The 72,089-nt window shown below is 44.6% G+C and overlaps 6 protein-coding genes across 6 annotated transcripts; all 6 read left to right on the top strand.

The window, feature by feature from the left end:
- The first annotated feature begins 17,532 nt into the window (after window positions 1-17,532).
- LOC128736552 (mucin-5AC-like) lies at window positions 17,533-19,449 on the top strand. The gene has a single exon (XM_053831036.1). It carries the CDS (start codon window positions 17,533-17,535, stop codon window positions 19,447-19,449), a length of 1,917 nt encoding a protein of 638 aa, XP_053687011.1.
- Window positions 19,450-24,362: 4,913 nt separating this feature from the next.
- Window positions 24,363-26,042, top strand: LOC128736551 (integumentary mucin C.1-like; the record flags this gene model as incomplete). Its single annotated transcript, XM_053831035.1, has 2 exons — window positions 24,363-25,169; window positions 25,671-26,042. Coding segments are annotated over 2 exons (1,179 nt in total), but the record flags the coding sequence as incomplete, so codon positions are not given.
- Window positions 26,043-29,114: 3,072 nt separating this feature from the next.
- Window positions 29,115-30,710, top strand: LOC128736549 (mucin-5AC-like; the record flags this gene model as incomplete). The annotated part of the gene is made up of 2 exons (XM_053831034.1): window positions 29,115-29,642; window positions 29,793-30,710. Coding segments are annotated over 2 exons (1,446 nt in total), but the record flags the coding sequence as incomplete, so codon positions are not given.
- Window positions 30,711-36,392: 5,682 nt separating this feature from the next.
- LOC128736548 (integumentary mucin C.1-like) lies at window positions 36,393-38,060 on the top strand (the record flags this gene model as incomplete). The annotated part of the gene is made up of 2 exons (XM_053831033.1): window positions 36,393-37,196; window positions 37,704-38,060. Coding segments are annotated over 2 exons (1,161 nt in total), but the record flags the coding sequence as incomplete, so codon positions are not given.
- Window positions 38,061-38,327: 267 nt separating this feature from the next.
- LOC128736547 (mucin-22-like) lies at window positions 38,328-60,904 on the top strand (the record flags this gene model as incomplete). The annotated part of the gene is made up of 23 exons (XM_053831032.1): window positions 38,328-39,101; window positions 42,198-43,793; window positions 48,757-49,183; window positions 49,772-49,939; window positions 50,276-50,569; window positions 50,696-50,989; window positions 51,383-51,658; window positions 52,181-52,288; window positions 52,388-52,663; window positions 52,916-53,125; window positions 53,882-54,049; window positions 54,092-54,597; window positions 57,101-57,401; window positions 57,444-57,653; window positions 57,738-57,863; window positions 57,906-58,031; window positions 58,074-58,241; window positions 58,305-58,493; window positions 58,557-58,661; window positions 59,145-59,249; window positions 59,292-59,459; window positions 59,796-60,257; window positions 60,573-60,904. Coding segments are annotated over 23 exons (7,389 nt in total), but the record flags the coding sequence as incomplete, so codon positions are not given.
- A 3,325-nt stretch (window positions 60,905-64,229) lies between these two features.
- LOC128736546 (mucin-22-like) lies at window positions 64,230-66,917 on the top strand. The gene has a single exon (XM_053831031.1). It carries the CDS (start codon window positions 64,230-64,232, stop codon window positions 66,915-66,917), a length of 2,688 nt encoding a protein of 895 aa, XP_053687006.1.
- Window positions 66,918-72,089: the final 5,172 nt, after the last annotated feature.

The raw sequence follows: 72,089 nt of genomic DNA, 5'->3' as shown, positions 1-72,089 counted from the left end.
ATCACTACCCCCTCCTAAATTCATCATTATATCAGTCGTTGCACTAATTCCGTTCTACCTGCCCGAGAATGTTCTCTATTACGCTGTTGATTGCTGTTGTAGTCCCAAGTAACCAAAAGTGCGAATATTACTTGACAAGCGAACTCAAAAGTTCACAATTAGTTCATTTTCAGTTCCGTAGACCCTCCTTGCTGATTAGTAGTATATATCAAGTGTACGTAGAACTAAATGCTTTAAGAAGTGCTGTAAGTACTTCATAGATACTTCAAAGCTTTTAGGATGCTACATGAAGTTTGGAAGTAACCTTACTTGCTAACAAGTTCTGCTTGTATGCTTCTGGCCACGAAATGATTGTTATTATTTTTATGTTTACATTTTTAGTGATCAAACCAGCAAACATTTTCATTTCACTCCATCACTCAAATAAATTTAATCAGAGCACATATCTAATCAGTAAATATAATAAATTAGAATGCAATGCTTTTCATTATTTTTCAACTATGCGCATATCAAAAACATAGCTGTAGGCTCGGGTGTAGGTAAATATTTCACTATTACTTGATTGCCTGACTCCGAACTTTAATGTTCTATAATTAACTCACGCTGCACAAAGCTGCTGAAAGTTCTAAAACGTACTTATACTCAAGAATAACTTATTGGCAAAGTTCACATCACTTGTATACGGCAAATATGACGCAGTGGATCGGTATAGGATTACAACGCGGATCGCCCGGGTTCAAACCCAACAGCAGGTGAATGCAACGAATATAGAAGTTAGGTAGAAGTATAAAAATAGAACATAGCAGTGCTGCTAAATATTAGCTTTTTCCTTATTTTTGACAGTTTATTTCGAAGCTGCTTAGTGTTCTATGCAGCGAACTCAAAACAACTTGAAAGTTCGGTTAATTACTTAAAAGTGAAGCTGCTTAACAAGTTATAGATCAATATACATAAAGCTGCTTAGCCCTCGTTAGACACCGTTATTCGAACTTTTGGTTACTTGGGAACATTCGTGTACTCTCCGACGCGTATGGAAGTACCACAGGCTCGATATCGTAGCGCTGTCATCGGATATTTCAACGCTCAGGTAGGTGACGAGGAACACAAGGCGGTGACTGGAGGATTCAGCGCATCTTAACTGACCAGCGATTTGCCGCCAGCAGAATCTAGACCTACGTAATACTTTGATTCAGCATGAACTACTGCAAAAATACTCCTGTAGATTACTGAAACAAACACAAATACAGACCGACTACGTGTTGAGTGATGGCAGACGCGTCTCAGATCTTATTGTAGCGTTAACATTGTTTCGAACCACTTACTGGTGATGGTTAAGATCAAAGTAAATTGATATATACCAGGTATATGACAATGCGAGCTGTCATATACACTTTGCACTAACACATCTACACTAGTTCTGAGATTTCGAGCATTTTGTATGGAAAATTAGTTAATTTTTTAAAAAAATCGTTGGATACGCAAGATTTGTCTTTTTTTTCTTACAGCTTTTATGTTTATGCTTAGAACATTATTTCTAGTATGTATTTTCATGAATACAATGAAGTGCAACATTCCAAATTGCAAGCGGAAATTTTTTCGTCAGAGCGGTATTAAGATGTCTCAAAGAAATGTCGTTATATCGCTTTCCTACAAGTAGTAAAACAAAAAAGATTTTTTTTAAATGCTCGGACATGATTGTTAATAAGCAGAATGAGCAACATTGTTATCCGCCCGCGATATTTTTCGTCTGATTTCTGGTAAGCTTTTAAAGTGTTAATTATCTTCTAAGACCGTTTTGTAGCAATCTAAGATTACTTTTTATGGTTTTCTACGTAGTGTTGAGACGGGTAAATTTATGATAAAAAGGTATCATCTTGGAACAGTGACTTCAACTTAAGGATTTTCAAGCAGTAGCACAAGCATCTATTCGAATAAAACTATTTTTTAAAAGAAGACATCAAAGGCAGATATTCAAGAGCATCATGCAAGCAAAATGTTGGATGGAACGTGTTTTAATTCAAGCAACCGTATACCGTATTGATCGTGAAGTATTACATTAACATTAATTCATTTTTCAATTGCACATCGAAATAGTTAGTCACCCATGTTCTCAAATTTTTTACGCATAATAAAGAAGGCTACAAGTGCAAATGACTTTAAAATATATTCCTTACATTTCATTGTAAATGTTCAAATATTTGTCTGGAATAATATAGCTGCATTCATTAATTACAATTAATTTAGTTTTAATTTTCATGCAAGTTCCACCATATTTCAGAACTATTTCTTCTTTTTTCTACACACACTAATGCAACCCTCGATGGTCACATACCTGGTATATATCAATTTACTTTGGGTTAAGATGTGCTCAAAATCCCAAGCAACCAAAAGTTCGAATATTACTTGACACGCGAACTCGAAAGTTCATAATTAGTTCAGATTCAGTTCCGTGGAACTTTCACGCTGATTAGTAGTGTATATCAAGTATATGTGGAACTAAATGCTTTAAGAAGTGCTGCGAGTACTTCATAGATACTTCAAAGCTATTAGGATGCTACATGAAGTTCTGAAGTAACTTTAGTTGCTAACAAGTTCTGCGTGTTGCTTTTTTGTTTATATTTCTGGTGATCAAACCAGCAGAACCTGAAACTATTGGAGATTAATTTTTATTTCACTTGAATAAATTTAATCCTCGCACATTTCTAATTACAAATATAAATTAGAATGTAATGCTCTTCATTATTGTGTTGTGTAGCATATGCTGTCGGTATCTCACTACTACAGTTAATTGCCTGGTTCCAAACTTTATGTTCTATAATTAACTCGCGCTGCATAAAGCTGCTGCAAGTTCCAAATCAAGCTTTTACTTAACAACTCATTGGCAAAATTCACATCGCTTGTATACGACAAAGGTGACGCAGTGGATCGGTATAGGTTTACAACGCGGAGCACCCGGGTTCAAACCCAACAGCAGGCAAATGCAACGAATATAGAAGTTAGGTAGAAGTATAAAAATAGAACATAGAAGTGCTGCTAAATTTGTTTTTTCTTAGTTTTTGACAGTTTATTTCGAAGCTGCTTAGCGTTCTATGCAGTGAACCCAAGACAGCTTGAAAGTTCGGTTAATTACTTAAAAGTGACGCTGCTTAGCAAGTTATAGATTGATATACATAAAGCTGTTTAACCCTTGTTAGACACCATTATTCGAACTCTTGGTTACTTGGGAACTCCTCGTTGAGAATAACATTAGGTAACGGCGACAGTCTGTGTTAAATCTTGCGTCACCAATCACTACACTCTAAAAAATCGAACTTTTGTACAGCAACTTACATGAACTTCAGGTGCTAGTGAATAGGAAAGTTGATAAAGTTGATGATGGAACCCATGTAATCGGTTAGTATGAATGCAAGCTACCAACAATTCACGTGAATGTTACTTGAAAAGTGTGTGGATGAGAATTACTTATGTTGTCACGTAAATTTGACGTGCCGATTTTTTTGAGTGTACGTTTCGAAGCTGCATTATCGAAAGAGGACAAACTGAACAAAGTCTTCACGGAATTCCCTTGTGGGTAATAACTTGGCAGTTCCATATCCCGAATTTTCATAATCTATTCCGGTCCGTGTTATTTTGGTGCAAATTTCCTCGTTCTTGCTCTTCGCGTTTTGCACAGGAATGTTTAGAGTCCCACCCGTAACATAGATTTCAGACGCCGCGCCGTTTTGATCCGCTCCTAGTATAGAAACTTGCTACTGCTAGCCTGCGACAAGGTCCCCCTCGGGGTTGTTTTCCCGGTTTTCCTTTGGTTGCTAATAAAGAGCCGTTATTAGCAGTTCCATAATATGTTTGCAGAGTTCGGCCGAGAGACGGTACTTTCCGACGCCTGTATAAGTAGTCAGCTGTCCGAATTCTGTTCTCGTCAAGATCGGGAACCGATCCACCTTCTTCCGTTATAACGTATACTTACTTAGGTGGCTTGCCGTCCTAAGACAAAGCCTGTTGAACAAAGTTTCTCCATGTAACTCGGTTGAGAGCTACCGCTCTCCAATTCCTCGGACGCCGAGTACTCTCGCTCCACCTGGTCTAACCATCTTGCTCGCTGCGCTCCTGGTCGTCTTGTTCCTACCGGATTTGAGACGAACACCATCTTTGCAGGGTAGTTGTCCGGCATTCTTGCAACATGCCCTGCCCATTGTAACCGTCCAGCTTTAGCCACCTTCTGGATACTGGGTTCGCCATAGAGCTGTGCGAGTTCATGGTTCATCCTCCGCCCCCATATTCCGTTCTCCTGTACGCCGCCGAAGATCGTTCTTAGCACTGTTCGTTCGAAAACTCAGAGCACCCGCAGGTCCTCCTCGAGCATATGTCATGCCCGTAGAGAACAGTCGGTCTAATAAGCGTCTTGTACAGGGTACACTTTGTACGGGGACTTAGTGTGCTCGACCGCTTGTGAAGCCCATAGTAAGCACGACTTCCGCTGATAATACGCTTCCGAATTTCACGGCTGGTATCATTGCCCGCCGTTACCAGTGAGCCAAGGTAGACAAATTCGTCGACTACCTCAAACTCATTGCCGTCGATCAATATACTACCGTCCAAGCGGCGTCGTTCAGCCTGGGTTCCGCTGACCAGCATGTACTTTGTTTTAGACGTATTTACCTTTAACCCAATCTTTTCTGTTTCGCGCTTTAGTCTGGTGTACTGTCACCACCACAGATGTTCGGCCGATAATACCCATGTCATCGGCAAAGAAAACGAATTGACTTGATTTGTTGAAGATCGTGCCCCGCGTGTTGATACCCGCTCGGATCATAACACCTTGTAGCGCTATGTTGAACAGCAGGTATGAAAAACCATCACCTTGACGAAGCCCTCTGTGTGATTCGAATGAACTTGACAATCCACCTGAAATCCGAACACAGCACTGTGTACCATCCATTGTAGATTTAATCAGCTTGATGAGCTTCCTGGGGAAGCTGTTCTCGTCCATGATTTTCCATAGCTCTTTCCGGTCGATGGTATCATATGCGGCTTTGAAGTCAACGAATAAATGATGCGTGGGAACTCTGTATTCACGGCCCTTTTAGAGGATTTGCCGCAGTGTAAATATTTGATCCGTTGTAGACCGACCTTCGACGAAGCCGGCTTGATAAGTTCCCACAAATCTATTCGCAATTGGTGATAGACGGCGGAAAATGATTTGGGACAGCACTTTATAAGCGGCATTGAGAACGGTGATCGCTCGATAGTTCTCACAGTCCAACTTGTCGCCCTTTTTGTAGATCGGGCAGATAACCCCCATCTTTCCACTCCACCGGTAGCTGTTCCGTATCCCAAATTCTAACAATTAGTCGGTGCAGACAAACGGCCAGCTTTTCTGGTCTCATTTTAATAAGCTCCGCTCCGAGGCCATCTTTTCCAGCTGACTTGTTGTTCTTTAGCAGCATGATGGCCTCCTTAACTTCGCCTATCGTTGGGGCTGGCACCTCTTCCCCGTTTGCTGCACCGTCGAAGTCGCTTTCCCCGCCGCCATGGTTTTCCGCCTGGGCGCCATTCAGGTGTTCGTCGACACATGTAAGACTCGCAATCCACATCTAGCTAGCTGTCATCTGTGTTGGTGATAACATTCCAAGTCTACGGACGGAGGGTTACTCATACAGCAAAGCTTTTTTAATACAATAACGCAGCTCTATGGGTGATAACACTTCAAGTCTTCGGACAGAAAGGTCAATCATACATAGCTGCATTCAGCTACGTTTAAAATACATCCAAGGTATTCAATTCCACAGAGTGACATTGTCATCGGAAAATAGTCCGATTTTAAGCGATTTTAAGATATTTAGCGATCTACCGTACGTGCACTTCAGTGGTGGCCGACTAGCGACTTCGGAGATCGATTCTACGACCCAGGCTAATCAAGACAGCCTCATCAAGAACTTTACCTCTATGATGGCCGTGGCCAGGCGAACCATACTGGCACGTTTTGCCATGTATGGTGAAACACCAAGATCGACATCGACCAGAGGATCCCGGATAATCAACGCACCTAGTACTATTAACCAGCACCCACCAGCAACATTAAAAAGCGCGCAAGTAGCGTAGGTTAAGATACAGAGGGAATGGATAGGAAAATAAAACTGTACTGTAGATTGCTAAATACGTCTTTTCCATAACACACAACATTCTCACAAATTTTACATTCTTTTGGTATACGTGAACTGAAAGGAGTTATCAGTCCTCGGTGCTTAGTTTCCACTTTGAATATCGGTTGGTTGTTTGGTTCGGCAGAAATAGCATCCAGGTAAATGGTAAAATTTTCTCTATGGTAAAATGGTCATCTGTGATGATTGGTTTGCTTCAACAGTCGCTGTACCGGGGTGAAGTTATGTGGTTATATTAATTTAGCAAAGACACACACCCGCTTTCCCAACTGAATTTCTTCTGACAACCCGCTGAGCAGTTCGAGGCTAACACTCGGTTTTATGTTTTATTACATTTCAATCCCTGAATTTTACCTGACCGACATTTGTCGGCAGAATACATTTATCAATTTTGATTTTGCAATTCGCTATGATTTCTTTGGTGGGATCTGACTTGATATAGTACAGAAAGCCACTAAAACACATATTTTACAGCATTCTTACAGCAATACAAATCAAGAATATCAAACTTAACGGTGCAATCTGTTCAAGCTACCAAACCTGATTTTTACCAGTTTTCAACAGCACTTTCACCATTTCATCAAAAAAACCGAAAAGTTCTTTCTCAAACCGTTGCTTTTCCCGTTCGGGATAAAGTGCGCTGTTTTGAATTTTACCAGTCTTACTTTTCCCGTCTTCAGAAAGATGACACAATTTAATTCAGTTTTACGGGAAACTAGCAATGAGAATTTTGCTAAAGTTGTAAACCAGTTTTAATTTCTGTTTTAAATTCTGTTCAATTCACTGTGTCATCCTATGAAGTAAACCAATTCGAATTGAAACGTGGGCACTCCGATTCCAAAAAAATTTAGAACAGGGGTGAAACGTAAATCAAGCTAATTGTTACTCAAACAAATTTGTTTCCGTAAAAATTTAAATTCTTGTTATTTACTTTATTAGATATATAATGAAAAGCATGTAGTCGCAGCAACTTTTGTTTTTATTTTTTTGGTGGCTGTTTTCACATTAAGGAAATCCAATCACCCTGCTGGAGGAGTAAGTTTTAGCTTTTATATCCTGGCAATTGGCACAATTACCGCTACGGGACCGTCGGGAATTTGGGGACAGCTAGCTCGGCCACGAAAATGGGACCTCAAAAGCAAAGGGCCAAAACGCAATGCACTTCAGTGCAGACTGCAGACTCTTCGGTGTGTGGTTCGAACCGTGTGTTCCGTGTGATCGTATCGTTATCGGCATGGCTTGCAGGACTGCCGCCGTGCAGCAGCTTGGCTGTCTTCTATTGGTACTGCTAGCGGTACCGATATCGTACGTGCGGTGTAATCTGATCTCGGACTTTCCCGACTTTCAAGTGTTGGAGTTTGGAACGTACAATGCAAACGATCTCATCTGTTTCTACCACAAGATTCTGCCGGGAAAATTGAGTCCTCGTGTTTTGAATTTTAATAATGTGAGTGAGATCCCGATTGTTATGTAGGTGAAGGTTTTTGTTAACGGAAAAATAGCAGATCTAGAGCTATAATCTAGTTTTGAAACAGATTTGCTAATCCACAAAGAAGAATTAAGTCGAAACTTCTGGCTGTTCAAAATACACTGTGAAAACTTAGTTTTTTTTTAATTTTGCGATTATTTTCCTGTTTTGAAAGAGGAATTTAAACAGTGAGAATTATTTTTTATTAATTTCACAACTAGCATTCGAGTATGAAGAGTTATTGGACAACAAATAAATTCCTTAAGAAACGTGAAACGAAACATTGATATTATGCAAAGTGACACTTTCTATTAGCTAGCAGTTATAACCATTGATGACATTTGTTATACCTCGTAAACAGGTGGATGAATTAAAATTATTTAAGAAAAAACGCATCAAACCAAAGAATCTCAATAATTTATTTATATTTAAATAATAAATAACACGCACAAACCGATGTTTATAGCAACCAAACATCAAAACCGATATGTTACCACGACTTTTACCGCTAAAATTTGTTTGTTTATTAGAGACACTTTTACCGCTAAGATGAACAATAAAACTCGAACATGATGTTGTAGTTCAGAATTTTATGTGCAGTGACAAGGAAGCTCACCATGTTCGTCCCTACCGCACCACCAATCACATCGACGTAGAACCCGTACGGAAACGCTTGATCCGCATTAATATACACCATATCGATCTTTTTACTGGGCTAAAGAAAATAATAAGAGCAAACAGAGGCCTAATTTAACTCGTCCTTTGAAGCGCTAGCGACAGCGTAGAAAACTTACCGAAGGCGTGCTAAAGGAAACCGTCACCGGAGTCCGGCTGCCTCGTTTAAGGGTCTTCGTTTGGCACAATTTATCGGTGGTGGGCATGGCGCCGAAAAAGTAACTCTGCTCGCTGGTATCGATATTGGCGGCCACCAGGGCGCACACCGATAGGAAGCCGATGATCTGCACTATGCAGAATGACATGTCTTCGCCTAGTCCCGACTAGACCTTACCGGACGGACTGAACCGGTCTCTATAAAGTATTCAGTCTTTTATGTATTTTCTGCGGCGATATGCGAATTATTCACCGTTAGAAACGGGTAGTAAACTGGAACCCATATCCTAGATTCGGGAAACTGGTTTTGAAAGACGCCGAAAAACGTGCATTCGTTCTCTATCTATCTAGTTTGGATAGATATATTAAAACGTTTGATAGGATACCGTGGAAAATTTCATTTGATAACTGGTTGAAACAGTAATAAAACGAGTGTCTGAACCTACCCTAACATAAGTTTCCGATCGACAATCAAACCTTGATACTTTATCTCTTTCCTTCTACCTAATTCCCGGTTTAAGTTTGAGCAGCCACTAATGATAGAACATTTGGGTACATTATTTTTCCTTGTATTAGGCATATTGAAATGGCATCTATTCGTGAACAGAAGAGAAGCAAAAACTAAATTAGTTATGACTAGATAGCGTGGACACCCGCATACAAGTTGAACGCGAAAAAATTGGAAAACCAAAATCGTGTTAGAATAAAATTACGCACTTTATTTTTTACTTTTCAGTGTATCGGGTATACATTATTGTTGTATAACAATTGCTTACTGCCGCACCCCGAATTTTTCCTCGGTCCATCATTCTTAGCACCAGCTGTTTGTTTGTTTGGTTTGGTTTGTCTACTTGTGTAGCAATCAACTTCCATTTCGCGTTAAGCCCCTTCTTGTCGCTTACAGCAACATCCTTTTTCTTCATTTTGGCTTTTACAATCGACTAGTATTCAAACCTGGCCTTAGACCAGTCACGGACCTCGAAGTCTGTCTGTCTGTCTGTCTGTCTGTCTGTCTGTCTGTCTGTCCAGGGGCGGACTGGCCCACCGGGCAACCGGGCAAATGCCCGGTGGGCCCCAATAAAAATTTTGTCGTTACACAAAATGAGATTTTCCAAAATTTTTCTTTCAGTTAAACTTTTTCTACGACTCACGAATGTTCAATCGCTGAGGCCCCATGATTTATGAAATCAACCGATTTGATGACTGAAAATTCAGCTTCAAATGGGACTATTGGGGCCCCGAGCTTTAAACCAAAATTTCTCTTTCAGTTAAACTTTTTCTATGACTCACGAATGCTCGAGTGCTGGGGTCCCATGATTCATGAAATGAACCGATTTGATGATTTGAAATTCAGTTTCAAATGGAATTATTGGGGCCCCGAACTTTAAACCAAAATTTTTCTTTCAATTAAACTTTTTCTATGACTCACGAATATTCGATTGCTGAGGTCCCATGATTCATGAAATCAACCGATTTGATGATTGAAAATTCAGCTTTAAATGGGACTATTGGGGCCCCGAACTATAAACCAAAATTTCTCTTTCAATTGAACTTTTTCTATGACTCACGAATATTCGATTGCCGAGGTCCCATGATTCATGAAATCAACCGATTTGATGATTTGAAATTCAGCTTCAAATGTAATTATTGGGGCCCCGAACTTTAAACCAAAATTTTTCTTTCAATTAAACTTTTTCTATGACTCACGAATATTCGAGTGCTGGGGTCCCATGATTCATGAAATGAACCGATTTGATGATTGAAAATTCAGCTTCAAATGGAATTATTGGGGCCCCGAAATTTAAACAAAAATTTTTCTTTCAATTAAACTTTTTCTATGACTCACGAATATTCGTTTGTTGAGGTCCCATGATTCATGAAATCAACCGATTTGATGATTGAAAAATTCAGCTTTAAATGGGACTATTGGGGCCCCGAACTATAAACTAAAATTTCTCTTTCAATTGAACTTTTTCTATGACTCACGAATGTTCAATTGCTGGAGCCCCGTGATTCATGAAACCATTTAAGTTGAGCTGTTGGGGTCCAAACTCAGAAAATATTACCAGCTTCAATTCTGAGTAATTAAAAGTAGAATTAGTATTTCATCCGCAGTTATTTGACTACTTATAAATATCGAACTGTCGGCTTAAGCTCCATACTTAGTTTACTTCAGTGGCGACGGTCCGTTATCGATCCTGCGCCGAATGAATTATGGTCCTTCAGTACTCAATCCTGGGCTACCTTTCTTCAAACCCCTCGAACACCAGCTGAACGTGCATCATCCTCGATAGCGCACATCTATCAGTGCGATGTCTACTCCGAAGTCTACGGCCTCTTCTTGATTCTATGCTTAAAATAATTTTGGTTACTCTTTCGTTGGGCATTCTGGACACGTGACCAGCCCAGCGCAGACTGTCACACTGTACTATCTTCACTATAACAGCATATTTACATTCTTAATACAGCTCGTGGTTCATGCGTCTGCGCTACACGCCATTCTAGATTTTGCAAAATTTTACGCTAAAACCCGAAGCATTCGTCGATCAGCTTCTTTTAGCGTCCATGATTCATGTCCGTAAAGGGCCACCGAGAGGATTAGTGTTCTCTAGAGCGTCAGTTTATGCGAATTTGCAAGCTACGGGACTTCAGCTACAAAATGTAATGCCTGCGTAAAGGCCAATTCGCAGCTGCAATTAGTCGTTTTATTTTGCGACTTACATCGTTGTCACATATCACGAGCATACCAAAATATATTCAGTTCCTCTTCGACACCAACACCATTTGGATTTCCGCGCCATGTACTTCGTTTTGGCGGTGTTAATGGTAAGTCCCAATTTCTCAATAAATGACCCAAAGGCTTCTTTCGCTGCTCTTCTTTTGATTTCGGTGATATCGACGTCATCCGCAAAATCAAAAAGCACGTGAGGTCTCATTTGCTATTCTGACTCATAATTTTTACTCATCCAGCGTCACACGAATCAACGTAACTAGTTCTGTGGGAAAACCATGTCCTAGCGTTAACTGACACAGCTAATTTCGTTTTACTGAATCGTATGCTGCCTTGAAATCCATAAAAACATGATGAATCTGCAAGTTGTACTCCCGGAACTCGTCAGTTACTAGACGCAGGGTAAATATCTTATCTATCGTGAAGCGACCCTCATGAAAACCAGCTTGAAACTCGCCGACGAAGAACTCAGCTAACGGACTCAGCCACACACGATAGGGAGAGCACCTTATAGGCAAAATTGAGCAACGTAATGTCTCGATAGTTTTTACTCTCAAGTCGATGTCTGTTTTTTTAAATTATGGGAAATGAGGCCAATCAACCACTCCTCCGAGATTTGTTTTCCTCCCATATTCTGTTCCTGACAGTGGCGAATTGTTTCGTACAGTTGCTCGCTCCTCGCTTTTAGAAGTTCAGCCAGGATAGCATCCTTCACAGCATCTTTACCGTTTTTCAGCTCACTGATTGCTCTTTTGACCTCCTCCTGTGTTGATGGCTCCACAGTTTTGCCGTCGCTCAAAATTCTTATCCTGTACCTGCTGATCTTCGTGTTTACTTCTCTATTCAACAGCGTCTGGAAATACTCTTCCACCTGGCTGCTACCGTCGTTTTGTCAGTAAGATTGCCAGCAGTATCATTGCACATCACAGGCATGGCAAAATTCTTGCACCTGACCGTTTTGTAGAAACTCCGTGTGTCGTTGCTGGCGAACCTCTCCTCTGGACTGGCGAGCACGTGCTCTTCGTACTAACATTTTTAGACGGTGGGTTCTTTCTTCCGCAGCTCTACCAGGACGAACCAAAAAGATTCGCGCAGAGTTTCGGGCCTTCCTCACATCGGAATCGTGTGAAGAAATTCTGAAGAGGATTCGCACAGAATACTTTGCTTACAGAAGCAGAATTCTTATAGGAAAATCCAAGATTTCAATCCCAGGGATAGCTATAACTCGGCACGGGAATCGCCTGCACTATGGACTGTTTTGTTCTTCAGCTTTTTTGATACTTCAGCAATTCAGCTTATTTGATACTTGCAATTTTGCATGTCATTAACCCTATAACTTAAAATCTGCAGAAATATAAATGGGTGATAGATGAGGAAAACGTTGCATTGCTGGCAAAGATGCACAGTGGCACTTATCAGAATGTGAAAAGTTCTCTTCCGGGTTCGCTGAAGCACGGTCAATAAAGAATCAAATATTCACGCTGCGGCAGATCCTCCAAAAAGTTTATGAATACAGAATTCTACGCACCATTATTTCATTGATTTCAAAGTTGCGCATGATTCCATCGACCGTAAAATCATGGCCATTCTAACCTCGCATTAAAGGAGCAACACACAGGCACAATCTTCAGCAAATCTAGTTAGTTCGTCTGCTTTGCCAATGAAATGGATATTGTCGATAGAACAACATCTGTGGTGGTGGCTGAAAAAACTAAAACTCAAAGTAGCGAAGATTGGGTTGAAGAAAAATGCGTCCAAACTAAAGTACCGTGAACCGCTAATATGCCGCACACGCTAAAAGTTGGTAACTCGGTCCTAATAACGACTGAGTTTGTTTTGTTTCGAGCATCGAGCCGCTATGCTGCCCGTTCTCCCGATACTCGACACTCGACAATGACTGAGTCGAGTCAAGTTGCACGGGGCCCCTAATCTCAAAGGCCCGGTGGGCCCTTTGGCTCCCAGTCCGCCCCTGTGTCTGTCTGTCTGTCTGTCTGTCTGTCTGTCTGTCTGTCTGTCTGTCTGTCTGTCTGTCTGTCTGTCTGTCTGTCTGTCTGTCTGTCTGTCTGTCTGTCTGTCTGTCTGTCTGTCTGTCTGTCTGTCTGTCTGTCTGTCTGTCTGTCTGTCTGTCTGTCTGTCTGTCTGTCTGTCTGTCTGTCTGTCTGTCTGTCTGTCTGTCTGTCTGTCTGTCTGTCTGTCTGTCTGTCTGTCTGTCTGTCTGTCTGTCTGTCTGTCTGTCTGTCTGTCTGTCTGTCTGTCTGTCTGTCTGTCTGTCTGTCTGTCTGTCTGTCTGTCTGTCTGTCTGTCTGTCTGTCTGTCTGTCTGTCTGTCTGTCTGTCTGTCTGTCTGTCTGTCTGTCTGTCTGTCTGTCTGTCTGTCTGTCTGTCTGTCTGTCTGTCTGTCTGTCTGTCTGTCTGTCTGTCTGTCTGTCTGTCTGTCTGTCTGTCTGTCTGTCTGTCTGTCTGTCTGTCTGTCTGTCTGTCTGTCTGTCTGTCTGTCTGTCTGTCTGTCTGTCTGTCTGTCTGTCTGTCTGTCTGTCTGTCTGTCTGTCTGTCTGTCTGTCTGTCTGTCTGTCTGTCTGTCTGTCTGTCTGTCTGTCTGTCTGTCTGTCTGTCTGTCTGTCTGTCTGTCTGTCTGTCTGTCTGTCTGTCTGTCTGTCTGTCTGTCTGTCTGTCTGTCTGTCTGTCTGTCTGTCTGTCTGTCTGTCTGTCTGTCTGTCTGTCTGTCTGTCTGTCTGTCTGTCTGTCTGTCTGTCTGTCTGTCTGTCTGTCTGTCTGTCTGTCTGTCTGTCTGTCTGTCTGTCTGTCTGTCTGTCTGTCTGTCTGTCTGTCTGTCTGTCTGTCTGTCTGTCTGTCTGTCTGTCTGTCTGTCTGTCTGTCTGTCTGTCTGTCTGTCTGTCTGTCTGTCTGTCTGTCTGTCTGTCTGTCTGTCTGTCTGTCTGTCTGTCTGTCTGTCTGTCTGTCTGTCTGTCTGTCTGTCTGTCTGTCTGTCTGTCTGTCTGTCTGTCTGTCTGTCTGTCTGTCTGTCTGTCTGTCTGTCTGTCTGTCTGTCTGTCTGTCTGTCTGTCTGTCTGTCTGTCTGTCTGTCTGTCTGTCTGTCTGTCTGTCTGTCTGTCTGTCTGTCTGTCTGTCTGTCTGTCTGTCTGTCTGTCTGTCTGTCTGTCTGTCTGTCTGTCTGTCTGTCTGTCTGTCTGTCTGTCTGTCTGTCTGTCTGTCTGTCTGTCTGTCTGTCTGTCTGTCTGTCTGTCTGTCTGTCTGTCTGTCTGTCTGTCTGTCTGTCTGTCTGTCTGTCTGTCTGTCTGTCTGTCTGTCTGTCTGTCTGTCTGTCTGTCTGTCTGTCTGTCTGTCTGTCTGTCTGTCTGTCTGTCTGTCTGTCTGTCTGTCTGTCTGTCTGTCTGTCTGTCTGTCTGTCTGTCTGTCTGTCTGTCTGTCTGTCTGTCTGTCTGTCTGTCTGTCTGTCTGTCTGTCTGTCTGTCTGTCTGTCTGTCTGTCTGTCTGTCTGTCTGTCTGTCTGTCTGTCTGTCTGTCTGTCTGTCTGTCTGTCTGTCTGTCTGTCTGTCTGTCTGTCTGTCTGTCTGTCTGTCTGTCTGTCTGTCTGTCTGTCTGTCTGTCTGTCTGTCTGTCTGTCTGTCTGTCTGTCTGTCTGTCTGTCTGTCTGTCTGTCTGTCTGTCTGTCTGTCTGTCTGTCTGTCTGTCTGTCTGTCTGTCTGTCTGTCTGTCTGTCTGTCTGTCTGTCTGTCTGTCTGTCTGTCTGTCTGTCTGTCTGTCTGTCTGTCTGTCTGTCTGTCTGTCTGTCTGTCTGTCTGTCTGTCTGTCTGTCTGTCTGTCTGTCTGTCTGTCTGTCTGTCTGTCTGTCTGTCTGTCTGTCTGTCTGTCTGTCTGTCTGTCTGTCTGTCTGTCTGTCTGTCTGTCTGTCTGTCTGTCTGTCTGTCTGTCTGTCTGTCTGTCTGTCTGTCTGTCTGTCTGTCTGTCTGTCTGTCTGTCTGTCTGTCTGTCTGTCTGTCTGTCTGTCTGTCTGTCTGTCTGTCTGTCTGTCTGTCTGTCTGTCTGTCTGTCTGTCTGTCTGTCTGTCTGTCTGCGTAAAAATTTGTATGCAGGAGGGTTCTGGCGATGGTTTGAGACTCCTTCCCTATCTAGAAGGAGGGGCTCCCATACAAATGAAGCACTAATTTCTGCATATCTCGGAAACTAATCAAGCAAATGGAACCAAATGTGGCATGTGGGGGATTTTGTGGGGGGGAGGCAGGTTTTTTTTCTATGGTGAATTGGACCTCTTCTAAGAGGGGGGGCTCCCAAATTTTGTGCTGATACACTTTATTTTTATTTTTGCCCTACAGTGCCGACCTTATTTCGACCCATTTATTTAATTCCCGTTGCCAAATTATTCAACTAGTTTTTGGGTGTAACTTGTTAATACATCCATTATGTTTGCCTATTATCAGAAAAACATGTACTTTTACGAAAGCCTGTGACCAAAACATCATTTATATAAAGGTGCGTCAAACTTACAATGCAAATTGAAAATAACGCTCAAATTAAAAGTCCAATTTTGGTGTTTGAAATGCCAATTATAAATAATCTATAGTTTTAATGCGTGCGTTTGAGTTGTATCTTTCATTTCTAGAAAGGTTCGGTTGGAGAAAATGTGGTTGAAGAGAGTTATGAGCTCCATTCCCACTTACCCCGTATTCCCACTTGCCCCGGGGTATCTTACTGCTTATAAAATGGAATTGAATTGGTAAAACGTGGGGAATAATTAATTTCCGTAAAATAGTAGGAAAGCAATAGTTTGTGTTCTTGATTTTGTGAAACTGTTTCCAAATACACATAGAAATAGTTCTGAAATCTATTAAGGATTGAACGTATACAATGTTACTACTTTGATAAATGTTGCATCCTACGCGTGTATCATGTATATATGCTGTATATAGCAATAAGGCTATATAAGGCTCTAATATTCCACCTTTTATGACAATGTTTAACTCATTTTTATTTTTATCTGGTAGATAAAAAAATCTAAAATGAAAGTCTAACTTCTTGTATCAATATTTCTATTATAGGACTTTTGGATCAAATATGAAACAAACAAAATAACAACAAACTACTGCTTTTCCATTCACTGCAGCTTAGTGATGATACCTCCTTAAAATCTATATAAACATAAGCCATAAAGTGTATCGTACCATGAACCCGTCACCGCAAAACAACGACACAAACCCAGTTCTAACCCAACAGGTTTCTTACACGTTTAAATATTTTAATAAATAAACTAATTAAATCAACCAAAAATTCATTAAAGCTACTTAAGTTTTTAAACTCATTGTCGAACCAAGACTCCACCAGTAGAAAATCCTCAAGGAAATTGGTAATCATAAATAGCAAGTAGAGTTTGCTCCAATTCTGAGTTTGTACCCTTGGATATTAAGTAGTTTCAACCAACATATGACTACCTACTGGCTTAGCGTGTAACGGCGACAACGTTGGGGGGCATTCGTTGCACAGAGCAAAGGAAAAGGGCTCGAAGGCGTCTCCGTTTTACCACTTAACACGTTTATATCCGGGAGGTAAAGTTTCTCAGGCTCGCGTCAATGTGTTATTGAAATTTGCAACATTGTTACTTTCCAGCTCTAGCTTAGCTCGCTCCAGTAAGCTCCAGTGGCAAGGCCATAATCGAACAGGGGTAACACGACACTTTAATATTGCGCGCCTGACTACCTCTGAGTAGGAAGCCACAGCTTGCGTGAGAATTACGCCTTTCTCGTTCGAGGCTGTGTAACTGGAAGCTGCATCAGGATAAAATGGCACATGATAAGAAGTCGATCAAATATTCGGGGCTGCATTTTTCGCGCCTGACTTAAGTTTTGACCGAACGAATAATACGGGACTCAACTGGTTTAGCTGAACGCTGCCTTATAAGGCACAAGCAGTACAGCAAAAAAACTCATTTGGTTTGAAGGTTAGACACAATCAGAAGATAAAAGCGTAGTATGTGGTAGTTCTACACAATTTGTTACACAATCATCTCTTGATTTTAAAAGAAAGTAATGAAAGAAAATTACAAAGTATTTTTGTTGAGCAATAGAACCCTACGAAACATTTAAATCCATGCGCTAATTGTCAACAAAACAACAAAAAATGGCGAATAATCATGTTGTACATATTTTTCTTTCACAGCCCACTGGTCAGCCAATTAAATACATAAAAATTCAACAAGCTCCACGGAATCGACGAACGGGTATACTGGCAACAATTGAACATGGAGGCATCGATACATCGTCCGTCACTTTGATGATTCAAGCAGCTTTCAATCAATACTTCTTCCTTGCCCCCATCGTAACACAAATGATGTGTACGGCTCCACCTTTGACAACAACAACCCCGACTGCAACCACAACAACATCCTCAGGAACTAGCACGACCCAAATAGGTTCTACAACTACTACAGTATCTGGTACAACACCTGGAGGGTCTACTTCAACAACCGCAGTTTCAGGAACTTCTACAACGCCCGGTAGTACTACAACATCTGGAAGTGGAAGCACAACAACCACTGCAGGACCTACTACGACATCAGCAAGTTCAACAATTACCACAACAACATCCTCAGGAACTAGCACGACCCAAATAGGTTCTACAACTACTACAGTATCTGGCACAACACCTGGAGGGTCTACTTCAACAACTGCAGTTTCAGGAACTTCTACAACGCCCGGTAGTACTACAACATCTGGAAGCACAACAACCACTGCAGGACCTACTACGACATCAGCAAGTTCAACAATTACCCCAACAACATCCTCAGGAACTAGCACGACCCAAATAGGTTCTACAACTACTACAGTATCTGGCACAACACCTGGAGGGTCTACTTCAACAACTGCAGTTTCAGGAACTTCTACAACGCCCGGTAGTACTACAACATCTGGAAGCACAACAACCACTGCAGGACCTACTACGACATCAGCAAGTTCAACAATTACCACAACAACATCATCAGGAACTAGCACGACCCAAATAGGTTCTACGACGACTACAGTATCTGGCACAACACCTGGAGGGTCTACTTCAACAACTGCAGTTTCAGGAACTTCTACAACGCCCGGTAGTACTACAACATCTGGAAGCACAACAACCACTGTAGGACCTACTACGACATTAGCAAGTTCAACAATTACCACAACGGCTGGAAGTACGACAACCACTGGAGGTTCTTCTTCAACATCCGTAGGCTCGACAACTTCTACAACAACTGGAAGTACAACTACCACTGCAGGAACTGGAACCACTTCTACGACACCCAGCAGTAGTTCAACGCCTGTAACCACAACGACCACTGGAGGATTCAGCACGACAACCACAGGTTCAACAACTTCAACGACAGCTGGGAGCACAACTACTGGAAGTGTAACTTCAACTGGAAGTTCAACGACAACTGGTGGTAGTACTACAACATCCATAGTCTCGACAACTTCTACAACACCCAGCAGTACATCATCGACTGGAAGTACAACGACTCAAAGTACAACCACGACCATTTCTACAACTGCCAATATAGGTTTAACTTCAACAACGGACTTGGCAACTTCTACTTCTACAACGGGAAGTACAACAACCACTGGAAGTGCAACTACAACATCCTCAGCCGTAATAACTTCTACAACCCCCAGCGGTACGTCAACTACTCCTGCAGGTTCTACAACGACTCAAAGTACAATTACCAGTGAACGTTTTACAACAACCACTGGAAGTTTAACTTCTACAACCTCAACCGCGGCAACCTCTACTTCAACAACGGAAAGTACCACGACCACAGGAAGTGCAACCACAACATCCTCAGCCGCGACAACTTCTACAACACCTAGCAGTACGTCAACGACTGCAAGTACAACGACTACTGCAGGTTCTACTACAACATCCATAGGTTCGTCCACAACAACCGGAAGTACAACAACCGCAACAACTTCTACAACGCCTGCAACAACCTCAACAACGCCTAGTAACACTCCAGCGTTTGATAGTACAACGACTACTGAAGGTCCTACTACAACATCGGTAGGCTCGTCCACTCCAACAACAACTGGAAGCACTACAACCGCAACAACATCTACAACGACCGCGGCAACCTCAACAACGCCCGGTAGCACTTCAACGTCAGTTGGTACAACGACCACCGAAGGTTCTACTACAACATCCACAGGCTCGACCACCTCCACAACGCCCAGTAATATTCTTTGTTTTAGTCAACTAAGCTGTCCTCCGTAAATCGAAACCTCAATTATTGCTCTTTTCAGTGTAATTTCGTTGGGCTATTATGCAGCAAACTTACAAAATAATACAATCAACAGAGTTTCAGGACCAAACAGAACCGTGCATCAATGCATCCGTCCGAGTCCATTGATCCGAGTTGATTTGACAGTTTGCCACTGAGTTAACTGTCAGATTAACGCCGAAGGAAAAGTTGAAATACAATTTTGCTTAACTTTTGAACCAGAAATTAAGTGTTTTTATTTGTGAACTTTTATAACGCGAATTAATGATCGATCAATATAGTTACCCATAAACAATGATAAAAGAAGCACGCCGAAATACCACAGAAAAAGAGCAATGATTGGAATCTTAGAAAATTCTCTGATAGTAGAAAGTCTACCTCATCTGGAAGTTCAACAACTGCTGAAAGTCCTATTCCATCCGCAGGCTCGACAACATCTACTAGTGCTGCAACGACTACAAGTACAACCGAGGCAACAACGACCACCAGTGGATCTACAACTACAACAGACAATCCTTCCACCTTTCATCGAGGCAATTTCAACTTCTTCGCAAATTATAAACGCAGAAATGTCGTCCTTCAGAACAACGGATATTATCCAGCAATGTCGAAGAAACAACAAACAGCGTTTTCATCGTTAAAATATTAATGTGACGCAAATTATTGATGTTGTTTGATTGATTATTGATGATGAAAAGTATTGATTGATTACTGTTGATTAATAAATGCCAACATTAACTAAATTATGTCTTCTATGATGACTATGATGACTTCTATGACTTCTTTCGTTTTGACAGCCAACCACAACACGATCAATTTTGTATTGGTACGCCATTGTATTGCTACGCCTTCTCGTAGAAACACTTAGGGCACCGTCAGAGTGCAAGCGACATGCGACGCGACGCGACATTTCTTGCTGTTAGTTATACGCGCAGCCCTTTTGCGCCCGAAGCAGGACTGTGCATTTAGCAACATGAGAGCGAAGTCGTGTCGCGTCGCTGTCGCGTTTACTCTGTACGGGGCCTTAAAGTAGTTTTATAGGAGAGGTTGCCCATCCAACTATAGTCAAATTTCGTTAATCGCACTAAACTTATCGCCGATTTTGACAAATAGCGTAATAAATTAAGCTGAGCTGTTAACTAACGGTACAAGTGTCATCTCTTAGCATTATTAGATCAGATCAGCGCGACCAACGAAAGTTTTTCTCAAAATCGGCGATAAGCTTAGCGCAATGAACGAAAATTGGCTGTAGTTTTATCGTGGTAATATAAGCAACCACAATTAATTTGCTTTGTTAACAGTTGCTTTACTAACAGACTCGTATCATCTTTGTATTAGCCTAGTTTCATATTAAAATACCGCAATAAAACCTTTGTAATAGTCGAATAGGACCAACCGGATTAACAATTGGGCTTAGACACCACGAGACTGCCAGAATATGATCCCGGAAGCAAGACACCGCCTTTGGTCTGTAATCACGATGTAACAAATCTAACATCAATACAGCTCGGAACATTCCGATCATGTTGCTACAGGGGCAGCAGACAGTTTTCCCGATATCCGTTCGTGCAAATTTTCTTGAATAACGGTCTCGGTTGCGACGATAAATATCACTTTTAAAGCCACAGATACAGATATCCTATCAAACTTAATATTTCTTAACGAAATTCCACAGTTACATATGCTTGAAAATGTCTGCCATTTTTCTTCTTACAGTCACCGTAATAAATTCGAAGCTGTTCGAAGCCTGCATTGACGAAGGTTTTGTCAATTGCATCGCCATGCAATTGAACTTCATCAACATCGTCGTGTATTACCTCCGGGATCATGTTCGGGCCGTCTAGTTTTGTTTATAGCCGAGTTGATGATACCTTTCTAATAAATATTTCTCGGAATTTGGAAGTAATGTCCGAATTTTGTTTTCCTTTGTGTTTTCATCTCACTTCGGCGGATCCATCTGACGTTGTCCGAATTTTGATAGTAAAATTCACAGCATCCGATGACATTGTTGCCTAATAAATTAAATAAAATTGAAACTAGCTGTTACTTTATAAATTGTTACTTTTACTAGGACAATGAAACCGGTTATAAAAGAAGGTTATAAAGAAAATCTTTTATTACCAATAAATCGTCAGTCTCTAGTGCTATGAAGCCTTTTCTCCGCACATTTGAATCAGCTTGAATGATAATAATTCACTCGGTCGAAAAGAAACGTATTCTATTAATCGGTCCGCTTAAAATAGCAAAAGGATTCACTGCAAAATTTAACTCTTACTATTGCAAATTTTGCCGCATATGGTAGGTATTATGTATCCGAAGACCGCCAAACTGCAAAAAGTACCGTAAGTCTTTCTCGTTCCTGTTTCAGCTTCAAACGATCTTCACTAGCAGCTAGTTATGCAAATGTGCATGGATGAATTCTATCACTAGCATACATTCTTGTTCAAAAATCTTAACATATGGGATTATTCAACTCAACGTAACTGGAACGGCAAAGATTTAGAAGGAAAACCACACGTCAGGGCATCAAAATTTGCATTCGTCCTCATATTTTGAAATATGTTTATTTTTCTCATTAATAGTTGGAACCGAGAGCTGATTCCTTCTCTAGAATTGAGATATAATTAACAAGAAAGCGATTTGACTCTATTGTATAAATTGATTCAAAACTTTTGATCCCTGCTGTTGGCGTCAGTTTGCGAATATATGGGAAATGACCTACTTTTTGTTCTCTCGATTTTTGGGGATTAGCCCAAGCAAACCGAATACCGGAATTTATAAAACACTCTGGTCAAAAGTCTACACTTTTTAGTGCGACAGAGAATCTCATACGTGCCGTTTGCGGTGAAATGTCCTTTAGAATTAGATTCAGCATCAGCTGTTTCCTAGTGCTGTTTGTACCGGTTTCGTTCGTGTGCTCTAGAGTCATCTCTGTATATCCCGATTATCAGCTGATAGAATTCGGAAAATACAATGCATCCGATTATATCTGTTTCTACAAAAGGATCTTGGCGAAGAAATCCAGTCCTAAAAGGATGACTTTTGATAATGTGAGTGAAAGGTTGTGCAAGACTAGGGACCAATAAAATGATGTGCAAAGTTTTCGTTACCAATATACATCTCTACCTTGATATACAACCATAAGACCGTATGTACAATTTAAAAAAATACGTAGTAAAGTGCATAGTGCAAAAAACTTCGCAATAATATTACCACAGCAGTGGCGCACATTTTTGCGTGTACAGTGGACCCCCGTTCGTTTGAACGATTCCTCATGCAAACTAACGGGGTTAGTTTTTAATTTGAACAACTGGCAACTCTAAATATGCTGGAACTTGTGTGAACTGGTCGCCCTACTCTTTGTTATTGTTTTGGTGGTTTGATTCAGTTGGAAGTTGGAAGCAGCGAATATTTCATTCTCCGATCGGATTTCTATCATAATCGTTGGGAAAACGCAATGTGAAACAGATTAAACACGCTAGTTCAGTACAAACAAATCGCATTTATGCGCATTGTCTGCATAAGCAAATAATGTCATGTTAAGCATGACGTTTGAACCATTTTTAATTTGCACATCGTGCAAACCAACGGGGTGCAAATTAAAAAGTGTTCAGATTAAAAACGGTCAAACGAACGGGGGTCCACGGTATTCAATAAAAAAATATAAAAATGATGTCAAATTGAACGTTTACCATAACTCAATTCAATGTCACCCGAAAGAAATCTAGTATTTTTTTACGTTTAACATTCTATATAGATTTTACGAACTGTGTGCTTAATAAAATATGATTCTCTGATGTGTTCGTAGTAGCATTGCAACATCAGTTTCTCGACCAGTTCCTATTTTTTTTATTTATTTATTTATTTATTTATTTATTTATTAACTGATTGTAGGTGTTAAAGTTTGAATTGAGTTTTCTATCTTTGTCCGGCAGATAATGATAAAAATTTTTAGTTTTTATTTAAGAGAAATTGCCCGCATGCATTTTAAAGCAACTGATGCACTAATCCTTCACGAAATTTCAAGTCGAAAACGCTGGATGTGACAAAAAACATGTAAACAAATCACCACCGACGGAACATGACGCCATTGCAAAATGATCTATACCTGCCGCTGAGCAGATCCTTTAATAAAAGAGCATCTGTGGTACATCGTCTGCTCTCTAGGCTTTCCGTTCCAATCAGCATGCATAACGACGTGTAAATGGGCATCTCTCGAGACCAACCTATTTTGCGCCTACCGTCACCTTTTTTGTACGCTCCCAATTTTTAAACAAAAAATCCAATATGGTCCACAATTTAATTAAACATTGATCTTCACCCGCAGCCCACCGGAATGCCAATCAAATACATAAAAATAGAACAATCACCACGGAAGCGTTGGACAGGCGTACAAGCCGACATCATAAGTGGAGGAATCGGCCAACCCACAGTCACTGTGACGATTCGTGCATCGTTGAAAAAACATCATTTTTTCTCAAACGTTATAGTACAGATGATGTGCTTGCCACCACCGTCGATAATAATGACCACAACGACAGAAGAACCGTCCACCACCACTACCGAAAGAACTACGACTACAACTGAAGCTACAACCACGACGACAGAAAAACCGTCCACCACCACAACGGAAGGAACTACGACTACAACTGAAGCTACAACCACGACGACAGAAGAACCGTCCACCACCACAACCGAAGGAACTACGACTACAACTGAAGCTACAACCACGACGACAGAAGAACCGTCCACCACCACAACCGAAGGAACTACGACTACAACTGAAGCTACAACCACGACAACAGAGGAACCGTCCACCACCACAACCGAAGGAACTACGACTACAACTGAAGCTACAACCACGACGACAGAGGAACCGTCCACCACCACAACCGAAGGAACTACGACTACAACTGAAGCTACAACCACGACGACAGAAGAACCGTCCACCACCACAACCGAAGGAACTACGACTACAACTGAAGCTACAACCACGACAACAGAGGAACCGTCCACCACCACAACCGAAGGAACTACGACTACAACTGAAGCTACAACCACGACGACAGAAGAACCGTCCACCACCACAACCGAAGGAACTACGACTACAACTGAAGCTACAACCACGACGACAGAGGAACCATCCACCACCACTACCGAAGGAACTACGACTACAACTGAAGCTACAACCACGACGACAGAGGAACCGTCCACCACCACAACCGAAGGAACTACGACTACAACTGAAGCTACAACCACGACGACAGAGGAACCGTCCACCACCACAACCGAAGGAACTACGACTACAACTGAAGCTACAACCACGACGACAGAAGAACCGTCCACCACCACAACCGAAGGAACTACGACTACAACTGAAGCTACAACCACGACGACAGAAGAGCCGTCCACCACCACAACCGAAGGAACTACGACTACAACTGAAGCTACAACCACGACGATAGAGGAACCGTCCACCACCACAACCGAAGGAACTACGACTACAACTGAAGCTACAACCACGACGACAGAAGAACCGTTCACCACCACTACCGAAGGAACTACGACTACAACTGAAGCTACAACCACGACGACAGAGGAACCGTCCACCACCACAACCGAAGGAACTACGACTACAACTCAAGCTACAACCACGACGACAGAAGAACCGTCCACCACCACAACCGAAGGAACTACGACTACAACTGAAGCTACAACCACGACGACAGAGGAACCGTCCACCACCACTACCGAAGGAACTACGACTACAACTGAAGCTACAACCACGACGACAGAGGAACCGTCCACCACCACAACCGAAGGAACTACGACTACAACTGAAGCTACAACCACGACGACAGAGGAACCGTCCACCACCACAACCGAAGGAACTACGACTACAACTGAAGCTACAACCACGACGACAGAGGAACCGTCCACCACCACAACCGAAGGAACTACGACTACAACTGAAGCTACAACCACGACGACAGAGGAACCGTCCACCACCACAACCGAAGGAACTACGACTACAACTGAAGCTACAACCACGACGACAGAGGAACCGTCCACCACCACAACCGAAGGAACTACGACTACAACTGAAGCTACAACCACGACGACAGAGGAACCGTCCACCACCACAACCGAAGGAACTACGACTACAACTGAAGCTACAACCACGACGACAGAGGAACCATCCACCACCACTACCGAAGGAACTACGACTACAACTGAAGCTACAACCACGACGACAGAGGAACCGTCCACCACCACAACCGAAGGAACTACGACTACAACTGAAGCTACAACCACGACGACAGAAGAACCGTCCACCACCACAACCGAAGGAACTACGACTACAACTGAAGCTACAACCACGACGACAGAGGAACCGTCCACCACCACAACCGAAGGAACTACGACTACAACTGAAGCTACAACCACGACGACAGAGGAACCGTCCACCACCACAACCGAAGGAACTACGACTACAACTGAAGCTACAACCACGACGACAGAGGAACCGTCCACCACCACAACCGAAGGAACTACGACTACAACTGAAGCTACAACCACGACGACAGAGGAACCGTCCACCACCACAACCGAAGGAACTACGACTACAACTGAAGCTACAACCACGACGACAGAGGAACCATCCACCACCACTACCGAAGGAACTACGACTACAACTGAAGCTACAACCACGACGACAGAGGAACCGTCCACCACCACAACCGAAGGAACTACGACTACAACTGAAGCTACAACCACGACGACAGAGGAACCGTCCACCACCACAACCGAAGGAACTACGACTACAACTGAAGCTACAACCACGACGACAGAGGAACCGTCCACCACCACAACCGAAGGAACTACGACTACAACTGAAGCTACAACCACGACGACAGAGGAACCGTCCACCACCACAACCGAAGGAACTACGACTACAACTGAAGCTACAACCACGATGACAGAAGAACCGTCCACCACCACTACCGAAGGAACTACGACTACAACTGAAGCTACAACCACGACGACAGAAGAACCGTCCACCACCACAACCGAAGGAACTACGACTACAACTGAAGCTACAACCACGACGACAGAAGAACCGTCCACCACCACAACCGAAGGAACTACGACTACAACTGAAGCTACAACCACGACGACAGAGGAACCATCCACCACCACTACCGAAGGAACTACGACTACAACTGAAGCTACAACCACGACGACAGAGGAACCGTCCACCACCACAACCGAAGGAACTACGACTACAACTGAAGCTACAACCACGACGACAGAAGAACCGTCCACCACCACTACCGAAGGAACTACGACTACAACTGAAGCTACAACCACGACGACAGAGGAACCATCCACCACCACTACCGAAGGAACTACGACTACAACTGAAGCTACAACCACGACGACAGAGGAACCGTCCACCACCACAACCGAAGGAACTACGACTACAACTGAAGCTACAACCACGACGACAGAGGAACCGTCCACCACCACAACCGAAGGAACTACGACTACAACTGAAGCTACAACCACGACGACAGAGGAACCGTCCACCACCACAACCGAAGGAACTACGACTACAACTGAAGCTACAACCACGACGACAGAAGAACCGTCCACCACCACAACCGAAGGAACTACGACTACAACTGAAGCTACAACCACGACGACAGAAGAACCGTCCACCACCACAACCGAAGGAACTACGACTACAACTGAAGCTACAACCACGACGACAGAGGAACCATCCACCAGCACTACCGAAGGAACTACGACTACAACTGAAGCTACAACCACGACGACAGAGGAACCGTCCACCACCACAACCGAAGGAACTACGACTACAACTGAAGCTACAACCACGACGACAGAGGAACCGTCCACCACCACAACCGAAGGAACTACGACTACAACTGAAGCTACAACCACGACGACAGAGGAACCGTCCACCACCACAACCGAAGGAACTACGACTACAACTGAAGCTACAACCACGACGACAGAGGAACCGTCCACCACCACAACCGAAGGAACTACGACTACAACTGAAGCTACAACCACGACGACAGAAGAACCGTCCACCACCACAACCGAAGGAACTACGACTACAACTGAAGCTACAACCACGACGACAGAGGAACCATCCACCACCACTACCGAAGGAACTACGACTACAACTGAAGCTACAACCACGACGACAGAGGAACCGTCCACCACCACAACCGAAGGAACTACGACTACAACTGAAGCTACAACCACGACGACAGAAGAACCGTCCACCACCACAACCGAAGGAACTACGACTACAACTGAAGCTACAACCACGACGACAGAGGAACCATCCACCACCACTACCGAAGGAACTACGACTACAACTGAAGCTACAACCACGACGACAGAGGAACCGTCCACCACCACAACCGAAGGAACTACGACTACAACTGAAGCTACAACCACGACGACAGAGGAACCGTCCACCACCACAACCGAAGGAACTACGACTACAACTGAAGCTACAACCACGACGACAGAGGAACCATCCACCACCACTACCGAAGGAACTACGACTACAACTGAAGCTACAACCACGACGACAGAGGAACCGTCCACCACCACAACCGAAGGAACTACGACTACAACTGAAGCTACAACCACGACGACAGAGGAACCGTCCACCACCACAACCGAAGGAACTACGACTACAACTGAAGCTACAACCACGACGACAGAGGAACCGTCCACCACCACAACCGAAGGAACTACGACTACAACTGAAGCTACAACCACGACGACAGAAGAACCGTCCACCACCACAACCGAAGGAACTACGACTACAACTGAAGCTACAACTACGACGACAGAGGAACCATCCACCACCACTACCGAAGGAACTACGACTACAACTGAAGCTACAACCACGACGACAGAGGAACCGTCCACCACCACAACCGAAGGAACTACGACTACAACTGAAGCTACAACCACGACGACAGAGGAACCGTCCACCACCACAACCGAAGGAACTACTACAACTGAAGCTACAACCACGACGACAGAGGAACCATCCACCACCACTACCGAAGGAACTACGACTACAACTGAAGCTACAACCACGACGACAGAGGAACCGTCCACCACCACAACCGAAGGAACTACGACTACAACTGAAGCTACAACCACGACGACAGAGGAACCGTCCACCACCACAACCGAAGGAACTACGACTACAACTGAAGCTACAACCACGACGACAGAAGAACCGTCCACCACCACAACCGAAGGAACTACTACAACTGAAGCTACAACCACGACGACAGAGGAACCGTCCACCACCACAACCGAAGGAACTACGACTACAACTGAAGCTACAACCACGACGACAGAGGAACCGTCCACCACCACAACCGAAGGAACTACGACTACAACTGAAGCTACAACCACGACGACAGAGGAACCGTCCACCACCACAACCGAAGGAACTACTACAACTGAAGCTACAACCACGACGACAGAGGAACCGTCCACCACCACAACCGAAGGAACTACGACTACAACTGAAGCTACAACCACGACGACAGAGGAACCGTCCACCACCACAACCGAAGGAACTACGACTACAACTGAAGCTACAACCACGACGACAGAAGAACCGTCCACCACCACAACCGAAGGAACTACTACAACTGAAGCTACAACCACGACGACAGAGGAACCATCCACCACCACTACCGAAGGAACTACGACTACAACTGAAGCTACAACCACGACGACAGAGGAACCGTCCACCACCACAACCGAAGGAACTACGACTACAACTGAAGCTACAACCACGACGACAGAGGAACCGTCCACCACCACAACCGAAGGAACTACGACTACAACTGAAGCTACAACCACGACGACAGAGGAACCGTCCACCACCACAACCGAAGGAACTACGACTACAACTGAAGCTACAACCACGACGACAGAGGAACCGTCCACCACAACCGAAGGAACTACGACTACAACTGAAGCTACAACCACGACGACAGAAGAACCGTCCACCACCACAACCGAAGGAACTACGACTACAACTGAAGCTACAACCACGACGACAGAGGAACCGTCCACCACCACAACCGAAGGAACTACGACTACAACTGAAGCTACAACCACGACGACAGAAGAACCGTCCACCACCACTACCGAAGGAACTACGACTACAACTGAAGCTACAACCACGACGACAGAAGAACCGTCCACCACCACAACCGAAGGAACTACGACTACAACTGAAGCTACAACCACGACGACAGAAGAACCGTCCACCACCACAACCGAACGAACTACGACTACAACTGAAGCTACAACCACGACGACAGAGGAACCGTCCACCACCACTACCGAAGGAACTACGACTACAACTGAAGCTACAACCACGACGACAGAGGAACCGTCCACCACCACAACCGAAGGAACTACAACTACAACTGAAGCTACAACCACGACGACAGAGGAACCATCCACCACCACTACCGAAGGAACTACGACTACAACTGAAGCTACAACCACGACGACAGAGGAACCGTCCACCACCACAACCGAAGGAACTACGACTACAACTGAAGCTACAACCACGACGACAGAGGAACCGTCCACCACCACAACCGAAGGAACTACGACTACAACTGAAGCTACAACCACGACGACAGAGGAACCGTCCACCACCACAACCGAAGGAACTACGACTACAACTGAAGCTACAACCACGACGACAGAGGAACCGTCCACCACCACAACCGAAGGAACTACGACTACAACTGAAGCTACAACCACGACGACAGAAGAACCGTCCACCACCACAACCGAAGGAACTACTACAACTGAAGCTACAACCACGACGACAGAGGAACCATCCACCACCACTACCGAAGGAACTACGACTACAACTGAAGCTACAACCACGACGACAGAGGAACCGTCCACCACCACAACCGAAGGAACTACGACTACAACTGAAGCTACAACTACGACGACAGAGGAACCGTCCACCACCACAACCGAAGGAACTACGACTACAACTGAAGCTACAACCACGACGACAGAGGAACCGTCCACCACCACAACCGAAGGAACTACGACTACAACTGAAGCTACAACCACGACGACAGAGGAACCGTCCACCACCACAACCGAAGGAACTACGACTACAACTGAAGCTACAACCACGACGACAGAGGAACCGTCCACCACCACAACCGAAGGAACTACGACTACAACTGAAGCTACAACCACGACGACAGAGGAACCGTCCACCACCACAACCGAAGGAACTACGACTACAACTGAAGCTACAACCACGACGACAGAAGAACCGTCCACCACCACAACCGAAGGAACTACGACTACAACTGAAGCTACAACCACGACGACAGAGGAACCATCCACCACCACTACCGAAGGAACTACGACTACAACTGAAGCTACAACCACGACGACAGAGGAACCGTCCACCACCACAACCGAAGGAACTACGACTACAACTGAAGCTACAACCACGACGACAGAGGAACCATCCACCACCACTACCGAAGGAACTACGACTACAACTGAAGCTACAACCACGACGACAGAGGAACCGTCCACCACCACAACCGAAGGAACTACGACTACAACTGAAGCTACAACCACGACGACAGAGGAACCGTCCACCACCACAACCGAAGGAACTACGACTACAACTGAAGCTACAACCACGACGACAGAGGAACCGTCCACCACCACAACCGAAGGAACTACGACTACAACTGAAGCTACAACCACGACGACAGAAGAACCGTCCACCACCACAACCGAAGGAACTACGACTACAACTGAAGCTACAACCACGACGACAGAAGAACCGTCCACCACCACAACCGAAGGAACTACGACTACAACTGAAGCTACAACCACGACGACAGAGGAACCATCCACCAGCACTACCGAAGGAACTACGACTACAACTGAAGCTACAACCACGACGACAGAGGAACCGTCCACCACCACAACCGAAGGAACTACGACTACAACTGAAGCTACAACCACGACGACAGAGGAACCGTCCACCACCACAACCGAAGGAACTACGACTACAACTGAAGCTACAACCACGACGACAGAGGAACCGTCCACCACCACAACCGAAGGAACTACGACTACAACTGAAGCTACAACCACGACGACAGAGGAACCGTCCACCACCACAACCGAAGGAACTACGACTACAACTGAAGCTACAACCACGACGACAGAAGAACCGTCCACCACCACAACCGAAGGAACTACGACTACAACTGAAGCTACAACCACGACGACAGAGGAACCATCCACCACCACTACCGAAGGAACTACGACTACAACTGAAGCTACAACCACGACGACAGAGGAACCGTCCACCACCACAACCGAAGGAACTACGACTACAACTGAAGCTACAACCACGACGACAGAAGAACCGTCCACCACCACAACCGAAGGAACTACGACTACAACTGAAGCTACAACCACGACGACAGAGGAACCATCCACCACCACTACCGAAGGAACTACGACTACAACTGAAGCTACAACCACGACGACAGAGGAACCGTCCACCACCACAACCGAAGGAACTACGACTACAACTGAAGCTACAACCACGACGACAGAGGAACCGTCCACCACCACAACCGAAGGAACTACGACTACAACTGAAGCTACAACCACGACGACAGAGGAACCATCCACCACCACTACCGAAGGAACTACGACTACAACTGAAGCTACAACCACGACGACAGAGGAACCGTCCACCACCACAACCGAAGGAACTACGACTACAACTGAAGCTACAACCACGACGACAGAGGAACCGTCCACCACCACAACCGAAGGAACTACGACTACAACTGAAGCTACAACCACGACGACAGAGGAACCGTCCACCACCACAACCGAAGGAACTACGACTACAACTGAAGCTACAACCACGACGACAGAAGAACCGTCCACCACCACAACCGAAGGAACTACGACTACAACTGAAGCTACAACTACGACGACAGAGGAACCATCCACCACCACTACCGAAGGAACTACGACTACAACTGAAGCTACAACCACGACGACAGAGGAACCGTCCACCACCACAACCGAAGGAACTACGACTACAACTGAAGCTACAACCACGACGACAGAGGAACCGTCCACCACCACAACCGAAGGAACTACTACAACTGAAGCTACAACCACGACGACAGAGGAACCATCCACCACCACTACCGAAGGAACTACGACTACAACTGAAGCTACAACCACGACGACAGAGGAACCGTCCACCACCACAACCGAAGGAACTACGACTACAACTGAAGCTACAACCACGACGACAGAGGAACCGTCCACCACCACAACCGAAGGAACTACGACTACAACTGAAGCTACAACCACGACGACAGAAGAACCGTCCACCACCACAACCGAAGGAACTACTACAACTGAAGCTACAACCACGACGACAGAGGAACCGTCCACCACCACAACCGAAGGAACTACGACTACAACTGAAGCTACAACCACGACGACAGAGGAACCGTCCACCACCACAACCGAAGGAACTACGACTACAACTGAAGCTACAACCACGACGACAGAGGAACCGTCCACCACCACAACCGAAGGAACTACTACAACTGAAGCTACAACCACGACGACAGAGGAACCGTCCACCACCACAACCGAAGGAACTACGACTACAACTGAAGCTACAACCACGACGACAGAGGAACCGTCCACCACCACAACCGAAGGAACTACGACTACAACTGAAGCTACAACCACGACGACAGAAGAACCGTCCACCACCACAACCGAAGGAACTACTACAACTGAAGCTACAACCACGACGACAGAGGAACCATCCACCACCACTACCGAAGGAACTACGACTACAACTGAAGCTACAACCACGACGACAGAGGAACCGTCCACCACCACAACCGAAGGAACTACGACTACAACTGAAGCTACAACCACGACGACAGAGGAACCGTCCACCACCACAACCGAAGGAACTACGACTACAACTGAAGCTACAACCACGACGACAGAGGAACCGTCCACCACCACAACCGAAGGAACTACGACTACAACTGAAGCTACAACCACGACGACAGAGGAACCGTCCACCACCACAACCGAAGGAACTACGACTACAACTGAAGCTACAACCACGACGACAGAAGAACCGTCCACCACCACAACCGAAGGAACTACGACTACAACTGAAGCTACAACCACGACGACAGAGGAACCGTCCACCACCACAACCGAAGGAACTACGACTACAACTGAAGCTACAACCACGACGACAGAAGAACCGTCCACCACCACTACCGAAGGAACTACGACTACAACTGAAGCTACAACCACGACGACAGAAGAACCGTCCACCACCACAACCGAAGGAACTACGACTACAACTGAAGCTACAACCACGACGACAGAAGAACCGTCCACCACCACAACCGAACGAACTACGACTACAACTGAAGCTACAACCACGACGACAGAGGAACCGTCCACCACCACTACCGAAGGAACTACGACTACAACTGAAGCTACAACCACGACGACAGAGGAACCGTCCACCACCACAACCGAAGGAACTACAACTACAACTGAAGCTACAACCACGACGACAGAGGAACCATCCACCACCACTACCGAAGGAACTACGACTACAACTGAAGCTACAACCACGACGACAGAGGAACCGTCCACCACCACAACCGAAGGAACTACGACTACAACTGAAGCTACAACCACGACGACAGAGGAACCGTCCACCACCACAACCGAAGGAACTACGACTACAACTGAAGCTACAACCACGACGACAGAGGAACCGTCCACCACCACAACCGAAGGAACTACGACTACAACTGAAGCTACAACCACGACGACAGAGGAACCGTCCACCACCACAACCGAAGGAACTACGACTACAACTGAAGCTACAACCACGACGACAGAAGAACCGTCCACCACCACAACCGAAGGAACTACTACAACTGAAGCTACAACCACGACGACAGAGGAACCATCCACCACCACTACCGAAGGAACTACGACTACAACTGAAGCTACAACCACGACGACAGAGGAACCGTCCACCACCACAACCGAAGGAACTACGACTACAACTGAAGCTACAACCACGACGACAGAGGAACCGTCCACCACCACAACCGAAGGAACTACGACTACAACTGAAGCTACAACCACGACGACAGAGGAACCGTCCACCACCACAACCGAAGGAACTACGACTACAACTGAAGCTACAACCACGACGACAGAGGAACCGTCCACCACCACAACCGAAGGAACTACGACTACAACTGAAGCTACAACCACGACGACAGAAGAACCGTCCACCACCACAACCGAAGGAACTACGACTACAACTGAAGCTACAACCACGACGACAGAGGAACCGTCCACCACCACAACCGAAGGAACTACGACTACAACTGAAGCTACAACCACGACGACAGAAGAACCGTCCACCACCACAACCGAAGGAACTACGACTACAACTGAAGCTACAACCACGACGACAGAGGAACCGTCCACCACCACTACCGAAGGAACTACGACTACAACTGAAGCTACAACCACGACGACAGAAGAACCGTCCACCACCACAACCGAAGGAACTACTACAACTGAAGCTACAACCACGACGACAGAGGAACCATCCACCACCACTACCGAAGGAACTACGACTACAACTGAAGCTACAACCACGACGACAGAGGAACCGTCCACCACCACAACCGAAGGAACTACGACTACAACTGAAGCTACAACCACGACGACAGAGGAACCGTCCACCACCACAACCGAAGGAACTACGACTACAACTGAAGCTACAACCACGACGACAGAGGAACCGTCCACCACCACAACCGAAGGAACTACGACTACAACTGAAGCTACAACCACGACGACAGAGGAACCGTCCACCACCACAACCGAAGGAACTACGACTACAACTGAAGCTACAACCACGACGACAGAAGAACCGTCCACCACCACAACCGAAGGAACTACGACTACAACCACGACGACAGAGGAACCGTCCACCACCACAACCGAAGGAACTACGACTACAACTGAAGCTACAACCACGACGACAGAAGAACCGTCCACCACCACTACCGAAGGAACTACGACTACAACTGAAGCTACAACCACGACGACAGAAGAACCGTCCACCACCACAACCGAAGGAACTACGACTACAACTGAAGCTACAACCACGACGACAGAAGAACCGTCCACCACCACAACCGAACGAACTACGACTACAACTGAAGCTACAACCACGACGACAGAGGAACCGTCCACCACCACTACCGAAGGAACTACGACTACAACTGAAGCTACAACCACGACGACAGAAGAACCGTCCACCACCACAACCGAAGGAACTACGACTACAACTGAAGCTACAACCACGACGACAGAGGAACCGTCCACCACCACAACCGAAGGAACTACGACTACAACTGAAGCTACAACCACGACGACAGAAGAACCGTCCACCACCACAACCGAAGGAACTACGACTACAACTGAAGCTACAACCACGACGACAGAGGAACCATCCACCACCACTACCGAAGGAACTACGACTACAACTGAAGCTACAACCACGACGACAGAGGAACCGTCCACCACCACAACCGAAGGAACTACGACTACAACTGAAGCTACAACCACGACGACAGAAGAACCGTCCACCACCACAACCGAAGGAACTACGACTACAACTGAAGCTACAACCACGACGACAGAGGAACCATCCACCACCACTACCGAAGGAACTACGACTACAACTGAAGCTACAACCACGACGACAGAGGAACCGTCCACCACCACAACCGAAGGAACTACGACTACAACTGAAGCTACAACCACGACGACAGAGGAACCGTCCACCACCACAACCGAAGGAACTACGACTACAACTGAAGCTACAACCACGACGACAGAGGAACCATCCACCACCACTACCGAAGGAACTACGACTACAACTGAAGCTACAACCACGACGACAGAGGAACCGTCCACCACCACAACCGAAGGAACTACGACTACAACTGAAGCTACAACCACGACGACAGAGGAACCGTCCACCACCACAACCGAAGGAACTACGACTACAACTGAAGCTACAACCACGACGACAGAGGAACCGTCCACCACCACAACCGAAGGAACTACGACTACAACTGAAGCTACAACCACGACGACAGAAGAACCGTCCACCACCACAACCGAAGGAACTACGACTACAACTGAAGCTACAACTACGACGACAGAGGAACCATCCACCACCACTACCGAAGGAACTACGACTACAACTGAAGCTACAACCACGACGACAGAGGAACCGTCCACCACCACAACCGAAGGAACTACGACTACAACTGAAGCTACAACCACGACGACAGAGGAACCGTCCACCACCACAACCGAAGGAACTACTACAACTGAAGCTACAACCACGACGACAGAGGAACCATCCACCACCACTACCGAAGGAACTACGACTACAACTGAAGCTACAACCACGACGACAGAGGAACCGTCCACCACCACAACCGAAGGAACTACGACTACAACTGAAGCTACAACCACGACGACAGAGGAACCGTCCACCACCACAACCGAAGGAACTACGACTACAACTGAAGCTACAACCACGACGACAGAAGAACCGTCCACCACCACAACCGAAGGAACTACTACAACTGAAGCTACAACCACGACGACAGAGGAACCGTCCACCACCACAACCGAAGGAACTACGACTACAACTGAAGCTACAACCACGACGACAGAGGAACCGTCCACCACCACAACCGAAGGAACTACGACTACAACTGAAGCTACAACCACGACGACAGAGGAACCGTCCACCACCACAACCGAAGGAACTACTACAACTGAAGCTACAACCACGACGACAGAGGAACCGTCCACCACCACAACCGAAGGAACTACGACTACAACTGAAGCTACAACCACGACGACAGAGGAACCGTCCACCACCACAACCGAAGGAACTACGACTACAACTGAAGCTACAACCACGACGACAGAAGAACCGTCCACCACCACAACCGAAGGAACTACTACAACTGAAGCTACAACCACGACGACAGAGGAACCATCCACCACCACTACCGAAGGAACTACGACTACAACTGAAGCTACAACCACGACGACAGAGGAACCGTCCACCACCACAACCGAAGGAACTACGACTACAACTGAAGCTACAACCACGACGACAGAGGAACCGTCCACCACCACAACCGAAGGAACTACGACTACAACTGAAGCTACAACCACGACGACAGAGGAACCGTCCACCACCACAACCGAAGGAACTACGACTACAACTGAAGCTACAACCACGACGACAGAGGAACCGTCCACCACCACAACCGAAGGAACTACGACTACAACTGAAGCTACAACCACGACGACAGAAGAACCGTCCACCACCACAACCGAAGGAACTACGACTACAACTGAAGCTACAACCACGACGACAGAGGAACCGTCCACCACCACAACCGAAGGAACTACGACTACAACTGAAGCTACAACCACGACGACAGAAGAACCGTCCACCACCACTACCGAAGGAACTACGACTACAACTGAAGCTACAACCACGACGACAGAAGAACCGTCCACCACCACAACCGAAGGAACTACGACTACAACTGAAGCTACAACCACGACGACAGAAGAACCGTCCACCACCACAACCGAACGAACTACGACTACAACTGAAGCTACAACCACGACGACAGAGGAACCGTCCACCACCACTACCGAAGGAACTACGACTACAACTGAAGCTACAACCACGACGACAGAGGAACCGTCCACCACCACAACCGAAGGAACTACAACTACAACTGAAGCTACAACCACGACGACAGAGGAACCATCCACCACCACTACCGAAGGAACTACGACTACAACTGAAGCTACAACCACGACAACAGAGGAACCGTCCACCACCACAACCGAAGGAACTACGACTACAACTGAAGCTACAACCACGACGACAGAGGAACCGTCCACCACCACAACCGAAGGAACTACGACTACAACTGAAGCTACAACCACGACGACAGAGGAACCGTCCACCACCACAACCGAAGGAACTACGACTACAACTGAAGCTACAACCACGACGACAGAGGAACCGTCCACCACCACAACCGAAGGAACTACGACTACAACTGAAGCTACAACCACGACGACAGAAGAACCGTCCACCACCACAACCGAAGGAACTACTACAACTGAAGCTACAACCACGACGACAGAGGAACCATCCACCACCACTACCGAAGGAACTACGACTACAACTGAAGCTACAACCACGACGACAGAGGAACCGTCCACCACCACAACCGAAGGAACTACGACTACAACTGAAGCTACAACCACGACGACAGAGGAACCGTCCACCACCACAACCGAAGGAACTACGACTACAACTGAAGCTACAACCACGACGACAGAGGAACCGTCCACCACCACAACCGAAGGAACTACGACTACAACTGAAGCTACAACCACGACGACAGAGGAACCGTCCACCACCACAACCGAAGGAACTACGACTACAACTGAAGCTACAACCACGACGACAGAAGAACCGTCCACCACCACAACCGAAGGAACTACGACTACAACTGAAGCTACAACCACGACGACAGAGGAACCGTCCACCACCACAACCGAAGGAACTACGACTACAACTGAAGCTACAACCACGACGACAGAAGAACCGTCCACCACCACAACCGAAGGAACTACGACTACAACTGAAGCTACAACCACGACGACAGAGGAACCGTCCACCACCACTACCGAAGGAACTACGACTACAACTGAAGCTACAACCACGACGACAGAAGAACCGTCCACCACCACAACCGAAGGAACTACTACAACTGAAGCTACAACCACGACGACAGAGGAACCATCCACCACCACTACCGAAGGAACTACGACTACAACTGAAGCTACAACCACGACGACAGAGGAACCGTCCACCACCACAACCGAAGGAACTACGACTACAACTGAAGCTACAACCACGACGACAGAGGAACCGTCCACCACCACAACCGAAGGAACTACGACTACAACTGAAGCTACAACCACGACGACAGAGGAACCGTCCACCACCACAACCGAAGGAACTACGACTACAACTGAAGCTACAACCACGACGACAGAGGAACCGTCCACCACCACAACCGAAGGAACTACGACTACAACTGAAGCTACAACCACGACGACAGAAGAACCGTCCACCACCACAACCGAAGGAACTACGACTACAACTGAAGCTACAACCACGACGACAGAGGAACCGTCCACCACCACAACCGAAGGAACTACGACTACAACTGAAGCTACAACCACGACGACAGAAGAACCGTCCACCACCACTACCGAAGGAACTACGACTACAACTGAAGCTACAACCACGACGACAGAAGAACCGTCCACCACCACAACCGAAGGAACTACGACTACAACTGAAGCTACAACCACGACGACAGAAGAACCGTCCACCACCACAACCGAACGAACTACGACTACAACTGAAGCTACAACCACGACGACAGAGGAACCGTCCACCACCACTACCGAAGGAACTACGACTACAACTGAAGCTACAACCACGACGACAGAGGAACCGTCCACCACCACAACCGAAGGAACTACAACTACAACTGAAGCTACAACCACGACGACAGAGGAACCGTCCACCACCACTACCGAAGGAACTACGACTACAACTGAAGCTACAACCACGACGACAGAGGAACCGTCCACCACCACAACCGAAGGAACTACGACTACAACTGAAGCTACAACCACGACGACAGAAGAACCGTCCACCACCACTACCGAAGGAACTACGACTACAACTGAAGCTACAACCACGACGACAGAGGAACCGTCCACCACCACTACCGAAGGAACTACGACTACAACTGAAGCTACAACCACGACGACAGAAGAACCGTCCACCACCACAACCGAAGGAACTACGACTACAACTGAAGCTACAACCACGACGACAGAAGAACCGTCCACCACCACTACCGAAGGAACTACGACTACAACTGAAGCTACAACCACGACGACAGAGGAACCGTCCACCACCTCAACCGAAGGAACTACGACTACAACTGAAGCTACAACCACGACGACAGAAGAACCGTCCACCACCACTACCGAAGGAACTACGACTACAACTGAAGCTACAACCACGACGACAGAAGAACCGTCCACCACCACAACCGAAGGAACTACGACTACAACTGAAGCTACAACCACGACGACAGAAGAATCGTCCACCACCACAACCGAAGGAACTACGACTACAACTGAAGCTACAACCACGACGACAGAGGAACCGTCCACCACCACTACCGAAGGAACTACGACTACAACTGAAGCTACAACCACGACGACAGAGGAACCGTCCACCACCACTACCGAAGGAACTACAACTACAACTGAAGCTACAACCACGACGACAGAGGAACCGTCCACCACCACAACCGAAGGAACTACGACTACAACTGAAGCTACAACCACGATGACAGAAGAACCGTCCACCACCACAACCGAAGGAACTACGACTACAACTGAAGCTACAACCACGACGACAGAGGAACCGTCCACCACCACTACCGAAGGAACTACGACTACAACTGAAGCTACAACCACGACGACAGAGGAACCGTCCACCACCACTACCGAAGGAACTACAACTACAACTGAAGCTACAACCACGACGACAGAGGAACCGTCCACCACCACAACCGAAGGAACTACGACTACAACTGAAGCTACAACCACGATGACAGAAGAACCGTCCACCACCACAACCGAAGGAACTACGACTACAACTGAAGCTACAACCACGACGACAGAGGAACCGTCCACCACCACTACCGAAGCAACTACGACTACAACTGAAGCTACAACAACGACGACAGAGGTACCGTCCACCACCACTACCGAAGGAACTACGACTACAACTGAAGCTACAACCACGACGACAGAGGAACCGTCCACCACCACAACCGAAGGAACTACGACTACAACTGAAGCTACAACCACGACGACAGAGGAACCGTCCACCACCACTACCGAAGGAACTACGACTACAACTGAAGCTACAACAACGACGACAGAGGTACCGTCCACCACCACTACCGAAGGAACTACGACTACAACTGAAGCTACAACCACGACGACAGAGGAACCGTCCACCACCACAACCGAAGGAACTACGACTACAACTGAAGCTACAACCACGACGACAGAAGAACCGTCCACCACCACAACCGAAGGAACTACGACTACAACTGAAGCTACAACCACGACGACAGAAGAACCGTCCACCACCACAACCGAAGGAACTACGACTACAACTGAAGCTACAACCACGACGACAGAAGAACCGTCCACCACCACAACCGAAGGAACTACGACTACAACTGAAGCTACAACCACGACGACAGAAGAACCGTCCACCACCACAACCGAAGGAACTACGACTACAACTGAAGCTACAACCACGACGACAGAAGAACCGTCCACCACCACTACCGAAGGAACTACGACTACAACTGAAGCTACAACCACGACGACAGAAGAACCGTCCACCACCACAACCGAAGGAACTACGACTACAACTGAAGCTACAACCACGACGACAGAGGAACCGTCCACCACCACAACCGAAGGAACTACGACTACAACTGAAGCTACAACCACGACGACAGAGGAGCCGTCCACCACCACTACCGAAGGAACTACGACTACAACTGAAGCTACAACCACGACGACAGAGGAACCGTCCACCACCACAACCGAAGGAACTACGACTACAACTGAAGCTACAACCACGACGACAGAAGAACCGTCCACCACCACTACCGAAGGAACTACGACTACAACTGAAGCTACAACCACGACGACAGAAGAACCGTCCACCACCACAACCGAAGGAACTACGACTACAACTGAAGCTACAACCACGACGACAGAAGAACCGTCCACCACCACAACCGAAGGAACTACGACTACAACTGAAGCTACAACCACGACGACAGAGGAACCGTCCACCACCACTACCGAAGGAACTACGACTACAACTGAAGCTACAACCACGACGACAGAGGAACCGTCCACCACAACCGAAGGAACTACGACTACAACTGAAGCTACAACCACGACGACAGAGGAACCGTCCACCACCACTACCGAAGGAACTACGACTACAACTGAAGCTACAACCACGACGACAGAGGAACCGTCCACCACCTCAACCGAAGGAACTACGACTACAGCTGAAGCTACAACCACGACGACAGAAGAACCGTCCACCACCACAACCGAAGGAACTACGACTACAACTGAAGCTACAACCACGACGACAGAAGAACCGTCCACCACCACAACCGAAGGAACTACGACTACAACTGAAGCTACAACCACGACGACAGAGGAACCGTCCACCACCACTACCGAAGGAACTACGACTACAACTGAAGCTACAACCACGACGACAGAGGAACCGTCCACCACCACTACCGAAGGAACTACGACTACAACTGAAGCTACAACCACGACGACAGAGGAACCGTCCACCACCTCAACCGAAGGAACTACGACTACAACTGAAGCTACAACCACGACGACAGAAGAACCGTCCACCACCACAACCGAAGGAACTACGACTACAACTGAAGCTACAACCACGACGACAGAAGAACCGTCCACCACCACAACCGAAGGAACTACGACTACAACTGAAGCTACAACCACGACGACAGAAGAACCGTCCACCACCACAACCGAAGGAACTACGACTACAACTGAAGCTACAACCACGACGACAGAGGAACCGTCCACCACCACAACCGAAGGAACTACGACTACAACTGAAGCTACAACCACGACGACAGAAGAACCGTCCACCACCACAACCGAAGGAACTACGACTACAACTGAAGCTACAACCACGACGACAGAGGAACCGTCCACCACCACTACCGAAAGAACTACGACTACAACTGAAGCTACAACCACGACGACAGAGGAACCGTCCACCACCACTACCGAAGGAACTACGACTACAACTGAAGCTACAACCACGACGACAGAGGAACCGTCCACCACCTCAACCGAAGGAACTACGACTACAACTGAAGCTACAACCACGACGACAGAGGAACCGTCCACCACCACAACCGAAGGAACTACGACTTCAACTGAAGCTACAACCACGACGACAGAAGAACCGTCCACCACCACAACCGAAGGAACTACGACTACAACTGAAGCTCCAACCACGACGACAGAAGAACCGTCCACCACCACAACCGAAGGAACTACGACTACAACTGAAGCTACAACCACGACGACAGAGGAACCGTCCACCACCACAACCGAAGGAACTACGACTACAACTGAAGCTCCAACCACGACGACAGAAGAACCGTCCACCACCACAACCGAAGGAACTACGACTACAACTGAAGCTCCAACCACGACGACAGAAGAACCGTCCACCACCACTACCGAAGGAACTACGACTACAACTGAAGCTACAACCACGACGACAGAGGAACCGTCCACCACCTCAACCGAAGGAACTACGACTACAACTGAAGCTTCAACCACGACGACAGAGGAACCGTCCACCACCACAACCGAAGGAACTACGACTACAACTGAAGCTACAACCACGACGACAGAGGAACCGTCCACCACCACAACCGAAGGAACTACGACTACAACTGAAGCTACAACCACGACGACAGAGGAACCGTCCACCACCACAACCGAAGGAACTACGACTACAACTGAAGCTACAACCACGACGACAGAGGAACCGTCCACCACCACAACCGAAGGAACTACGACTACAACTGAAGCTACAACCACGACGACAGAGGAACCATCCGCCACCACAACCGAAGGAACTACGACTACAACTGAAGCTACAACCACGACGACAGAGGAACCGTCCACCACCACAACCGAAGGAACTACGACTACAACTGAAGCTACAACCACGACGACAGAGGAACCGTCCACCACCACAACCGAAGGAACTACGACTACAACTGAAGCTACAACCACGACGACAGAGGAACCGTCCACCACCACTACCGAAGGAACTACGACTACAACTGAAGCTACAACCACGACGACAGAGGAACCGTCCACCACCACAACCGAAGGAACTACGACTACAACTGAAGCTACAACCACGACGACAGAAGAACCGTCCACCACCACAACCGAAGGAACTACGACTACAACTGAAGCTACAACCACGACGACAGAGGAACCGTCCACCACCACTACCGAAGGAACTACGACTACAACTGAAGCTACAACCACGACGACAGAGGAACCGTCCACCACCACAACCGAAGGAACTACGACTACAACTGAAGCTACAACCACGACGACAGAGGAGCCGTCCACCACCACTACCGAAGGAACTACGACTACAACTGAAGCTACAACCACGACGACAGAGGAACCGTCCACCACCACAACCGAAGGAACTACGACTACAACTGAAGCTACAACCACGGCGACAGAAGAACCGTCCACCACCACAACCGAAGGAACTACGACTACAATTGAAGCTACAACCACGACGACAGAAGAACCGTCCACCACCACAACCGAAGGAACTACGACTACAACTGAAGCTACAACCACGACGACAGAGGAACCGTCCACCACCACAACCGAAGGAACTACGACTACAACTGAAGCTACAACCACGACGACAGAGGAACCGTCCACCACCACAACCGAAGGAACTACGACTACAACTGAAGCTACAACCACGACGACAGAGGAACCGTCCACCACCACTACCGAAGGAACTACGACTACAGCTGAAGCTACAACCACGACGACAGAAGAACCGTCCACCACCACAACCGAAGGAACTACGACTACAACTGAAGCTACAACCACGACGACAGAGGAACCGTCCACCACCACAACCGAAGGAACTACGACTACAACTGAAGCTACAACCACGACGACAGAGGAACCGTCCACCACCACTACCGAAGGAACTACGACTACAACTGAAGCTACAACCACGACGACAGAGGAACCGTCCACCACCACAACCGAAGGAACTACGACTACAACTGAAGCTACAACCACGACGACAGAAGAACCGTCCACCACCACTACCGAAGGAACTACGACTACAACTGAAGCTACAACCACGGCGACAGAGGAACCGTCCACCCCCACAACCGAAGGAACTACGACTACAATTGAAGCTACAACCACGACGACAGAAGAACCGTCCACCACCACTACCGAAGGAACTACGACTACAACTGAAGCTACAACCACGACGACAGAAGAACCGTCCACCACCACAACCGAAGGAACTACGACTACAACTGAAGCTACAACCACGACGACAGAAGAACCGTCCACCACCACAACCGAAGGAACTACGACTACAACTGAAGCTACAACCACGACGACAGAAGAACCGTCCACCACCACAACCGAAGGAACTACGACTACAACTGAAGCTACAACCACGACGACAGAAGAACCGTCCACCACCACTACCGAAGCAACTACTGGTGCTTTTGCTAAAAGAATAACTATGTTACGAGAACCTATACCGCTAGCTAGGCTTTCCGTACTGAATAGAAGGATAAATCAAAATCAGCAAAAGACGCGTAAGTTTAAGAAGCCTTTACGAGTATCATCAAAGTTTAACATTACAAAGAAACGCGTTTAAGTACGCCGCATCGCGAAAACTTGCCTATGAAGACGTCGCAAACAATCATAGTTATGAACATTTTAAAAGGGGGTTCACAAAATTGGCATCCATGGATTAACGTATGATATTCTGTGGGTCTGCGTTTCTGATGTGTCGTTTTGATACAGCTTGCAAGCTGTAAAAAATGTCAAAATCTGTTTTTATTACTTAGTAGCTTATGACTCTGTGACGGGTTGATTGCCTCTCACTATGTGATAAATAAAGGAAACAAATTAGTAGCATATCACATAGAATTATCGGATACACATATAAAGCTCTATACAATATTATAGTAATATCTTTAGCATGTTTAAATTTTTGGTTATTAAGAAGTTGTCTGTATTTGGAAGTTCTATGCATACTTCATTAGGTATACATATTAAACAATTAAAATACTGATGATTGCTTGACAACATAAATGGTAGGATAAACTATTCTTAGAAAATGGAATACAATAAAAAAAATCGAAAATTTAAGCCCAGATTCAATTAACAACACACGAGAAAAAATGCTTACAGACGACTCAAAATCCTGTTTTACATGCATTTGAAAGAGCAAATCAATTCGCGTTGAGGGTAATAGTGTTACTTTTCACTTTCCAAGGTCCTACGCGTTTATGACGGAACCATAAAAGCTGTCATTGGACCCATGAAGAGCTCAACTCTGTCAACGTGAATGGCGAATTCTGTGATATTGATTAATTTGATCGAATATTCACGTTTAATATTGGCCCCATAAGCGGCCGGTTGAGCTCGCTGGTGGCAAAACAAGATTTTAGCACCCGAGTTTTGCTACCTATGTTATAATTATGTATTATATATGCAAATGCCCAATCGCGAAAAGTACCGTAAGTTTTCCCCATTCCTGTTTCAGATTCGAACGATCCTCAGCAACAGTTAGTTATGCAAATAAATACATATAAACTATTTCATTTCCTTACATGGTCGGTCAAAATATTCAAACTGTGGAATTATTCGAAGCTCCTAGGTATCTGTATTCTATTTTATAGATTGATTCGAAACTTTTAATCGCTACTGTTCGCTAGTGAACATGGGATTCGACCTATTTTGTGTTCTTTTTGATTTTCCGAGATGGGTCAAGCTGTCGTATATTCGAATTTATAAAACTCTCTGATCAATAGTCTACACTTTTCAGTGCAGTAGAAAGTCTCATAGGTACCGTTTGGGCGAAATGTCCTTCAGAATTAGATTCGGTATCAGCTGGCTGGTAGTGCTGTTAGGGACGGTATCGTTTGTGAGCGCTGTAGGCGTCGGTTATCCCGATTACCAGCTTCTGGAGTTTGGAACATATAATGCAGCTGATTATATCTGTTTTCACAAGATAATTTTACCGAATAAATCAAGCCCGAAAAGGATGACTTTTGATAATGTGAGTGAATCAAAATTTAATCGGGCTGTTCGTTGTTGAGCGAGACTACTAAAGTTGGGATTAATGTCAGGATATGTTGAGTTTTCATCATAGATACAGATTAATCGTTTTAAAGTTAAATTGCTAATTTGAAATTTATCGCTCAGATTTGCTATAAAGTAAAGTGCATTAGTGAAAGTGACATAATCTGTGGCGTGAAATCTAAACATGAAGTTTCGTTTTTCAGCAACTCGTAAATTCGTGGTTATGTGTGGTAGATTAATAGTTATTACGAATTAGTAAAGATATTTATTTAAGTGTGGTATTCGGCTGCCTGAACTATAACATACGGGATAAGAATTAGTAAATTATAATCCTTGTTGTTTTTCATAATGCATTTTTAATCGTTTTCGCTATGTAGCATGTTAACCCTTAACCCTTAACATGCTACTGCCGCTGGACGGATTCTGCGTCAACTCGACCAGTGATAGGCAGCATCCTTTCAAAATTCAAAAATTCAAAACAGAACAATGAGGGTGTATGTCTGATTAACGAATATAATTTCAAATTCTATTATCGTAAAGATTATATAGTATCTTTTAAAAATGTAAGGCTTTCGGCTAGTATTCCAAATTACTAATAAATTATAATTATTATAAATATATTTCTGTATTTGCATATAATAAGGTGCATGCATGACATTTTTAAAATGTCAATTTTGTGAAACACTAAATTAATATAGACAGAAACTGAGCGACGAAAATCGTTCGAAAAAATTTTAAATCGAGTATTCTTTAGACACAAAACTTTAAAATGAAATAATATTTGTTAACAAAGCTCAAACTATCGCGAAATATTACAAGAGATTCAAAAACAAACAAAAACAGTAATTATCTACAGCCACACACGTTTCACTATTATCTTTCTCCCGCAGCCCACCGGAATGCCAATCACATACATAAAAATTCAACTAAAACCGCAGAAACATTTGGCGGGTATACAAGCTGAAATAGTAAGCGGAGGAATTGGTGCACCTTCCGTCGTGCTGTCGATCAATGCCTCGTTGAGAAAGTACCACTTCTTCACGAATGTTATCGTTGACATGATGTGCTCCCCACCCGCATCAACTGCAACGACAACAACAGAACAACCGTCCACCACAACTACCGAGGCAACTACGACTACTACCGAAGGTTCAACAACAACTACAGAAGGATCTACGACTACTACTGAAGGTTCCACCACAACCACAGAAGGATCAACGACTACTACTGAAGGTTCCACCACAACAACCGAGGGATCAACGACTACAACTGAAGGTTCAACCACAACAACCGAGGGATCGACGACTACTACTGAAGGTTCAACCACAACTACTGAGGGATCTACGACTACAACTGAAAGTTCAACCACAACTACTGAGGGATCCACGACTACAACTGAGGGTTCAACCACAACAACCGAGGGATCCACGACTACAACTGAAGGTTCAACCACAACCACAGAAGGATCCACGACGACTACTGAAGGTTCAACCACAACTACTGAGGGATCTACGACTACTACTGAAGGTTCAACCACAACCACAGAAGGATCCACGACTACTACTGAAGGTTCCACCACAACCACAGAAGGATCCACGACTACAACTGAAGGTTCAACTACAACCACAGAAGGATCCACGACGACTACTGAAGGTTCAACCACAACTACAGAAGGATCCACGACTACAACTGAAGGTTCAACCACAACAACCGAGGGATCGACGACGACTACTGAAGGTTCAACCACAACCACTGAGGGATCTACGACTACAACTGAAGGTTCAACCACAACTACAGAAGGATCCACGACTACAACTGAAGGTTCAACCACAACCACAGAAGGATCCACGACGACTACTGAAGGTTCAACCACAACTACAGAAGGATCCACGACTACAACTGAAGGTTCAACCACAACTACTGAGGCATCCACGACTACAACTGAGGGTTCAACCACAACAACCGAGGGATCCACGACTACAACTGAAGGTTCAACTACAACCACAGAAGGATCCACGACTACAACTGAAGGTTCAACCACAACTACCGAAGGCTCGACAACTACTACTGAAGGTTCAACCACAACTACTGAGGGATCTACGACTACAACTGAGGGTTCAACCACAACAACCGAGGGATCCACGACTACAACTGAAGGTTCAACCACAACCACAGAAGGATCCACGACGACTACTGAAGGTTCAACCACAACTACTGAGGGATCTACGATTACTACTGAAGGTTCAACCACAACCACAGAAGGATCCACGACTACTACTGAAGGTTCCACCACAACCACAGAAGGATCCACGACTACAACTGAAGGTTCAACCACAACCACAGAAGGATCCACGACTACTACTGAAGGTTCAACCACAACTACAGAAGGATCCACGACTACAACTGAAGGTTCAACCACAACAACCGAGGGATCGACGACTACTACTGAAGGTTCAACCACAACCACTGAGGGATCTACGACTACAACTGAAGGTTCAACCACAACTACAGAAGGATCCTCGACTACAACTGAAGGTTCAACCACAACAACCGAGGGATCAACGACTACAACTGAAGGTTCAACCACAACAACCGAGGGATCGACGACTACTACTGAAGGTTCAACCACAACCACAGAGGGATCCACGACTACAACTGAAGGTTCAACCACAACAACCGAGGGATCGACGACTACTACTGAAGGTTCAACCACAACTACTGAGGGATCTACGACTACTACTGAAGGTTCAACCACAACCACAGAAGGATCCACGACGACTACTGAAGGTTCAACCACAACTACAGAAGGATCCACGACTACAACTGAAGGTTCAACCACAACTACTGAGGGATCCACGACTACAACTGAGGGTTCAACGACAACAACCGAGGGATCAACCACTACAACTGAAGGTTCAACCACAACAACCGAGGGATCGACGACTACTACTGAAGGTTCAACCACAACCACAGAGGGATCCACGACTACAACTGAAGGTTCAACCACAACAACCGAGGGATCGACGACTACTACTGAAGGTTCAACCACAACTACTGAGGGATCTACGACTACTACTGAAGGTTCAGCCACAACCACAGAAGGATCCACGACGACTACTGAAGGTTCAACCACAACCACAGAAGGATCCACGACTACAACTGAAGGTTCAACCACAACTACTGAGGGATCTACGACTACTACTGAAGGTTCAACCACAACTACCGAGGGATCCACGACGACTACTGAAGGTTCAACTACAACCACAGAAGGATCCACGACTACAACTGAAGGTTCAACCACAACAACCGAGGGATCGACGACTACTACTGAAGGTTCAACCACAACTACTGAGGGATCTACGACTACAACTGAAGGTTCAACCACAACTACTGAGGGATTTACGACTACAACTGAAGGTTCAACCACAACTACAGAAGGATCCACGACTACAACTGAAGGTTCAACCACAACAACCGAGGGATCTACGACTACTGAAGGTTCAACCACAACCACAGAAGGATCCACGACTACTACTGGTGGTTCAACCACAACCACAGAAGGATCCACGACTACTACTGAAGGTTCAACCACAACTACCGAGGGATCTACGACGACTACTGAAGGTTCAACTACAACTACTGAGGGATCTACGACTACTACTGGTGGTTCAACCACAACCACAGAAGGATCCACGACTACTACTGAAGGTTCAACCACAACTACCGAGGGATCTACGACGACTACTGAAGGTTCAACTACAACTACTGAGGGATCTACGACTACTACTGAAGGTTCAACCACAACTACAGAAGGATCCACGACTACAACTGAAGGTTCCACCACAACAACCGAGGGATCGACAACTACTACTGAAGGTTCAACCACAACTACTGAGGGATCTACGACTACAACTGAAGGTTCAACCACAACCACAGAAGGATCCACGACTACTACTGAAGGTTCCACCACAACTACTGAGGGATCTACGACTACAACTGAAGGTTCAACCACAACTACAGAAGGATCCACGACTACAACTGAAGGTTCAACCACAACAACCGAGGGATCAACGACTACAACTGAAGGTTCAACCACAACAACCGAGGGATCGACAACTACTACTGAAGGTTCAACCACAACTACTGAGGGATCTACGACTACAACTGAAGGTTCAACCACAACCACAGAAGGATCCACGACTACTACTGAAGGTTCCACCACAACTACTGAGGGATCTACGACTACAACTGAAGGTTCAACCACAACTACTGAGGGATCTACGACTACAACTGAAGATTCAACCACAACCACAGAAGGATCCACGACTACTACTGAAGGTTCCACCACAACTACTGAGGGATCTACGACTACAACTGAAGGTTCAACCACAACTACTGAGGGATTTACGACTACAACTGAAGGTTCAACCACAACTACAGAAGGATCCACGACTACAACTGAAGGTTCAACCACAACAACCGAGGGATCTACGACTACTGAAGGTTCAACCACAACCACAGAAGGATCCACGACTACTACTGGTGGTTCAACCACAACCACAGAAGGATCCACGACTACTACTGAAGGTTCCACCACAACTACCGAGGGATCTACGACGACTACTGAAGGTTCAACTACAACTACTGAGGGATCTACGACTACTACTGGTGGTTCAACCACAACCACAGAAGGATCCACGACTACTACTGAAGGTTCAACCACAACTACCGAGGGATCTACGACGACTACTGAAGGTTCAACTACAACTACTGAGGGATCTACGACTACTACTGAAGGTTCAACCACAACTACAGAAGGATCCACGACTACAACTGAAGGTTCAACCACAACAACCGAGGGATCGACAACTACTACTGAAGGTTCAACCACAACTACTGAGGGATCTACGACTACAACTGAAGGTTCAACCACAACCACAGAAGGATCCACGACTACTACTGAAGGTTCCACCACAACTACTGAGGGATCTACGACTACAACTGAAGGTTCAACCACAACTACAGAAGGATCCACGACTACAACTGAAGGTTCAACCACAACAACCGAGGGATCAACGACTACAACTGAAGGTTCAACCACAACAACCGAGGGATCGACAACTACTACTGAAGGTTCAACCACAACTGCTGAGGGATCTACGACTACAACTGAAGGTTCAACCACAACCACAGAAGGATCCACGACTACTACTGAAGGTTCCACCACAACTACTGAGGGATCTACGACTACAACTGAAGGTTCAACCACAACTACTGAGGGATCTACGACTACAACTGAAGGTTCAACCACAACCACAGAAGGATCCACGACTACAACTGAAGGTTCAACCACAACTACTGAGGGATCTACGACTACAACTGAAGGTTCAACCACAACTACTGAGGGATCTACGACTACAACTGAAGGTTCAACCACAACCACAGAAGGATCCACGACTACTACTGAAGGTTCCACCACAACTACTGAGGGATCTACGACTACAACTGAAGGTTCAACCACAACTACTGAGGGATCTACGACTACAACTGAAGGTTCAACCACAACCACAGAAGGATCCACGACTACAACTGAAGGTTCAACCACAACTACTGAGGGATCTACGACTACAACTGAAGGTTCCACCACAACTACTGAGGGATCTACGACTACAACTGAAGGTTCAACCACAACTACTGAGGGATCTACGACTACAACTGAAGGTTCAACTACAACCACAGAAGGATCGACGACTACAACTGAAGGTTCAACCACAACTACTGAGGGATCTACGACGACTACTGAAGGTTCAACCACAACCACAGAAGGATCCACGACTACAACTGAAGGTTCAACCACAACTACTGAGGGATCTACGACTACAACTGAAGGTTCAACCACAACTACTGAGGGATCTACGACTACAACTGAAGGTTCAACTACAACCACAGAAGGATCTACGACTACAACTGAAGGTTCAACCACAACTACAGAAGGATCCACGACTACAACTGAAGGTTCAACCACAACAACCGAGGGATCAACGACTACAACTGGTGGTTCAACCACAACAACCGAGGGATCGACGACTACTACTGAAGGTTCCACCACAACTACTGAGAGATCTACGACTACTACTGAAGGTTCAACCACAACTACTGAGGGATCCACGACTACAACTGAAGGTTCAACCACAACTACAGAAGGATCCACGACTACAACTGAAGGTTCAACCACAACAACCGAGGGATCAACGACTACAACTGAAGGTTCAACCACAACAACCGAGGGATCGACGACTACTACTGAAGGTTCAACCACAACAACCGAGGGATCTACGACGACTACTGAAAGTTCAACCACAACAACCGAGGGATCGACGACTACAACTGAAGGTTCAACCACAACTACCGAGGGATCTACTACTGAAGGTACGACGTCGACGACCGAAGAAGGCTCCACCTCGTCTACTGAAGCAACGACGACTACTACTGAAGGTACGACGTCGACGACCGAAGAAGGCTCCACCTCGTCTACTGAGGCAACGACGACTACTACTGAAGTTACGACGTCGACGACCGAAGAAGTTTCCACCTCGTCTACTGAGGCAACTACGACAACTACTGAAGCTACGACCACGACGACAGAAGAACCGTCAACCACAACTACCGGTGGTTTCGTTATTAGGAGGTCCAAGCTACGGAAACCTAAACCGGCGGTTAAGCTTCCTACGGTAAATAAAAGCAGTCGAAATCGGCAGAAGCCACGTAAGTTTAAGAAACCTTCGCGTGCTTCTTCTAAATTGAAGAATAGAACCAAACGTGTTTGAGCAAGCGGTACTTGTTAAATATTTTTGTTGTTTTCGAGAGAAAAGATCATTCCAAAAATTATGTGAAATAGTTAATATCAGACTTAGGCATGAAAAATAGATTCACAATCTAAAGGTGCTCATAGTTTAGCGTATTATAACCGTGTTAGAGTGTTTCATATGTGTCGTTATGATAGTGTATGCAAATTAGGAAAACAGAGTATCAAAATTCCTAATTCTAATCTAATAGCTGATCATGCTTCAGAAACAATGATACCCTATTTTAATATTATTTATTTATCTGGTTATTAAGGAGTTGTCTTTATTTGGAAATTTCATGCATACTTTATTAGGTATGGTACTAATTAAACAGTTAAAATACTGATGATTGCTTGATAACTCAAATGGTGAGATAAACTACTTTTAAGAAAATTTGCGTTTTAATAAAATATACGAAAAGATAAACCTAGATTCTTTTATTGGCATTGTTGGCAGAATATAGGTTTTATTTTGTCAATTGCAAATCATGAAAGAAAGGATATTCTGGGATTTTTAAATAATACGAGTTTTGTTATTTTAGCAAATCGCTGTAGCTTGCTAGTGTGAAAAAATGCTGACGAACGGCTCTGAAACTTGTTCTCCAAACGTTTCAAGAATAATAAATCCACTCGCTTTGACGCCGTTAATATTACTTTCCACTTTCCGAGGTCCTACTCGTTTATGAATGAACCATAAAAGCTGCTATTGGAAACACGAAGAGCTCAACTCTGTCATCGCGAATAGTGCATCAACTCGATTAAAAATTCATGTTTAATATGGGCCTAGAAAGCAAGCTGCCGAGTCCACATGGGGCGTCAAAAATTAGTCTAATCTAAATGCCAAATTCAAAGCAGGATTGTAAAGCTCGGGCTCTGCTACCTATGTATAATTAGGAATTATATATGCCAATGCCCAATCGCGAAAAGTACCGTAAGTTTTTCTCATTCCTGTTTCAGCTTCGAACGATCCTCAAAAACAGCTAGTTATGCAAATAAATACATATAAACTTTTTCATTTCCTTACTTGGTCGGTCAATATATGGAAACTATGGAACTGTTGGAGGCAATTATCGGAATTCTACTTTAGGTATTGGTTCAAAACTTTTGATCGCTCCTATTCGCCAGCTAGCGAACATAGGATACGACCTACTTTATTTCTTTGTAATTTTCCGAGATGGGCCAAAGCTGTCGTATATTCGAATTTATAAAACTCTCTGATCAATAGTCTACACTTTTCAGTGCAGTAGAAAGTCTCATAGGTACCGTTTGGGCGAAATGTCCTTCAGAATTAGATTCGGTATCAGCTGGCTGGTAGTGCTGTTAGGGACGGTATCGTTTGTGAGCGCTGTAGGCGTCGGTTATCCCGATTACCAGCTTCTGGAGTTTGGAACATATAATGCAGCTGATTATATCTGTTTTCACAAGATAATTTTACCGAATAAATCAAGCCCAAAAAGGATGACTTTTGATAATGTGAGTGAATCGAAAATTAATCGGGCTGTTCGTTGATAAGCGAGACTATTAAAGTTGGGATTAATGTCAGGATATGTTGAGTTTTCATCATAGATACAGATTAATCGTTTTAAAGTTAAATTTTTTTGGAGCAAAAGTCAATTGCTAATTTGAAATTTATTGCTCAGATTTGCTATAAAGTAAAGTGCATTAGTGAAAGTGGCATAATCTGTGGTGTGGAATCTAAACATGAACTTTCGTTTTTCAGCAACTCGTAAATTCGTGGTTATGTGTGGTAGCTTAATAGTTATTACAAATTAGTAAAGATATTTATTTAAGTGTGATATTCGGCTGCCTGAACTCCAACATACAGGATTAGAATTAGTAAATTATAATCCTTGTTGTTTTTCATAATGCAGTTTTAATCGCTTTCGCTATGTAGCATGTTAACCCTTAACATGCTACTGCCGCTGGACGGCTTCTGCGTCAACTCGACCAGTGATAGGCAGCATCCTTTCAAAATTCAAAACAGAACAATGTGGATGTATGTCTGATTAACGAATATAATTTCAAATTTCCTACATACAAAATGCTATTATCGTAAAGATTATATAGTATCTTTTAAAAATGTAAGGCTTTCGGTTAAATTATAATTGTTATAAACATATTTCTGTGTTTGCATTTTGCATATAATAAGGTGCATGCACGGCATTTTTAAAATGTCAATTTTGTGAAACACTAAATTAATATAGACAGAAACTGAGCGACGAAAATCCCTCGCAAAATATCTGAAATCGATTATTCTTTAGGCATAAAATTTTAAAATGAAATAATATTTATTAGCAAAGCTCAAACTATCGCGAAATATTGCAAGAGATTCAAAAACAAACAAAAACAGTAATTATCTACACCCACACACTATTATCTTTCTCCCGCAGCCCACCGGAATGCCAATCACATACATTAAAATTCAATTAAAACCGCAGAAACATTTGGCGGGTATACAAGCTGAAATAGTAAGCGGAGGAATTGGTGCACCTTCCGTCGTGCTGTCGATTAATGCCTCGTTGAGAAAGTACCACTTCTTCACGAATGTCATCGTTGACATGATGTGCTCCCCACCCGCATCAACTGCAACAACAACAACAGAACAACCGTCCACCACAACTACCGAGGCAACTACAACTACTACCGAAGGTTCAACAACAACTACAGAAGGATCTACGACTACTACTGAAGGTTCAACCACAACTACAGAAGGATCCACGACTACAACTGAAGGTTCAACCACAACTACTGAAGGATCCACGACGACTACTGAAGGTTCAACCACAACTACCGAGGGATCTACGACTACTACTGAGGGTTCAACGACAACTACTGAGGGATCTACGACTACTACTGAAGGTTCAACCACAACTACAGAAGGATCTACGACGACTACTGAAGGTTCAACCACAACTACAGAAGGATCTACGACGACTACTGAAGGTTCAACCACAACTACAGAAGGATCCACGACTACTACTGAAGGTTCAACCACAACTACAGAAGGATCCACGACTACAACTGAAGGTTCAACCACAACTACTGAAGGATCTACGACGACTACTGAAGGTTCAACCACAACTACAGAAGGATCTACGACGACTACTGAAGGTTCAACCACAACTACCGAAGGATCCACGACGACTACTGAAGGTTCAACCACAACTACAGAAGGATCCACGACTACAACTGAAGGCTCAACGACAACTACTGAGGGATCTACGACTACAACTGAAGGTTCAACTACAACTACCGAGGGATCTACGACGACTACTGAAGGTTCAACCACAACTACAGAAGGATCTACGACTACTACTGAAGGTTCAACCACAACTACAGAAGGATCCACGACTACAACTGAAGGCTCAACGACAACTACTGAGGGATCTACGACTACAACTGAAGGTTCAACTACAACTACCGAGGGATCTACGACGACTACTGAAGGTTCAACCACAACTACAGAAGGATCTACGACGACTACTGAAGGTTCAACCACAACTACAGAAGGATCTACGACGACTACTGAAGGTTCAACCACAACTACAGAAGGATCCACGACTACAACTGAAGGTTCAACCACAACTACAGAAGGATCCACGACTACAACTGAAGGCTCAACGACAACTACTGAGGGATCTACGACTACAACTGAAGGTTCAACTACAACTACCGAGGGATCTACGACGACAACTGAAGGTTCAACCACAACTACAGAAGGATCTACGACGACTACTGAAGGTTCAACCACAACTACTGCAGGATCTACGACGACTACTGAAGGTTCAACCACAACTACAGAAGGATCCACGACTACAACTGAAGGTTCAACCACAACTACAGAAGGATCCACGACTACAACTGAAGGCTCAACGACAACTACTGAGGGATCTACGACTACAACTGAAGGTACAACTACAACTACCGAGGGATCTACGACTACTACTGAAGGTTCAACCACAACTACAGAAGGATCCACGACTACAACTGAAGGTTCAACCACAACTACTGAAGGATCTACGACGACTACTGAAGGTTCAACCACAACTACCGAAGGATCTACGACTACTACTGAAGGTTCAACCACAACTACCGAAGGATCCACGACTACTACTGAAGGTTCAACCACGACTACTGAGGGATCTACGACTACTACTGAAGGTTCAACCACAACTACAGAAGGATCTACGACGACTACTGAAGGTTCAACCACAACTACTGAAGGATCCACGACTACTACTGAAGGTTCAACCACAACCACAGAAGGATCCACGACGACTACTGAAGGTTCAACCACAACTACTGAGGGATCTACGACTACTACTGAAGGTTCCACCACAACTACAGAAGGATCCACGACTACAACTGAAGGTTCAACCACAACTACAGAAGGATCCACGACTACAACTGAAGGCTCAACCACAACTACAGAAGGATCCACGACTACAACTGAAGGCTCAACGACAACTACTGAGGGATCTACGACTACAACTGAAGGTTCCACCACAACCACAGAAGGATCCACGACTACAACTGAAGGTTCAACCACAACTACTGAGGGATCTACGACTACTACTGAAGGTTCAACTACAACTACCGAAGGATCCACGACTACTACTGAAGGTTCAACCACAACTACCGAAGGATCTACGACGACTACTGAAGGTTCAACCACAACTACAGAAGGATCCACGACGACTACTGAAGGTTCAACCACAACTACCGAAGGATCTACGACGACTACTGAAGGTTCAACCACAACTACTGAAGGATCCACGACTACTACTGAAGGTTCAACCACAACTACCGAAGGATCCACGACTACTACTAAAGGTTCAACCACAACTACCGAAGGATCTACGACGACTACTGAAGGTTCAACCACAACTACAGAAGGATCTACGACGACTACTGAAGGTTCAACCACAACTACAGAAGGATCCACGACTACTACTGAAGGTTCAACCACAACTACAGAAGGATCCACGACTACAACTGAGGGCTCAACGACAACTACTGAAGGATCTACGACGACTACTGAAGGTTCAACCACAACTACCGAAGGATCCACGACTACTACTGAAGGTTCAACCACAACTACCGAAGGATCTACGACGACTACTGAAGGTTCAACCACAACTACTGCAGGATCCACGACTACAACAGAAGGTTCAACTACAACTACCGAGGGATCGACGACTACTACTGAAGGTTCAACCACAACTACTGAAGGATCTACGACGACTACTGAAGGTTCAACCACAACTACCGAAGTATCCACGACTACTACTGAAGGTTCAACCACGACTACTGAGGGATCTACGACTACTACTGAAGGTTCAACGACAACTACTGAGGGATCTACGACTACAACTGAAGGCTCAACGACGACTACTGAGGGATCTACGACTACAACTGAAGGTTCAACCACAACTACCGAAGGATCTACGACGACTACTGAAGGTTCAACCACAACTACAGAAGGATCTACGACGACTACTGAAGGTTCAACCACAACTACAGAAGGATCTACGACGACTACTGAAGGTTCAACCACAACTACTGAAGGATCCACGACTACTACTGAAGGTTCAACCACAACTACAGAAGGATCCACGACTACAACTGAGGGCTCAACGACAACTACTGAAGGATCTACGACGACTACTGAAGGTTCAACCACAACTACTGAGGGATCTACGACTACTACTGAAGGTTCAACCACAACTACCGAAGGATCCACGACTACTACTGAAGGTTCAACCACAACTACCGAAGGATCTACGACGACTACTGAAGGTTCAACCACAACTACAGAAGGATCCACGACTACCAGTGAAGGTTCAACCACAACTACTGAAGGATCTACGACGACTACTGAAGGTTCAACCACAACTACCGAGGGATCTACGACTACAACTGAAGGTTCAACCACGACTACAGAAGGTTCTACGACTACTACTGAAGGCTCAACTACAACTACCGAGGGATCTACAACTACTACTGAAGGTTCAACCACAACCACCGAGGGATCGACGACTACAACTGAAGGTTCAACCACGACTACAGAAGGCTCAACCACAACTACCGAGGGATCTACGACGACTACTGAAGGTTCATCTACAACTACCGAGGGCTCTACCACAGGACAGTCGACAACAACCACTGAAGAATCTACGACCTACGAAGGATGAGTTCAGAACTGTGCTGTTTTTGAATATCATAAATGATTTGATTGTTTCGCTCACTTTGTTGGGAAGTCCAACGACTGTGCGAAATGATCAGTTTTGACACTTAATCAGAATAATAAGTAATTCGTGAGAACAGCTGCTGCAAACCGAAGAAGATGTGTCTGTATCGGCTTTACACTTGCACACAGTAACGAGGTTTCCTGTCTGGTTTTGTTCATCGTTTCCATCACCACTTATATATTTGACTTATTACCGAATAATATACTAGAGTAACAGTATGTCCAAAACATATAGCTTACCTTAAATAGTTATTTTCTATTTGCACTTGTTATTCAACAAAGAAAGATTAGTTTCGGACTTAAGTTTTTCGAACAATACTGAGTTACAGACTATTGTTCAGGTTTCATGAGGTTCTCTGAATTACTTATCAACGGTTGGCGGATACATAAACAGTATGTATTTCGAAACCAACGACGTTACGGCTGGTTAATCGAATTGAATTATTTATTTTCTTAATTAACTATGTAATTTATTTATATCTCATTTATTGTTTCGTTGATAATACTAGTTGGATTTTTCAATTTCTAGATGCCAAACTCAGTTCTGTCACAATTTGTGTTCAATTAAAACATGATGCCGGTATGGCAAAAAGTTTTCGTAACCCTCCATTGATCAACCGGGAACCCATATCGTAGTTTTTTTGTTAAACTTTCAGAATGTTTTTTAGAATCCTCATTTTTTAGATAAATTTAACATAATAACCGACTTAATTTAAAATGTCAAAATCTTTAATTACTACTTAGTAGCTTATGACTCTGTGACAGGTTTGATTGCCTCTCACTTTGTGATAAATAAAGGAAACAAATTAGTAGCATATCACGTAGAATTATCGGATACACATATCTATACAATATTTTAGTAATATCTGTAGCATGTTTAAATTTTTGGTTATTAAGAAGTTGTCTGTATTTGGAAATTCTATGCATGCTTCATTAGGTATACATATTTATCAATTAAAATACTGATGATTGCTTGACAACATCAATGGTGAGATAAACTATTCTTAGAAAATGGAGTACAATAAAAAAATCGAAAATTTAAGCCCAGATTCAATTAACAACAAATGAAAAAAATGCTTACACACGACTCAAAATCCTGTTTTCCAAGCATTTGAAAGAGCAAATCAATTCGCGTTGAGGGTAATAGTGTTACTTTTCACTTTCCAGTGTCCTACGCGTTTATGACGGAACCATAAAAGCTGTCATTCGACCCGTGAAGAGCTCAACTCTGTCATCGTGAATGGCGAATTCTGTGATATTGACTAATTACCACAATAGATCTAACTAATGGTCGCAGTGGTCCAGGCTCCCATAAAAAAAAAATTGATTAATTCGATCGAATATTACCGTTTAATATTGGCCCCATAAGCGGGTTGTTGAGCTCGCTGGTGGCAAAACAAGATTTTAGCACCCGAGTTTTGCTACCTATGTTATAATTATGTATTATATATGCGAATGCCCAATCGCGAAAAGTACCGTAAGTTTTCCCCATTCCTGTTTCAGATTCGAACGATCCTCAGCAACAGTTAGTTATGCAAATAAATACATATAAACTATTTCATTTCCTAACATGGTCGGTCAAAATATTCAAACTATGGAATTATTCGAAGCTCTTAGGTATCTGGATTCTATTTTATAGATTGATTCGAAACTTTTAATCGCTACTGTTCGCCAGTGAACTTGGGACTCGACCTATTTTGTATTCTTTTTGATTTTCCGAGATGGGCCAAAGCTGTCGTATATTCGAATTTATAAAACTCTCTGATCGATAGTCTACACTTTTCAGTGCAGTAGAAAGTCTCATGGGTACCGTTTGGGCGAAATGTCCTTCAGAATTAGATTCGGTATCAGCTGGCTGGTAGTGCTGTTAGGGGCGGTATCGTTTGTGAGCGCTGTAGGCGTCGGCTATCCCGATTACCAGCTTCTGGAGTTTGGAACATATAATGCAGCTGATTATATCTGTTTTCACAAGATAATTTTGGCGAATAAATCTAGTCCCAAAAGGATGACTTTTGATAATGTGAGTGAATCGAAATTTAATCGAGCTGTTCGTTGATAAGCGAGATTGTAGCAGTTCGAAAGAAAGTCAGGGTATGCCGAGTTTTCGACAACGTTTAAAAGTTAAATTTTTTGGAGCAAAAGTCAATTGTTAATTAATAATTATTCGCTCAGATTTGCAGTAAAGTGCAGTAGATAAGTGACAGCGACGTAACCTTTATTATGAAATGTTAAAATGAAGTTTCGGTTTTCAGCAACTGTTATACTCTTATGTTCTAAGTTCATAGTTATTATAAAAATATGTGTTTTAGTGTTTAATGTTGCTGTTTTATAAGGTGCTATAAATTATGAAATTATTATTTATTTTTATAATGGATTGTTTATCGCTTTTGATATGTTATATGTTAACTCTCAATACACTGACGCTGGACGGATTCCGCGTCAACTCGACCTAGGCAGTATTCTTTCAGAATTTAAAACAGAACTATGTGGATGTTGAACAATATAACTACAATTTCAAATTTCGTGAAGATTATACAGTATCTTTAAAAAATGTAAGGCTTTCGGCTCCAAATAACTAATGAATTATGATTGTTATAAATATATTGTTTGTATTTGCATGTAATAAGGTGCAGGCATGGCATTTAGAAAATGTCATTTTGTGGAATATTCATTTATTTCAGACTTAGACTGGGCAAAGAAAATCGCTGGTATAAAATCTAAAATTGATTATTCCGCTGGCATAAAACTTTAAAATGAAACAATATTTGTTACCAAAGGACAAATTATATATATATACAGGAATCCCCCGAATAAGGCGATGGGTGGTGCTGTACGCCCACTGCGATATCTCAGCTGTCCATTATCCAATAAAGTTGATTTTTGGTAGTTGACTAGGTTATAACAAGTACTAATAATGTACCAAAAGCTTTATTGGTTAATGGACAACTAAGAAATCGCCGTGGGCATACAGCACCACCCACCGGAGGACTGCTGTATTGCATTTCACGAAATATTCCACGCGATTTCAAAACAAAGCAAAAACAGTAACCATCAACAAGCGTTTCACCATTATTTTTCCCCACCTCTTTCTCCCGCAGCCCACCGGAATGCCAATCACATACATAAAAATTCAACTAAAACCGCAGAAACATTTGGCGGGAATACAAGCTGAAATAGTAAGCGGAGGAGTTGGTGCGCCTTCCGTCGTCCTATCGATTAGCGCATCGTTGAGAAAATATCAATTCTTAACCAATGTTATCGTTGAAATGATGTGCTCTCCACCCGCATCAACCGCAACGACAACTACGGAAGAACCGTCCACCACAACTACCGAGGCAACTACGACTACTACTGAAGGTTCAACCACAACTACGGAGGGATCTACGACGACTACTGAAGGTTCAACTACAACCACCGAGGGATCCACGACTACTACTGAAGGTTCAACCACGACTACAGAAGGTTCTACGACTACTACTGAAGGTTCAACTACAACCACCGAGGGATCGACGACTACAACTGAAGGTTCAACTACAACTACCGAGGGATCCACGACTACTACTGAAGGTTCAACCACGACTACAGAAGGTTCTACGACTACTACTGAAGGTTCAACCACAACTACCGAGGGATCTACAACTACTACTGAAGGTTCAACAACAACCACCGAGGGATCGACGACTACAACTGAAGGTTCAACCACAACTACCGAGGGATCTACGACTACAACTGAAGGTTCAACCACGACTACAGAAGGATCTACGACTACTACTGAAGGTTCAACTACAACCACCGAGGGATCGACGACTACAACTGAAGGTTCAACTACAACTACCGAGGGATCCACGACTACTACTGAAGGTTCAACCACGACTACAGAAGGTTCTACGACTACTACTGAAGGTTCAACCACAACTACCGAGGGATCTACAACTACTACTGAAGGTTCAACAACAACCACCGAGGGATCGACGACTACAACTGAAGGTTCAACCACAACTACCGAGGGATCTACGACTACAACTGAAAGTTCAACCACGACTACAGAAGGTTCTACGACTACTACTGAAGGTTCTACGACTACTACTGAAGGTTCAACCACAACTACCGAGGGATCTACGACTACAACTGAAGGTTCAACCACGACTACAGAAGGATCTACGACGACTACTGAAGGTTCAACTACAACCACCGAGGGATCGACGACTACAACTGAAGGTTCAACTACAACTACCGAGGGATCCACGACTACTACTGAAGGTTCAACCACGACTACAGAAGGTTCTACGACTACTACTGAAGGTTCAACCACAACTACCGAGGGATCTACAACTACTACTGAAGGTTCAACAACAACCACCGAGGGATCGACGACTACAATTGAAGGTTCAACCACAACTACCGAGGGATCTACGACTACAACTGAAGGTTCAACCACGACTACAGAAGGTTCTACGACTACTACTGAAGGTTCAACCACAACTACCGAGGGATCTACAACTACTACTGAAGGTTCAACAACAACCACCGAGGGATCGACGACTACAACTGAAGGTTCAACCACAACTACCGAGGGATCTACGACTACAACTGAAGGTTCAACCACGACTACAGAAGGTTCTACGACTACTACTGAAGGTTCAACCACAACTACCGAGGGATCTACAACTACTACTGAAGGTTCAACAACAACCACCGAGGGATCGACGACTACAACTGAAGGTTCAACAACAACCACCGAAGGATCGACGACTACAACTGAAGGTTCAACCACAACTACCGAGGGATCTACGACTACTACTGGTGGTTCAACCACGACGACAGCAGAACCTACCACAACAACAGATAAGGTGTCTACTACAACGACAGGAGAACCGTCCACAACGACAGCAGGAACTTCTTTCTCAACGACAGAAGAAACTTCGACCACTAGTGAAGCTACAACTACAACCACCGAAGAGCCGTCCACCACAACTACAGATGGATCCTCAACGTCAACGACAGAACAACCAACCTCGACGACAACAGTAGAGCCAACCAGCACAAGCACGGTGGATACTACGGCCACTACCACTACCGCCATTATGACTACAACCACAGAATCTTCCACAACAACGACAGAGGCATCAACCACATCCACTACAAGTGGATCCTCAACATCAACGACAGAACAACCGACCTCGACGACAACAGTAGAGCCAACCAGTACAAGCACAGTGGACACTACGGCCACTACCACTACCTCCATTATGACTACAACCACAGAATCTTCCACAACAACGACAGAGGGATCAACCACCTCCACTACAGGTGGATCTTCAACAACATCGACAGAAGGGCCAACCATGACAACAACAGAAGAACCAACCAGCACGAGCACAGTGGATACTACGGCCACTACCCCCATCACATCCTTTACAACCAGCACAACTGCTGATCAAACTGCATCCACTGGTTTAGATTCAACCTCTACAACAGAGGAGTCATCCTCAACCATTACTTCGACTACAACAACCGCAGGTCCGTCCTCCAGTACTACTGATGATTCTGCGTCTACTACAGAAACTACATCCACAACAATTGACGCAACGTCCTCCAGTACTACAGAAACATCAACAGCAACGACCGGAGGATCGTCCCCCACTACTGCATCTACTGGTCAAGATACAACTTCAACGACAGAACTGTCCACCTCGACTACCGCAGGATCTACAACCACTACTGGAATTACGACCACAACGACTGAAGGTCCAACGTCCAGTACCACCGCAGGAACTACGACCACTACACAAGCTACAACATCAACGACAGGACTGTCGACAACAACCACTGAAGGATCTACGACCACTACCGATATTACAACTTCTACAAGCGAAGGCCCGTCCACCACTACAACGGACAAACCTTCTACCTTCCATCGTGGCAACTTTGAATTTTTCTCAAATTTCAACCAGTAATGCTGCCGCTCTAATGTGAAATTTTCCATCAAAACTGATCAGTTCTGAGTTCGGATGTGCTGTTTTGGAATGTCATAAATGATTTGATTGTTTCGCTCACTTTGTTGGGAAGTTCAACGACTGTGCGAAATGATCAGTTTTGACAGTTAATCAAAGTAATAAGTAATTCGTGAAAACTGCTGCTGCAAACCGAAGGAGATGTGTCTGTATCGGCTTTGCATTCGCGCACACAGTAAAACCTCGATACTGTGTGTTACCTGTCTGTTTTTGTTCATCATTTCCATCACCACTTATAGTTTGTACTTATTACCGAATAATATACTAGAGTAACAGTCTGTCCAAAACATATACTTTACCTTAAATAGTTATTTTCTATTTGCAGTTGTTGTTCAACAAAGAAACATTAGTTTCGAACTTAAGTTTCTCGAAAAATACTGAGTTACAGAATATTGTTCAGGTTTCATAAGGTTCCCTGAATTACTTATCAAGGGTTGGCGGAGACATAAACAGCATGTATTTCGAAACCAACGACGTTACGACTGGATAATCGAATTGAATTATTTATTTTCTTAATTAACTAAGTAATTTATTTATTTCTCATTTATTGTTTCGTTGATAATACTAGCTGGATTTTTCAATTTCTAGATGCTAAACTCAGTTCTGTCACAATTTGTGTTCAATTAAAACATGATGCCGGTATGGCAAAAAGATTTCTTAACCCTCCGGGATCAACCGGGAACCCATATCGTAGTTTTTTTTGTTATACTTTTAGAATGTTTTTTAAAATCCTCATTTTTTAGACAAATTTAACATAATAACCGACTTAATTTAACATTTTTTCACTGAGAAGAATCAACGACACGTGTTATTAAATTTAACATAAATTTTACTATTTTTATTCAAAAGTTATGTACAAAAGAGAGTTTACTTGTTGTTCAAAATTAAGCAGAGTTTCGATGAATCAGTCTGAGATTAAAACAAAATTTATTCCTGACAATATCAATATAATAAGTTGAAAATAGTATCTAGCTTGTTTGAAAAGATCTCGAAACACAATAAAAATTTCACAGTAATTATATAAGGCAAAGGATCCACGGAACATACCAAACCTTTTGAACGTTTTAATTATACTTTTAAGAAATTATCTGTCGAATTGAAGTAAAGTTTAGGAATTATTCTACCAAAATTTAGCAATGCGTTTCTAGTAAATTTTGTATTATATAAAAGTGCTGAAATATGGGTTCACCACCGTATCTGTCCGGCTAAAATTCAATACAGTTTAGATGTTTAGTTTAATTAAATACTGGTTCTGACAACTTAATAAAGAATAAACTAGATCAAATTGTAATATAATAACGTAAAAATCATTTTGACAAGCTTGTTTTTCTGAAAGATTTCGCTATAATTTTGATATTTCAGAAATATTATATATTCTATAAACAAACAACATAAAAACGTCATGTCCTTCAAAATGCAAATTGTAAAATGAATAAAGAACCTTAATTATTATTAAAGTGCGCGCCTTCTTCTCATAATCTCCTATTCCCATATTCGTGATGCGACTTTATTGCACATTCATAAGCATAACATTTCGAATCGTATGTTCGAATCTCGACTCGGCGGTGCTGCTAGATAGAGTCAGCAGGACTTTTGCACTAGCCCAGTAACTGTCCTGTACTCTAATAGCGAAGCCTGTCGGTAAAAAAGGGTCAAGTCTTAAAAAAATGTTTAAGCCCACTGCTTTGCTTTTTTTTGTAGCTATTAAATAAAATTCTATGCAAAATGTAATTGTACGGTAAATGTCAAACCAACTTTTCAAAAAGGCGTACCTGTAAAAATTGAACAAAACGAAAAAAGGTTTCTTTATCTATGCTAAAGTTCAGTGAAAACTAAATCTTACTCTTGTTTAGACATTCTGCGAAAAGGCCCGTTTGAAATGTTGGTTCCAAATTAGTATGTTTTAGCGAATTCCTCGAATAACATTTTTATGTCCATTCTTTCCAATTAGAAAATAGAAACAGTTATACCGTTTCACGTTCTTATTTTTGTAACGTTAGTTCTACTAGGTAACGGTCTTAGGTTCTTAGCAGCAGCTTAACATACATATCATTGCCATAAAGAATTAGACACATACATAGACAGACCGGACTTTTTGTCAATAGATTTCGTAAACCAGTCCTATTTGCATGAATATCTCATTATGCAAAACGATCGGGTTTCTGCATCGTATTGCAGATCCACCGCTGGCACTGGCTGGTGTGTGGCACAAGTTCGTTTTTGTTCTTCTAAACATATTCATTTGACAAAAATTTAATGACTCTAATGCGTCAATATAGTGGAAGTTCGTCGAAATACCTGTTGGAATGACATGCGAGTTCAGAAGCTGGAGCAGCTTGAGTGATTGAAATAGATAAATGAAGATGAATTGCTTTCACGTTCACTTAAAACGAACTTGCAAAATGACAACGATGAGTAGGAGAAATTTTTTCAATAAATGAAATTTCAATTATTGAACTGTAGCAATTCCACTGCAGCCGAATGACAACTAATTGAATTGTTTACAAACTTGTGCAAAACGGTAGCAGCGGCAGCAGTTCTAACGGGTGGCAACTAAAATTTTGGAATTTTTCGCAGCCCTTATGCTCAACAACAAACGAGCTCAGAGAGAAATGAGTGTATGTATGTGTTAGCTCTCTCTTTCCTCTTTTTGTTAATATTTTTTGTTTTGTTTATGCTTGCCCAATTTTGCTAAAAATAACGTCGAAACATAAAGCATTTCGGGAGCGCGTTGTACACTTCTACGAACTGCAACAGAAATCTCGGCAAAAAGTATACGGTCCAATATCCTAAAATGCCCAACAACTATTCGCAAGCAAGGTAGTGGAAGACCAGCCAAAATTATGGACGCAGAAGGACATCGTTCTCTTTCTCGTTTCTTCAACAACAAGCCCTCTGATTTGGCTATCAATTAAGATACACTAGACGAATGTTTGAAGAAAATTTTGATCCTGTTTCTACAAAAACATCATGCAGATGGACAATACGTGTTTTGGCCGGATAGAGCATCATCGCCTTACGCCCAAAAAACACAATCGTTCCTGAATACCCATTCGATCCCATTTTTACCCAAAAACCACGACCCGAAAAATCAGTCTCAGTGCGCCCAATCGAAGATTTCTTCGAGATTTTGAGTTCCTTGGTGTACAAAAATAATTGACGAGCCACGAATTGCAAACAGTTGATTGGTAGAATCAAGAGATGAATTCGCAAAGTTGACATGACGGTCGTACAACGCTCCTGTTTCGACGTCAAACGACAGCTTCGCCGAACAGCCGATTACGGACCGTTTTCAAATGTACACTAACTTTTTTTCAACAATGGATAATGTATCTTTAGTTTCGGTAAGTTAGATCTTCTTCATGTATCTTTGTCTTTTTTTGACAACTTGAGAAAAAACTACAAGGTATACAGCCCTAAGGGTTGCACGAAAGGGTGACGTAGGACTGTGTCATATAATACTCATTACATTGATAACATGTTTTAATCGATGAAGTATAACTTTATGTCTGATCATTAGATCAAAGACTAATGCAAACTGCATTTATGGCATATGCATATTTGAGTATCTGTGAGTATCATTGTTTGAGTGTTTATTTGTAAAAGAAGAGCGAAATATTCTGATTTAATTCTTCATTGAATCAATGGTGGTTTTGAAAAAAACCGTTTGAAATTGTTTTGTGGCCCTGAAAAGAACTATGTTTGAGCTGATAGCACTTCTTAAAAATCAGTACTATAATTACTGTTGCCTATATATAGATGGATGTCGCTATTCGGTCCTTTAGACTCTAGGATGATGGTTGCCCGCTAATACAGGAGTGATAGGAAATAGGAAAAGGTTTTATCAAAATACTGACCGTCCGTCAGTGCGATCGTGCGATAAATGAGCGGACGGCGAACCTAGTGTGCTATTTTATAGTCACTGGCACTGCCGTTGCTACTTGTAAGCTAGTGTAGGTAGTGGAGGAAACCATATCGGCTGCTGCTGCTTAACTGATTGTCCGACACTGATTGAGCAAGCTATCGAACAATTTCGCATGTCTGCGATGGGGATAATGCAAAATGTAACGTAAAGTGCATCGTGTGGGATTCACGTTGGCCATTGTTCGCTGATTCCGCTTGTCTTCGGGGTCGGTGTTGCCGTCAATAGCCATCGATGTTGCCAATTTGATTGGAAAAGGGGTGTGGCTTACAAAGTGGTCTCAAAGGTTATCATTTGGATCCAAATCCTTTGGTGTATCTAATTGTCGTCCGTGCCTGTGAAGCTAGGCGATCACAACGGAAATGTATGGGAAAATTCGACCTTAAAACTTTACACACATTTTCAGTATTTAGCGTATAAAAAATTATTATTAATATGTTACTATAAAATTGCTGGACATTTTATCTATCCAACGACATATTAACTGTTATGTTTCGTTCAGTAGTATAGTAGCTATTAGCGTTTGAAATATTTCATTCAAACGTTACACTTCTATTTTTCGTTTTTACAAAGTGCTACCCAGTCCCAGTATAGTAAACAAAGACGTAGTCCTACGTCAAAAATTCCAAAATTTTAGTTGTCACCCGTTACTGAATAATCGAAAATGTCTAACGACGGTAAATATGTGCGTGTACCAGAGCTTCATAGCGATTCTGAGGAACGATTTCCACCGACGAACGATATCCACCTGATGAAGCGACAATCGGTTTTAGTACGTGCGACAGTGATTCATGTTCCTCCAAGACAGGCTCTAGAAAGGTAGCGGAGGCGAAGACGTGAATCACGACAGTAATGCATCAGCCCGAGAAGATAGTTGGGATTTTATGCGCACAATACAGAAGATTGAGGGCATACTAAGGTTCAGTTCAGTTGGATGGTAAATGGTCGAATAATGCGCTCCAGAACCTCGCAGTCTATTTTATACATGCAGCTATAAAATAGATTTCACGGAGGTCCACAGCCCTTTTATTCAGCAACTCCTATCCCTACCTTCTCGTGGTACCATCCGGGATACGTTCCTTAGTGGAAATCGGACAACCGGTGCAAACTAGGGTCGTATGCGGACAGGGAAGGAGGTACCCATGCGAATGCTGAATGTAAACTCTCCGCCTGCAATGACGGATCTCCGTAGA

Source organism: Sabethes cyaneus, chromosome 2, assembly GCF_943734655.1.
Source record: "Sabethes cyaneus chromosome 2, idSabCyanKW18_F2, whole genome shotgun sequence".
In the NCBI taxonomy this organism is placed as follows: domain Eukaryota; kingdom Metazoa; phylum Arthropoda; class Insecta; order Diptera; family Culicidae; genus Sabethes; species Sabethes cyaneus.
This window is presented reverse-complemented; position numbering and strand designations above follow the sequence as displayed.

Coding starts and splice junctions, on each gene's coding strand:
- LOC128736552 (XM_053831036.1), top strand. CDS start 17,533: ATGTGTACGGCTCCACCTTTGACAACAACAACCCCGACTGCAACCACA.
- LOC128736546 (XM_053831031.1), top strand. CDS start 64,230: ATGTGCTCTCCACCCGCATCAACCGCAACGACAACTACGGAAGAACCG.